This window comes from Carassius gibelio, chromosome B2 (assembly GCF_023724105.1).
Source record: "Carassius gibelio isolate Cgi1373 ecotype wild population from Czech Republic chromosome B2, carGib1.2-hapl.c, whole genome shotgun sequence".
Classification (NCBI taxonomy): domain Eukaryota; kingdom Metazoa; phylum Chordata; class Actinopteri; order Cypriniformes; family Cyprinidae; genus Carassius; species Carassius gibelio.
The window spans coordinates 2,209,399-2,280,560 of NC_068397.1; the positions used below are offsets into that span (position 1 = coordinate 2,209,399).

General features: G+C 37.5%; 3 protein-coding genes across 6 annotated transcripts in view; 1 reads left to right on the forward strand and 2 right to left on the reverse strand.

The window, feature by feature from the left end:
• The window catches only part of mylk4a (myosin light chain kinase family, member 4a), a 15,694-nt gene extending 5,061 nt beyond the window's left edge, over window positions 1-10,633 (reverse strand). Inside the window, exons 1-5 of one of the 3 annotated variants that reach the window (XM_052548106.1) lie at window positions 3,638-4,710; window positions 2,723-2,813; window positions 2,042-2,492; window positions 1,380-1,636; window positions 711-816 (exon numbers count right to left, since the gene is read on the reverse strand). In XM_052548106.1, coding sequence (XP_052404066.1) covers window positions 711-816; window positions 1,380-1,636; window positions 2,042-2,492; window positions 2,723-2,813; window positions 3,638-4,150 — 1,418 coding nt within the window. In that variant the 5' untranslated portion in view covers window positions 4,151-4,710. Of the gene's footprint in view, window positions 1-710; window positions 817-1,379; window positions 1,637-2,041; window positions 2,496-2,722; window positions 2,814-3,637; window positions 4,711-10,480 lie in introns of those variants that run through there. The other 2 variants (XM_052548105.1, XM_052548107.1) reach the window with 2 other exon arrangements.
• Window positions 10,634-20,340: 9,707 nt separating this feature from the next.
• wrnip1 (WRN helicase interacting protein 1) lies at window positions 20,341-36,269 on the forward strand. The gene is made up of 7 exons (XM_052548109.1): window positions 20,341-21,141; window positions 23,056-23,250; window positions 25,437-25,669; window positions 30,673-30,896; window positions 32,114-32,269; window positions 32,429-32,508; window positions 35,001-36,269. The coding sequence occupies exons 1-7, from the start codon at window positions 20,641-20,643 to the stop codon at window positions 35,280-35,282; spliced, it is 1,671 nt and encodes a 556-aa protein (XP_052404069.1). The 5' UTR covers window positions 20,341-20,640; the 3' UTR covers window positions 35,283-36,269.
• A 6,945-nt stretch (window positions 36,270-43,214) lies between these two features.
• si:ch211-241e1.3 (laminin subunit alpha-3) lies at window positions 43,215-57,222 on the reverse strand. Of its 2 annotated transcripts, none has more exons than XM_052548090.1 (31): window positions 57,018-57,222; window positions 56,000-56,110; window positions 55,791-55,909; window positions 54,947-55,027; window positions 54,548-54,642; window positions 53,885-53,938; window positions 53,618-53,769; window positions 53,115-53,225; window positions 52,536-52,647; window positions 51,240-51,407; window positions 50,948-51,141; window positions 50,749-50,862; window positions 50,485-50,639; window positions 50,193-50,334; window positions 49,612-49,711; window positions 49,382-49,498; window positions 48,972-49,142; window positions 48,743-48,885; window positions 48,357-48,560; window positions 48,096-48,244; window positions 47,313-47,475; window positions 46,880-47,007; window positions 46,590-46,746; window positions 46,358-46,468; window positions 46,124-46,266; window positions 45,574-45,691; window positions 45,144-45,281; window positions 44,339-44,469; window positions 43,967-44,098; window positions 43,741-43,852; window positions 43,215-43,657 (listed from the first exon to the last, which is right to left on the reverse strand). In XM_052548090.1, the coding sequence occupies exons 1-30, from the start codon at window positions 57,204-57,206 to the stop codon at window positions 43,759-43,761; spliced, it is 3,996 nt and encodes a 1,331-aa protein (XP_052404050.1). In that variant the 5' UTR covers window positions 57,207-57,222; the 3' UTR covers window positions 43,215-43,657; window positions 43,741-43,758. The 2 variants fall into 2 exon arrangements, with proteins under 2 accessions (XP_052404050.1, XP_052404049.1); XM_052548089.1 differs by having other exon boundaries at window positions 50,749-50,865.
• Window positions 57,223-71,162: the final 13,940 nt, after the last annotated feature.

A 71,162-nucleotide genomic window follows, 5' to 3' on the forward strand; every position in this document is an offset into this window, starting at 1 on the left:
AGTGTTAGCTTAATATCTTTCTAGTGCTAACACTATAATTTTATAGTCCCTAAAACATATTGTTGACTATGCACATACATGTCAACATATCCTACTAACCCAAACCATAACATTCTACTAATACAACTAATGTAGTTGCTTACAGTTACTAATATTTAGAAGAATGTCTAAAGTAGACTGTCAAAATAAAGTGTAACCAAGTGGAAAGTAAACACTAGTTCTGAGAAAAGATCCTGCAGCATTTGTGTGCAGATATAGACACTCTGATATTTTTGATGACATTCACAGATGTCTAAGTGTGGCTTAAGTGTCCAAATACTTTTCTGGAGCCACTGTATATGCAAAACTACATTTTAAGAGACTAAGAGGCGCAGACCAGGAAGGACTTCTGGGACTCTGTTGTAATGCAGCAGGGGTGTCATATTTTTCAGATACCATTGCATTAACAACAAGAAGAACATTCCCTTTGAAGAGATGGATTAACACCTAGTGATTAGTTTCCAGCTGGTGCAGAGGTACAGTTTCACATACCCTGAAATCTCAATGTAAAAATAACTGGCTTGACTCTGAAGTTATGAATCGAGTGAGGGGAGACCGACTGTAAGGTTACGCAAGTAGCCTTTGAGGGGATTAGCAGAATTTACACCGTCTCTAAAACATTCTGTTCTCAGCAATCGGTTCCAAACAGCAAAAAAAATACTTCCACAGACCCTCCAAGAACCTCCTGTCGGTTGATAGTGTAGAAGTTGTTAATCTGGTTGGGTTTGGCAGACACCACGCGGTGGTTGAAGGGTGCTGCTGGAGGGGGGGTGCAATCTGCAGGACAGGAGAAGATGGAGAACAAATATGAAGGTTAAATAGTTGACGTGCCTGCTGACCAGACACATATGTTGTGTTTTATAAACTGCTGGGATGCAGAACGGGCTGCTAAACTAGTTTTCAAGACTTCCTTGGTCAACCAGTACTACTAACCAATTAATTATCTGCTCATTTGCCCATTTTTAGATGACATAGTCAGTTAATGATTGATTAGTTAAAGTCTTGAAGTTTCTCAAATATTAGAAATTTGTTTTGAATAAAAAAATTAATACATACTCATTATGCATGAATGTCAACATTATCAAATGTGCATTATAAATGTGAACTTGTTCATTAAGAATATGTCCAGAGAGTATATTTTCCAAACTATGAAAAATAGTCATAAAGAAGGAGTAGTAGACCAAATATTTCACAAAACACTGATCTGACTATAGGTAACTGCACATACATTTCAACTAATTTTACTGACCCTAACCTAAAAGTCTACTAATACTCTAATGTTAGCTGGCATGTAGTTGTAAAGTTACTTAAAGTTAATAGAATATCTATAGTGGACTTACCAATGAAGAAATTATCACTGTGATCTTCATCTTCATTCTCATAGCTCTCCTTCTTCAGTTTGCTGAAATCCAGGTGGAATTCAACACCATCAGCTTTGAAAACACCACACAGATCTTCAGGTTCCTGTGGCTTCTCCTCACTCTTGTCTTTTCCCTCCTCAACCCTGCTCTTCTTGTGGTCCTCCAAACCCAGATCTTCTTCGGTCACATGTCTTTTGCTGCTGGTTGTCACCTCATCTGTCTGCTCCAACTCAATACTGAAATAAACCAAAAAGAACAGAGGCTGAAGACAGGAAAACCGAAGCTCAAATCTTATTTGCAAGAGCATCAGTGAGGTGGGATGATGGGTTTTGGCTCACAGTTAGTCTTTAATTCACCTCCAAGGTGTTCAATAAAGTTTCAAATCTAGCCTTTGTGTAGGCTAATCAAGTTCTTCCACACTGGACAGTGGACACACAGTAAACCATTTCTATATGTTCATTCGCTTTGTGCACATAATCATGCCAGAATTATGAAAGCACAGAATTCTCTAGAATGCAGTAAAATTGAGGTTTGTCAATGAAATGACTAAACTTGCACAACCCATCAATTACAAGACGGGGTTCACATACTTTTGGTCATTTTGTATATGACATGGAAACCAAATCAGATTCACAACTCACCTTTGCACTGAGTTCTCAGTTGGCGTAGCAGGCTCCATATCAGTAATATCAGGTTCTGAAAGACCACTGGTAATTGTCTGGTCCTCCGTGCCCTCTACCTCCTGATCTTTGAGTATGCCTGTGGTCTCTGATGGCATCTCCTTACTCTCTTCTTCCACTAAACTAGGTGTTTCAGCTTGGACCTCCTCTATCTTGGGCTCTGCATCTTTCATCTCATCTTCTTTCAGATCCAGAGTGACCTCATTTTCTTCTTTCAAACTCTTCTCTTTCTCAGGTTCAAGAGGCTTGGCTTCCTCAAGGATAAGGTCCGGCTGAATTGGAGTAACCAAGCCATCCTCTGATTTCTGCACACCTTTCTCCAGATGCTGGGATGCTTCAGAGCGTTCTGCATTCTCTTGATTTAGTTTCTGAACCTCTTCAAGCAACAGTGCCTGCTTCTTCAAAGAGACTGCTTCTACCACAATATAAACATAGTAAAGCTAAAGATTAGATGCAAATGAAAAGTATATCAATGGATTATACATACATACATATACTGATTAATTGTGCCAGGTGTGATTTAAATGAGTTTTGCATCGAATATATGTTATTAGGTATTCAGCCATCTCATTTTAGTATGCTTTTTGTCTGGATGGTATTAAATGTAAGTGTAATGTTTTCAAGTTTTCTACTGCATTTTACCAGCTGAATCAGGTGGTTTCTTCTTCTTCTGTGCTTTGAGGCCTTTGAGGCTCAGACGAAACTTCCCTTCTTTAACTTTGTGATCTCGTAGCTTAGGAGCAAAAAGAAAATATAGCAAAGACAAAAGATAAAGGAATAGTTTAAAGTGTAAAAAGTTATTTGTTTTTCCTCTGCAACAAAATAAACACACACACACACACACACACATAACTGTAATATTTAAAGCAATTGTTTGCAATTCTCCCAGGGTTGCCAACTGTGATATCACAATTCTTGTAAAATGCACAACCGCATGGCTCATAAACCTATCAACTTAGCACAGGAAGCAAGAAAATGATGTTTATCCAAGATGTTTGAGATCATAAGAGATATTTGGGCCCTCATACAAGAGGATCTTTAGAACTTTTACTCCAGGCAGTTTTCTGTTTTGGACACAATATGAGTGGGATGGGTTGTTAGGGAGCACTGTTAGTCTGGAAATAGTTGTAAAAGTGTTAAAGCATAAAAGTGCTTCTCTGACATATGAAATACAAATAAGTCAAATAATGCATAAATGACATATTTTCCCTTACGTGGCTCTCCCAAAACATAATTACAAACTTCATCTATTTCCTGTTCCCAAGTCACTGTTCTCCTTTCTAATAATTTAAATTATGATGATGCCACAAGGAAGAAACTAAGACCAATTTATTCACCAAAGTCAATCTAACTTCAGTGGCTGGTTTTTGGCCAAGTTAGTGTCAACCTTTTGAAGACCCTCAAATTGGCACCAAATCTTTCATCTCTACTTAAGAAAATGTCAGTGTAATGAATGGAATCGGAACATTGCTTCTTTCATTCAGTCATCTTCACAAATTGCCAGTTTGACCTGGTTGCACATACTATGATGATCTTCCATCGGGAGACTTAACTCACCTTTTTAGTGACAGGCTCATTGTTATCTGAGGCCTGGCACTTGCTGTTCAGTTTGATCTTACACTCCTTGGACCTAAAGGCTGAAGCCACTTTACTTTTCCGAGAAGCTGGCCCTTTGAACATAATATCCATGATTTTGTTCGTTTTCACAGTTTCTCCAATAAAGCTGACCACCTGTTGAATGCTCATCACCAGTCTTTCCATTCCCTCCAGCTTTTGGGTTTGCTGCTCCGAACGTTGATTTACTGCCAACATGATGCTGTTCATTTCTTGGCACATCTCCTTCATCTCATTGGCTGGTCCTGTACGGATAACTGGAGGAAAATGGATCTCCTCTTTTTCCACTTTCAGAGTTTCTATGTCTTTCTCAATTCCATCAATGTCCATAGACATGCCGTTGAGTCGGCTGAGCACTTTTTCCTGGATACTTATGAGCCTGTCCATTTTGTTGCTCAAGGAATCAATCCTGACCTGGAGCAGGTCAATTCCTGTGCTAGAGTTAGCAGAACTCATGGTCTTAACTAAAACCAACTAGACTTGTGGACAAACTAACAGAGATTCACCTGTAGAGGATGTAGTTGGATCAAAAAGATAATCCAACAATAAGCCAAGTGGAAAACTCATACGAAAACAGAAGCCGGACAAAAACAAAACATTTTAAATCCCTCAATAACAAGTTGATCCATCCATCTCTTCATCTCCAATGAACACTCTATGAACCTCGACAAAGTGGAGGTCAGACTAAGAATGGAATGAGCCGGTCTCAGTAAATGTAACTGGTATGGGGGGTTTTACGTCAGCAGGTCCCGGGGAGGGGCTATGTTTGGCTCAGGAATTGCTGTGTGATATCTGAGAAGCTTTGAGTGCTAAAGCCATGTCAGATGCCTCCCTACCAGGTGTCAAAGGGGCCCCGGAGACACCCGGTTTCCAGAGAGTACTGCTCAGCAAATGAATGGAAAGATATTTGAGCACCGATTTCTCTTTCACTATGAGCGGTTTGATCCGACAAAAAATTTCACGTTGATGGAAATTGCCAGGAATTCCAAGTGCTCAAATTCAGAAGGGATAAAGCCAGGGATTGGGGAAACCAAGAGTTTATGGAGAGATCAATTATAAATGATGGGGAAAGTTGATGAAAAATATAGAGGGTGATGACATGGTGTTGGAACAAAAATACAAGATGGGAGGAAAAATGCTTTTGCTTTTTAAGTATTGCGTTCCCCGAAGAAATTAATCTTGCAAAAGTACAGCTTTTCCCTACAAAACATTGCTTTCTCTTGCAAACCATTTTGCGTTTTCTCGCAAAATTACTTCGTTGCCCCTAAATAATGTTGCACTCTCACAAAACATTTACATTCTCTCTGAAAACATTTAAGCTCTCTTGCAAAAGTGTTGAATTCCACAGAGAAACTTTGCATTCTCTCGCATACGTATTCCGTAACCAAGAAATGTTCTGTTCTCTCACCAAGCATTTGTGTTCTCTTGCTATTTTTTTTTTCTCCCAAGAAACATTGCATTCATTTCACAAAACATTTATGGTCTCTCAAGATATTCCACAATTCTCTCACAAAAGTATTGCATTCCTCCAAAAAATACTGCATTCATCCAAGAAATTCTGTGTTCTCTCACAAAACATTTATGTTCTCTCACAAAGCATTTGCGTTGTTTTGTATAACTTTTCCTTACAAACGTTTGCATCCCAATTCGCTCACAAAAGTATTGCATTCCTCAGATAAACTTTGCATTCTCTCGCACAAGTATTGCATTCCCCAATAAACTTTACTTTTGCTTACAAAAGCGTTGAAATAAGAAATAAAAAATAAAAAATTTAATGTGAATAAAATTTCCCTCTAACCACATATTATTTCCATTATTTCCTTTTTTTAAATGTATTTATTTATGTTTTACCCTTACCATGTCCTTTTTAGGGGTTCCAAAGAAAACAACCTAATCTGAGGCTGTTTTTATATATAGATAACATAATGTTTCTTCTGATTTACAAACAGCGCAACAGATGATGGCACGCTACTACAGGAAAACAGGATCTTGTGGAAAACTTTTGACCCTCCCACAACTGAAACTAGAGCCAGTGTCAGTGTTCTGACTGATTCACCCTCTCCAGACATCTAAAACAGCTTACTCATCCACAGATATGACAGTTACGGATCACTTTTAACTTAGAGTATGAAATATGAAGCCCCCATTCACCCTCCCCAGCTCTTCCCTATAATACAGGTCACTCGACCCAGTTCAGATCACCATAAACAAATTATTTTTGCGTTTAGTCATTATGTTGTCCTTAAAAGATATCAAATATCCTCTTAAATTACATATTTCTCAGATTTAATTCACATGCTGCAGACCCAGATGTCTTCTCCCAGAATAGCATTTGAAACAGGGGTGCTACTCCAACACCACAGCCATCGTCTCTTAGTCACATGCATCATTTGACTTACAGATGGTGAAAATGGTATATATACTGTATATAAACACAAATTTAAAGCCTAAAGAATACGGCATACGTATACGCAAATACGCTGAAATAAATAGATTTTTAAACTGTTTTTATTTGAAATTCAGTAAATATTGCGCAAAAAAAAATGCATTGGTCATTAACAAGTCTGTTGGCAAGTCTCAAGAGAAGGAAACTTCTGTTGTTTATTTTAACAATATTCAGGCATCAGACATCTGACACTGATGGTGCTGTGAAAAGTGTGACATTTACATAAGGGTGTGCATCACCTGTCTTGGGACACCAGCAGATGACAGAGTAGAAATGCAGACAGAGGTCATTCTATGTTGTCTTAGACTAAATAGATACTGTGTGACAAGAAAGCACAAATGTGTTCAGGGTCACATTCCATGGACATCTGCTATATAAAAATGTGTACATTAATGCATAATTGTACAGAAACCTGGAAAAAAAACATACTATCACTTAGTTAAAATCTGGAAAAATGTTTGGGTAAAATAATTGTCATACTATAGTGCAGTAATGTTTTACTTTAAATCTTAAAAAAAAAAAAAAAAAAAATCCCCAAATTAAGGCAAATAATAGAAGATTTAATAATTGACAGTCATTTTCAGCCAAATATGCTCAAATATGATCAAATTATATTATATAAACTTTTAGGTTTTCAATAAACTGTATTAATGAATTCTCATTAATTAAAATTACAATTCTAAATGTTACATCATATATCCCTGATTTAGAAATGATTTTATTGATGTCACACAGTGTGTGTCCTCTACATACACCTCTGTTTCAGTGTGAGTTTGACTGACAGCAAAGTATTTGATATGTCAGCCCATCAGCGTATCCAAGAAAAACACATCAGTTCTCTTAGCCAGAGTATAAATTTGGACAGTCGGAGTCAGAGTAACACAAGACACCAGAGGAGGCCCATGCCATTTCAATACAACAAAACCGTGCCACTGTGGAGTAAACAGGAGCAAGCAGAAGAGCTCATTTGAGTTTATATTACTAGCAGTTTACAATGAAACCTGATAGATGGAGGTAATACAGCCACACTGAGTTTTAGGCCAAGTTTTACTGTGCTGTGTTACGGTGAGCAAGTGACGAACACGTGGAAAAGAAGCTTCAGAGCTGCCCAAGCTGACATACACCGCATTCAGACCATTCATGAGCTGATGTCAAAGCTAAATAACATATGTTGTGCTGTAATGAATACTCAACTAGAGATTGAGGCATAATGTGTCATCTCTTGGACAAGGTGGGACAAATGTTTTGAAGTCCCCAATCAGGTCCAAGGACGAATTGTTCTTTTACCAAGATGGAAAGTTGAAAATGAGTAAATAGACACACAAGAGAGTAATCGTCACAGGATAATGGAAGTAAGAAAAAAAAAAAAAAAAAAAAAAAAAAATTCAGTTGAAACTTAGGTTCAAGTTATCTGATTATGTTCCTGATGTCAGCTAGCAAAGTCATTGATAAATGTATTTTAAGCATCACAAGATGCTGAGCTTTTGTGAGAGCTCACAAAAGTATTGCATTCCTCAGATAAACTTTGCGTTCTCTCGCAAAACATTTGCATTCTCTTGCACAAAAAACTTTAATTTTGCTTACAAAAGCTCAGGGTCCATCCAAGATCAGGATGAGTTTGTTTCTTCATCATATTTGTAGAAATGTAGCATTGCATCAGTGTCTCATCAGTGGATGCTCTGCAGTGAATGGGTGCCGTCAGAATGAGAGTCTGATAAAAACATCACAATAATCCACAGCACTCCAGTCCAGCAGTTAACATCTGGAGAAGACAAAAGCTGAAACATATCCATCAAGACGTTTTTAACTCAAATACATAGAGTCCATAATAAAACTTCCTCCAGTGAAAAAGTGTTCTGGTCTGAATCAGGAGAGAAATCTGCACAGATCAAACACTACACAAAACACAAACCAATATGTGGCTGGATTTTGATGTGAAAGACACATTGAAATCCAACAGAAGAGGGACTATTTCACTGGAGGAAGATTTATTGGACTATGGACTCATAATTTAGTTAAAAACTGTTTCATCTTTTGTCTTCTCCAGATGTTAATTATTGTGATGTTTTTATTAGCTGTTAGGACTCTCACTCCGACGGCACCCATTCACTGCAGAGCATCCGTTTGTGATGCAATGACACATTTCTCCAAATCTGATGAAGAAACAAACTCATCTGCATCTTGGATGGCCCGAAAGTAATCACATTTTGAAGACATTTTTCATTTTTTATTGAACTAATCCTTTTTATTGTACTGACTATACACACATTTAAAGTTCTGTTGAATAAAATGTACATAATAAAAGACCATTTATGGTATATGTTCAATAAGAGCATCCAAAGTATTCCCAGACTGGTGTATCTTTTTATGTGACATGTGCTTATTGCATCAGAGCGAGTTAATGTACTGTATGCAAACATGGAGGATGAGCAGCTTTTATCTTGTTTATAAGAAATGATTTATGAATTACAGAGAGTGCCAAAGTGAGCCATAGATGGACACATATAAACACAGAGTGTGAGCGGGACACCCATTCGGCAGGGGACTCTTGATCACCCCCTCCATCCATCCAGAACACGGTGTCCCAGGACATTTGAGGGTGGTTTGCGACCCCTGGCCTGCAGTACCAGTATCATTTTGCCTGTGTTCAAGCCAACTTTCCAGTGACGGAACCGAGACACGACACAAGAGCCGTGTAACGCTGGTGTAATGCTCTGACGCTCATATGGATACAGTTGACATACAACCTTTCTGAATATTTACTGTAATATCTAAAGAAAAAAATAAGACTAAATTGACTTTTCTATGTCATCACATTCTTTTTAAATAGCTTGAGCTAATGTAAACTTTCACAGTCTTTGCACATGTGTCCTTTTCTGATTTGGAGTGGACTCTACAACAGAAAACCTAACATTTGGATGAAAAACCAAAAGATTTGATAAATAGCTAAAATAAGGATCACAAACGGCTTGCATATATATATATATATATATATATATATATATATATATATATATATATATATATATATATATATATATATATATATATATATAATTCTGTGAACGTATATATATTGTGTGATGGATGGTGCATCTGTTTGTGAGGATCAGGCTATTTCAAATCCAGCCTCGTGACAAACTTATGGGCTGCTCATTTCATTCATCTGAGGTGCAGACAGGAAACATACCGACTGTGTGGCGGCACTGAATCACCTGACACTTTAATAATAGATTCAAAGAGTACAAAGTTCAGCCCAACTTTGGTGAATAAATAATACTAATGCATTGGCAAATCAAGCTAAATAGAACCAAAAAAATTACGATCATAAAGAAGACAATTAAATCTTAATATTGCAACAAAGTGACAATGCAAAAACTATTTTAAAAAGCACTGCAAGACAGCTTAATTTCCAACAGTTTGCATTCCCACTTTCTACGGTTCTGGTAATCCAAATACATACATAATACATACAAGTTATATATGTTAAAAAAAAATGAATCACTATGACTTTAATAGTAACTGTTTACTGATTGAGTCTGAACCTTTAGATGAAGGTGCTAATAAATGGACTCGGATCTCGAGGATCATTGGATTGTGCATGACTCTAGTTCACAGTCATGTGAAATGAAAAACTATTCAAACCTCAGCGCAGGGCATTTGTCAACATGTTGTAAAGTCTTAAAGCTGCATGACTCACAGCATCACGTCACTGCTGATCAGCTCTCAATCTATCTGTCAAACAGGTGAATGAGTTTGTGACTACTATGCATCAGGTTTGAAGAAAGTGACATGCAGTGTTACGTCAATTTAGTGTGCTCTGCCAAATGCTTACATTGTTTCCATAAGCATGACTGCACTCAGTGTGCTTAAATATAGCACTGCATCAGTTAGAATGTTAGAAGTATGCTTATTTTGTATGCTAACTTTGGTTAATGAACAAATGTGGTAAAAGAGTTTTACAATTTGCTAATCAAGTGAGCGCATGTTAAATAAAAAGTAATATTTGACTTGCATGCATTAAACATGTCTTCTCTCTCAATCAGCAGTGCATCACACAGAACAGGGATAGTGTGGTGCACAATGTTTCCAATGCAGGGTTATGAACTTCTTGAAAGAAATAAACCATTTTCAAACTTGAGCAATCATTTGGTTGGTAACACTACAGCTGTCAGTATGTATTCAAAAGACTCTAATAATGATTCACTAAAGCAGCTGATGGTACATTTTTGAGCAGCTTCCTTTATGTAACCACAAATTGAAGAGTTTAATGAACAGCAAATCTAGTTGTTGTTCTTACCACTTTCCATCTTTTTATCAGTGGTAATAACAACATTTACCTGTTCACTGGCTGAAGTGGAAGATCTGGATTTTCGCCTGTATGAGAGTAAGCCCCAGATTCTGTTCCAGAGATACGTTGCCATAAGACACACGCTGCCAACTATCCAAATGTATCTGCCCTTGAAGAAACAATCCATTGTCATTCACTACTTCTTATTTCTTCTCTCGGACTGTTATGGGAAACTCGGTGCACAGAAAGCAGTTTTCACAGTGTGAGGGACTCCCTTTAAAAAACGCCCTCTTTTTGTGACCACTGAAGGACCACAGGGATGAACCCATCTGTCTCCAGCAAAACGGGCGTGACAGGTGCAGAGATAAAGCTGTTTGAATGGGCTGCCCTCTTTTCACTCTCACTCATCATCCTTGTGATCTCTAAACAACTGTTATGCAATGAGCTCATACTCGACAAGGCAGCAGGTTCCCTCTGCTTCAGATGCCAACGCCGTTGTTAAAGGGCCGATATGTAAGAATTTTTATGTATTAATCGCTTTCAATTTATAAACAGCTCGTCACAAAACATAAAAAAACAGACCTTCCTCGACTTCCTATTGGTTGCCTATGAACAGAGCTGGGTAGTAACTGATTACATGTAAATGTGGATTGCTTAATCACATTTCTGAAATTAAATACTTGTAATCAGATTAGATTACATTTTAAAATACTCATAATCAGACCACAATTTTTATTTTTATTTTTTTTATTACAAATTATTCCAATGGTCATATCTATATCTTCACACTGAGGACAATGTGTTACAAAAGGTGAAAATGTGTACTGATGCTCAAGAAGGCCACACAATGCATTAATAAACAGGGGACGCTTGGATGTGATTAGTCATGATTAATCATTGCACAGCACTAGTTTTTAGTAAACTCACAAAACCCACAGCATTTTTTATTTATTTATTATTTTAACGAACCTCAGTTTATGAAACCCTTGTGTAATGTATAATGTTTAATGCATTTCATTTTGTTAATAACAACAAATGGAATGTATTTTTATTTTATTTTTTTGATCTATACTGTAATGTGAGTGTGTCATGCAAAGTGAATGGATTAATTCAAACTAAAGTATCACAGATCTATATAATCTATAGTCTACAATCATAATTTATGTGTCGACATGAACTCAAGCAAACATATTTACATCACCATGATCAGATGCTGTCTTTTTGTCACTGTTGTAATTTTGTTGTGCTTATTTTGTTATTGAGAAGAAAGTGTCCACATATTTACATATTCATATAAACGTTGCTTTCGGGAGTGAACAATGTTTGGATGTTCAATAAAAATATATCACTGCAAAGATAATTCTGACTTCTTTTTTATGTTTAAGTGAGAACAAAGACCATTGTCATGAGGTTATTGAGGAACTGAATCACGTACAGGAGAATCATAATGAATTAGAATGTCGTGGAAAAGTCACGAGATTAGAAAAGCAGTCATCAGTGTAATGTTGTGAACACAACAAAGGGGATTTGTTGTACTGTTCTAGTATTGTGGTAAAAATGAATTTTAGCCATTGGTTCTTCTGATCTTCATTCTTTGGCAGTGAAAATAAAACAAACTTGCCTTTACAATTAAAAACACACTCTCCTCACCACTCTCCTCACCAACCAGAGCGTCTGTGTGGGGGGGTGGGGCAGGTAAAAGTTTTGTTTCTCCCAAGACGGTAGGCGGAGATTATTATGCAAAGTGTTCTAGTGACGTACATAGAGATGGGCAAAAGATTTGAAATCTATAACGACTCGTTTCAGCGATTCAGAGTCGACTCCTTACTTTAGAAGCCTATAACTTTATAAATTGTGTAGTTTTTGATTTAATTACTTTGCACATTGTTTACACTGATGGACAGCTACATCATACACTGTAATACAGGTAATTTTTGATTTCCCATCTGTGTGGCTCTTTAACCAACTTTTGGTGCTTTTAGCAGTGTGGGTAGGTCCCAAATCCAGATGGAAATTGAAATCAGTATCTTCAAAAAGCTGGTCAGCAGAAGGAAGCATGAAGTGCTCCGAAATTTCTTGGTAAACGGATGCAGTGAATTTTCTGTTTCTCCGCTGGTTCCGCTCAGCTCTGTATTTCCTGTGTCTCCTGTATTCCCTCCCTGCCTCCCTCTCCCACCTCCTCCTAGACCTGCCAGTCCCTCTGTTCCACTTCCGCTGGTTCCGTCCAGTCCTGATCCTCCTGTGTTTCCCCCATCCTTCCTCTCTCTCCTCCTCCTAGACCAGCCAGTGCCTCGACGTCATCTCTGCTGGTGCCAGTCAGTCCCGCAGCGTTAAGGCCCTGTCTCTGCCTCCAGCCTCCGAGCCCTGGACTCCTCCTCAGTCCTTCAACCCAGTGGCTCTGCCTTGGCTCTTAGCTCCCTCGTCTCCACCGTGGCCTGGCATCCCACCTGCTCCACCGGGCTCCCTCATCTCTCCGGCTCCACCTTGGTCAGTCGTCGCCCATTCGCCGCCTCGGGACTCCATTCCTCTGGTTTCACCTCGTAACTCCATCCCTCCGGCTCTGTCAGGCTCCTCCTTCCCTCTGGTTCCACCTCCATCCTCGGTCGCTCCGGCTCCACAGTGGATTTTCCAGGACTCCGCCTCTGCCTTGGTCGCCTGAGCCTTCTGCTTCACCTAGGCCCTCTGGATCCTCGACGTCACCCTGGCTCTGTGGCTGCGCTGCTCCATCTTGAGCTCCTCACCCACCGGTGCAGTCTCCGCCTGTCGGCCCATTCTCCACCATGGCTCCTCCCTCCATCGACTCCACCATGGATCTCCGTCCTGGCTGATCTCTGGAGGGCCATCTGGCTCCTCCTGCTCCGGGCCCCTACCTCCATCCACTCCGCCCTGGTCCCTACCTCCATGCTCCCTCTTCACCTGCTCCTTGCCTGATCCTCGCCCGCCTCCAGAACCCCCACCCTCCCTCCGCTGGTATTCCTCTTGCGGTGTGAGGACGCACCTTTCCTGTTACGTCAATTAACTTTTTGTTTCCTTATTTGGTCACCTTCCTTTTCTTGTTTTGGTTAATTGATTATTCCCCACCTGTCTCCAGTTCACTCATAACCTTCTGTGTGTTTAAAAACCCGGTCTGTTCAGATTCTCCTGGTCCGTGATTGTATGTGAAGTTATCTGTGAATGTGCAAATTTCTATGTAACATAACCTATTAGTGAAGTGTAGTGTATATTCTGTATCCTCCTTCGTCTTCCAGTAAACTCCTCATTTTGATCACCATCCTCCTCGAGCACATTTGTTTTACGTTAGCACACACCTCATTTGTAACACAGTGTTGACAGGAACGGGCTAATATGGTCATACTTCCTGGTTCTAGTAAGAACTCTTGCTGCTGCATTTTGGACTAGCTGTAGTTTGTTTACTAAGCGTGCAGAACAACAACCCAATAAAGCATTACAATAACTGAACCTTGAGGTCATAAATGCATGGATTACCATTTCTGCATTTGTCATTGAGAGCATAGGCCGTAATTTAGATATATTTTTGAGATGAAAAAATGCTGTTTTACAAATGCTAAGTAGGAAAGATTGCGATCAAATAGCACACCTAGGTTCCTAAATGATGACGGAGAATCGACAGAGCAGCCATCAAGCCTTTTTTCAGAATTTAGCAATAAGAAATTACTCGTCATCCAGTTTTTTTTTTTTTATATCGACTATGCATTCCATTAGTTTTTCAAATTGGTGTGTTTCACCGGGGTGCGAAGAAATATAGAGCTGAGTATCATCAGCATAACAGTTAAAGCTAACACCATGTTTCCTGATGATATCTCCCAAAGGTAACATATAAAGCGTGAAGAGTAGCGGCCTTAGTACTGAGCCTTGAGCTACTCCATACTGCACTTGTGATTGATATGATACCTCTATATTTACTGCTATGAACTGATGGCGGTCATATAAGTATGATTTAAACCATGCTAATGCACTTCCATCAGTCTCAGTACTATGATGCGATCTAAATCCTGACTGGAAATCCTCACATATACCATTTTTCTCTAAGAAGGAATATAATTCTGAGGGTACCACCTTTTCTAGTATCTTCGACAGAAAAGGGAGATTGGCCTATAATTAACTAGTTCTTTGGGGTCAAGTTGTGTTTTTTTGATGAGAGGATTAATAACAGCCAGTTTGAAGGTTTTGGGGACATATCCTAATGACAATGAGGAATTCATAATAGTCAGAAGAGGATTTATGACTTCTGGAAGTACCTCTTTTAGGAGCTTAGATGGTATAGGGTCTAACATACATGTTGTTGGTTTAGATGATTTAACAAGTTTATACAATTCTTCCTCTCCTATAGTAGAGAATGAGTGGAACTGTTCCTCAGGGGGTCTATAGTGCACTGTATGATGTGATACTGTAGCTGACGGCTGAATGGTTAAAATTGTATCTCTAATAATATCGATTTAAGAAGTAAAGTAGTTCATAAAGTCATTACTGCTGGGATGTTGTTAAATGTCGATACTTGTTGAAGCTTTATTTTTCGTTAATTTAGCCACTGTTTTGAATAAATACCTGGGGTTATGTTTTTTTTTTTCTTCTAAAAGAGAAGAAAATTAATTGGATCTAGCAGTTTTTAATGATTTTCTGTAGGATAGGTTACTTTCTTGCCAAGCAATACGAAATACCTCTAGTTTTGTTTTCCTCCAGCTTGCGCTCCATTTCTCGGGCTGCTCTCTTCAGGGTGCGAGTATGCTCATTATACCATGGTGTCAAACTGTTTTCCTTAACCTTTCTTAAGCGTAAAGAAGCAACTGCTTTTAAATTGCTAGAAAAGAGAGAGTCCATAGTTTCTGTTAAATCATCAAGTTGTTCTGAGGTTTTGGGTATGCTAAGGAATTCTGATAAATCAGGAAGATAACTTAAAAAGCAGTCCTTTGTGGTAGAAGTGATGGTTCTTCGATACTTGTAACAAGAAGTAGAATTTACAATTGTGGCTATATGAAGTTTGCACAAAACTAAATAATGATCTGAGATATCATCACTTGGCTGCATACTTTCAACACTATCAATATCAATTCCATGTGACAGTATTAAATCTAGAGTATGATTTCGACAATGCGTAGGACCTGAAACGTGTTCTCTAACCCCAATAGAAATCAGAATGTCTATAAATGCTGATCCCAATGCATCTTTTTCATTATCAACATGGATATTAAAAAATCACCAACTATTAAAACTTTTTCAGAACTAACTCGGATGTAAAATCAGCAAACTCTTTAATAAAGTCTGTATGGTGCCCTGGTGGCCTGTATACAGTAGCCAGAACAAACATAACAGGGGATTTATCATTAACATTTGTTTCTCTGGATAATGTTATATGAACCACCATTACTTCAAACGAGTTATACTTGAAGCCTGGACTAATTTAAAATAATGTAATCATCAGGTTTAACCAGGTTTCCGTCAAACAGAGCACATCTAGATCTAGACAGCCACGTTCATTTTCAGCGTTTATTTGCGCATCTTCTCAGTTAACAACGGCTCTGTGTAGTAACAGCTGTTCTATGTGAAATCACGCACCTGATGGAATTTACCGCTGATTAGAAAACTGGCTTTACTGACAAGATGCGCATTAACGATTGGCCGATTGTAATCGGAGGACCCATGATTATGCTGCCTCACTGTCACCCAGTTGCCCTGCTGCAGGGGCTCTGTTGCCGGAACCGAACAATGCACAGGAATCCCTGAGCTAGACGCATCCAAAGCTGTATCTAGAGCCCTAACATTCTTACTGTCCTCAATTCAAGTTTGGATGTGTCTCTAATTCTGTAATCTTCTCTGTCAGCCTAACTATTTCCCTGCATTTATCACATGTGAATCCATCATCTGCGACAGAGATAGATAAATTTTACATGTGGCAAGAGGCGTAAATAACAATAGCAGGAGAATCCATTACTCACCGTGCTTGATTAAATATTCTTACCACAGTTGTTTGATGAACTTGTGAAAAACTGGAGCGAGAGAGAGGAAAAAAGAAAACAGTGATAGGTTCGAATGAAAACGCTAATGACAAGCTAACGAGTGCTAATGCAATGCAAATGTACTGCACTCACGGATATAAAATAAAAATGAACGATCAAAATTAATCTGATAAATTGATCGATAATATCAGAAATATGGTGTGAATTAAGTTATATTTTATCACTTTAAAGAAACAGAGATTGATAGTAAGATAAAGATTCTAGAGGGGAAAAAAAACAGCTACAGCAAGACCAGCAGGCCAACAGGAAGCATGTAAAACACTTTCCAACAGCGACACCCACAGTCAGGGATTTCAAGTGTGATTGCATCATATAATAATTGCTGTTAATAATGTTCATCGTCTGGTTGACTACTTCTTGTAAAAAAAAAATTCTGAAAAATCCTGTAACACTGACAGTCACCACTTATAAGCTACTAAATATTGTAGAAATGTAATTTTCTGTAAAGTTGCTTTTTTTAATTTTATTTATCGTAAAAAGCACTATACAAATAAACTTTACATTAATTGAATTGAATTTTTCTCGATGCTCAGGTTTTGCCTTCTGAACTTTTCAGAATTTCTGTTAAGACGGTGATCGAGAAGTTCAGGGAGACGAAGGCGTGCTCCACTGCTTTCAGATCCTTTGTTCCACGAAGGAGGTGCCCCTTGAGCGGGGCTGCAGCGCAGGAGGGTGGGTGAGTATGTAACCCTTTCTGTATATACTTATGTGTATTAAATTGCTGGTGGTTATGTGTCTACTAATAAACCCTGTGAGTTTCCTTTGCAGTGCTCAGTTACAGTATTTAATAAACACTCGTCAGCACCAGCAATCTGGCTTCATGTTCCGGTATTAGGCGGAACGTCAGAAACCTCCCACAGGTTTCTGCGGGAGTCTCCTTGATCATCAGGCCTGGCACAGCACTGCAGGGAATTCCATGGATGTCCAGCCAGGTCACCCTGAGGGGTCTCCTGGCCACTTAGTTGTCCTGTCACATCCAGCGGGAAGTGGAGGTGGCAGTTACAGAAGTCTTCTTGTATATGCTGCCTCAGGTGATGCTCCCCTTGCCATATTAGTTCTCCTCTAATATAAGACTGAGTTCTCAGTTTTTTTCCCCAGAGCGCTCCAGCATTATTTCCACAGATCGAGTTGATGACTCTCAAACATTCTGTTTTGAGATGCACCATTCCATCTATGAGCTACTCTATCAGAGTGCCACGAGAGCCCATCCTTAGAACAATATTTGAAAATCCATACTATGGTATGTGTGCACCTGAAGTCTTTGCGCACTTTCTAAAATTCACACTGTGGTAAGTTCGCACGCTAGTATTCTGCGTTCTTTCTAAAATCCTATATGGTGAGGGCTGCGCGTGGTTGCTTCATGCCCTTTCTTTAGTTGGTACAATAAAAGCCCCATTCATCTTGGGCACCACTCCACCTATGTATCCTCGGATACCTATCTAAACAGGGTGTTGCTTCTAGGTATCTGTTGAGAAAGCCCCTTCAGCAAGCTTATGCGAAAGCTAGCAGTAGCCCCTGTGTGACAGGCAAGACTTGGTATAAAATGCTAGGTTCTAAGCCGTATCCCTTTAAAGGAATCTTTCCTGATTCCAAGCTTTCATCTCTACCCCGGGCCGAGGCCCAAACAATTAAGTTTGGTATGTAGCTTAGGCCTTTGGCCGTAAGGGGTACTGTCACAGACAGCCGTCTAAACGTCCCAGGGGCAACTCCCATGGAAATGGTAGCGTGTTCGCGGTGATTCTGGCCTGCACTCCCCTCAGCATGGCACAGTGGGTTTACTGTCAAGCCAAATCAAGTCACCTTTATTTATAAAGCGCTTTAAACAAAATACATTGTGTCAAAGCAACTGAAAAACATTCATTAGGAAAAAAGTGTTTCAATAATGCAAAATGACAGTTAAAGGCAGTTCATCATTGAATTCAGTGATGTCATCATCTCAGTTCAGTTTAAATGGTATCTGTGCAATCATTTGCAATCAAGTCAACGATATCGCTGTAAATGAAGTGAGCCCAACTACTGTTCCCCATAGCGACCCCTAGAGAATGCAGTGTCTCCTTTCCTACTCAGGGAAACATGGTTACATTAGTTTTTTGTTAAATGTGAGCCAAAATCATCACAACTAAAAGAACCAAAGACTTAAATTACTTCAGTCTGTGTGCATTGCATTTATTTTACACACACTTTTCAAAATTTGTGTTGAATTACTGAAATAAATTAACTTTTCCATGACATTCACATTTTTTTTAGATGCACGTGTAAGTTACATGAGTGCAAGCTCAAGCGATAAATTGCTGGCTGCAGTTCACTTAAAGGCCACCCGTGTCGCTAATAACAAGGGAGTCTCAACTCTATACATAAGCTCTGACCAAATAAAACTAAAGTGCATATGATAAGCTTACATGAGATGTAGCTTCAGATTTCAGCTTCTTTAACATAAAAGCATTTTTGTAACTCTGAGTATGTCCTGAATATCATTCTGTGGACACCAAATATATGCAGTGCAGTCCTTTGTTTGGACATACACCTGGTCATGTTATTTTTATGTTATAAAGGTACAAACAGTTTCACTTAATACATACTTCAGGTTGAACTATAATAAGCTGTTAGTGTCTTGGTGTTGGCCAGCCCCTAGTACAAAAACTGACATATATTTCCAATCTAATTTCATTATCTATATTATATTACATATATTATATATCTAAGTATGTTTAATATCTGTGTTGTTATTTGAATTGAAATGCAAACACACTCTTTAAAAACAAAAGAACCAACTAATGATCCAAGAGACTTTTAGTTGATTTCCATGTAGCTGTGTGTGCTTATTTGTGAGTCTGCAGCACAAGCCTTCCACTGGATGGCAGCAGTCTACAATGTTTTATCTCTGTGGAGCCAAGGTTTGAGAGAAAGACCTCAAACTGAAAATGTGTGGTAAAAGCTAAAAGTTTCATAAAATTCAAACCAGTAACCTAAACCTAGCTGTTAATAGTGCCATGCGTTAGTTAGTTTATCTACAGCAACATGGCATGACTTGCATGGAATTCAAAACTTAGATCACATACAAAAAATATGGTGTGTGTGTGTGTGTGTGTGTGTGTGTGTGTGTGTTCTTGTGTGCTTTTATTTCTACCTGTTTGCCCTCAAGCTCGATATGTTTCAGCTCCCAGAAGCAGCGCATGGTCTCGACTCTCTCCAGATAGTGGAAAAAGGCCAGTTTGCCCAGAATGATGCTTTTAGGGCACCGATGCACAGCCTTCAGTCTGGCCCTTTTGACTCGAGGAGATTCGTCGTGAGTCTCTGTGTTTCTCAGCAGCTTCGTGTCAGGCACTGGCCTCTCATGTCTTACTTTCTTTTCACAGCTAGATGTGTAAAACAAAGAGGAAATTAATAAGTGCATTAATACAATTCTGCAACAGAAAGTAACTGTGAAATATGTTTCATTATGTAGCTTAGCAGATGATACACATACAGTAACATCAACCTGGTCTGGTAATAAAACATACAAAATAACATAAGTAGGCCTACACACAAACATACAACATAAATAAATTTGAAAGCAAACATAATTTATTATTTAACTTTTCGCAGGCGCAGTTTTTGTTTTACATGACTTTTGCAATTTGCTATTTAAAAACTCAGTGTTTTTTTCTTTTCTTTCTTTCTTTCTTTTATGCAGCTAAATATTTAACTGCGTCCTATGACAAAGTTTATATTTATATACTTCTCTACTTGACATCTTAACCTTGTCATATGAAGTAGCTGTGAGTTGCAAGCTGTAGATGTATGTATCCTATGTGTTTGATTCATTAAAAATAATCGACTCATTTGAATCATTCCATCCACTTTTAGCTTTAACGATTCATTAAAACGAATCGGTTCAGAAGAACGGTTCAGTTATGAATCGATGTAGACTTCTGTCGAATCTGTTTCTCGCTGTGGTGAACAAATAGTGCAGGAATCACTGTCAGGATTTTAGAAGTTTAACCGAAGGTCTGATTGATTCAGAAAGTTTTGGCTGCGGTTCAAAGTTCATGTGGAAGTTTGCTGTGTCAGTAAAGAAGAATATCGCGAGATTACAATACCCCCGCGTCATAAACTCTCGGAAGAGCGCTCTTTTTCTACATGTGGGTAAATGTCAGTGAGAGCTTAGTGATAAACACAGGAATACAGCGCGACCATGTCGCAGAAAGTGTCAGACAGTGTTACAGTGAAGTGTCCGGTTTGCGCCGGTGACTTTGATCCAGACAGAATTAACGCGCACTTGGACGAGTGTTTACAGAGCGATGTCCATCAGCACACAGCAGCTCAAGAGGAACCAGCAGGACCTCCGTCCAAAAAGGCCCGTACTAACACCCCAGACACCCCTCCAGCTGCTGCAGTGTTCTCCGTGTTTCAGTCCAGAGCCAAAGCGAGCGATCAGAAACAGAGGAGCGAGTCAGAAACCCCTGCTCCAGGTCTGAGAGTGATGATGGAGAAACCCGAGTGTCCCGATGGAGCTGGCGCAAAAGCGCTGAAGCTGAACCATGACAAACCCCTGGCAGAAGTCTTGAGACCCAGCACTCTGGAGGAGTATTTCGGCCAGAACAAGCTGATCGGAGAGCAGACCCTGCTCAGATCCCTGCTGCAGTCTCAGGAGATCCCCTCTCTCATTCTCTGGGGGCCTCCGGGCTGTGGAAAGGTCTCTGGTTTGTAGCTGGTTCACTCTTGTGCACCAGATATACCTTCAAGTCTTCTATTAAGGGGTGTGTGATCAAACTCGTGTAGTTGGGTGAAAGATGAAAAGGGATTACCAAGCATCAAAACAATAAAAAGTTAATCTAAAAGGTGTCTCAAATGACATTAACTGTAACGATAATGTATACTAAAAAAAAACTTTTGTCTGGCATATTTAGAGAGAACTAGAATCAGTAGCCCCTAGGTTTCTCAGCAAGACGTTTTTAATCATTTCTAATATAAAAACCAAAATGAGGTGTCATTGCATTATTTGAATATTTCAATACGCACAGGTCTGAATAATTTATTATTATTATTATTATTATTATTATTTTTACATTAGTATATCTGTTATTATGACGTTGGAGCCATATTTCACAGCATTTAGTTTTAGCAAATGTTATTTGAAACATTCAAGTAGACAATTGAATTAAAAAAGCTTCTCTTTTAAATAAAAACACTTTTGGTAAATCATATTCGATGATTTCGATGACACCAGAGTGTGAATCTTTGGTCTTTGACCCAGTATCTCTTAAAGAAAACGTTATAAACAGAATTTCAGCTTGATAACGTGTTTCAGAAGTATTTAATCGTGTTCCCAGAGACACCAGGTTTAGAATTAACACATTTGTGTAGTATTGTTTATTGTTTACTTGAGCCCACATTTTCACAAGTATTTGACCGATGAAATCGTGAAAACTTAATTTTAATAGCTTTAAAATATACTATGGGAAACATTGTGATGTCTTTACAAACCTGTAAAGATTTATTTATGTTTTTTTTTTTTTTTTTTTTTTTTGTCTTTTAAAAAGCTATTTTTCTTAATTATGTTGTGTCATGCAGGTATAGAACAGAGTAAATAGTGGCAGAGTTTGAATTTGGGGGTGAACTTAATATTTTACAGAAGTCTGTACAGTATCAGTTTCTTTCTTCTGCTGAGCAGAAATGAAGAGATGTCATTTTTTGGTGAAATAAATGTTTAAATCTCAAATATTTAAACTTCTTTAAAAAATAAATTAGGCCTTCCGTCTACACTAAATTAGCATTTCTTTCTCCAAAATGGTACATGCTTTCTGCATCTTGCATGTCATTGCTGTTCTATGCACTCCAGATTGTTTGGCTGGAACAGTATGGTTTATATATTTCCAGACTCTTAAAACACATCACTCAGCTGCTGTAGAATAATAATTACAGTGTAATCTGACTCCAGTGCAATCTTTCCATTCCTTGTTTGAACTCAGTATTTTGACTAATAATGAAGACTCTTTGTAGGTGGTATGAGCCTGTTTCAGTGTTATTATTCAGATTAGATTCATTAATAATTGTGAAGTTACATAGTGTGAAGTCTTTGGTTTTGTTTGAGCTAGTTGGCCCTATTGAATGCTATTGTAAAGTGACTCATTAAACCGTGTGAAAAGCTCAGATTAGCGTCTGACAGGTAATGATAGTCCCTGAGGGTCATTTAGTGAACATGAATGTGCTATTTTTAAAAAGGCTGGACAGGATGATATACTTTAATGTATTTCAGTAATGAGAATGAACTGTCATGAAGATAATGGCACTGTGTGATCATCTTGCCTTGGGTGTTTGTACGGCAGATGTCTTCAGACTAGAAGCGTATGTTGATTGCTGTAGTGGTGGACAGTGCAGATTGTGTTGTGTTAGTAGCCCATCAGATTCAGAACAGACCTTCCTGCGTCACGTGTCTGGTTTCACTTATTTATTTCGGTGTTTTATAGATTGTCAGATGGATTTACAGCACAGCAGAGCAAATGTTGGCTGTCTGTGTCATTCTCCCTATTTCAATTGAGTCTAGAAGTACGGCTTGTCAGGCGTGAGAAAATGTTAAAGACTTTGTTTGTCTGCGTGTTGCTTACAGACCACTTTGGCCCATATAATCGCCAGTTCCGTTAAGAAGAAAGGCACAGGACGTTTTGTGACGCTCTCTGCCACCAGTGCGTCCACGGGCGATGTGCGAGAGGTCATCAAACAGGCCCAGAATGAGCTCCGTCTGTTTAAGAGAAAGACCATTCTGTTCATCGATGAGATTCATCGCTTTAACAAATCCCAGCAGGTCAGTTACATTACATTACAGCCATATCAAATCAGTTTTGTTTTATTTTTATTTTTTTTTACATATTTTAATAATCATAAAGTAGGTCTATTAAATAAATGCAAAATAAAAAATGTATTTACTTACCACTAGAAATTCTGTGTTGCATATATGTTTTATTAATTAATTTATTAATTTATTTATTTAGGTGTTCAAATGAAGTAAAAAAAAACATTGATTTATCTTTTAATCAAAACAAATAAACAAACCCTTTTATATTTTGGCAAACAAAGTTCTGCACAACAACTTTTAAAAATAAAAGGGAAAAATGTTTTGTTATTACTTTTAAAAATATGTTTTAATGATTGTATTATTGTTATTTTAACATTGTACTGTACAATTATAACATATTTCTGTCACAATTTCTTCAACTTAAACCAAACTTTTATTTTGATGGGTTGCCTTAAAGACCTTTTATGTTTCATTGTATATGATATAAAGATGTTGTTCATGTATTTATGTCTGAAAACACAGCATGTGTCACACATGCTTAAATAGTTCAAAGCCCACATCTGTGCCATTCATTCACACTTTAAGAGTCTTTAAGAGAGACACAGAGATACACACATACTTTGGATCTATTCATGCAAACATGGCAAATTCCATGACATTCTGCAGACAATTCTGTATTTATAACTAGATTTGGTGATTCCGTCCATGTGTTCTGCATCATGGAAATCACAGAGCACTTGTACTGTACTGACAAAAATGATGAAAAGTGGAAAAAGATCCTGTAGCATTTCAGATACAGAAACTTTATTTGAAATTTCTGACTTTTTACATTTGACTTGTGTCTCCAAATAGATTTTGGTAGCACTGTATGTGATCAGGTGGGAATTGGAAATGTTGTGAGATGTCTGGTGTAGGGACAGCTGGCACCGGATCACTCTGGAAGCGTGTTTATTTGTGTATGACTGACAGTCAAGAAGAGAAAAACACCAGTGGCTTTAAATACATCCAGAATTATATTCAGAAATGAAGCAGACGATATAGCATCCAAAGGGATTCCCTCCACATGCTTTCCTATTTATCCTGGATTTAAACCACCTGAACCACATTTTGAATAAACCAAGAGACTTATATGTATACTGGACTTCATTGTGCTGATTTATCACTCAGCCATAATGAAAATACACATAGCTTATTATTTGATGCATTAATTAGTTCTTCAGATCAACTATCCTGACTATTATGAGGCCACTTTTGATGGCCATCAATGGATAATCCTGCTTTTTAGCACCGATATCAGTACAGATGTTGAATTTACTGTACCAGCGGAGCTAAAGTTAAAATATAACAATCATTATATATATATATAGGCAGCGAGAGAGAGAGAGAAAGAGGATAGGATTTTATAAAATATATAAAATATGAATTATTAAATAAAAAACTAAATGTTAAAGTTTGCAAAATAAAAATTCATTGATAAGTACTTTTTATATTTAATACTTAAGTACATAAAAAAAAAAAAAAAAAAAAACTTTTACTCCAGTCAAATTGAAAAGTAGTACTCAGTGTTTTTTTTTAATGGAGTTATAATTTATTTGTGTATCTGTACTCAATATTTGATTTGTGTAAAAGTAAAATCAATTCACAATTCAAAGTTTATTATTATTATTATTATTATTATTATATTTCATACATTTCACCGATGATTTTTACTATTTCAGAACCATTTGATTCACAATGTGATTCAGCTTAAATTGCTGGTTAATTCTGCATTCATATAAACCTTACTTTATCATTGAAAGCTTCAAATTCTGTCAATGAGTTTAAAACCAAATTGAAATCTTGACTTTTTAAATCTTGTATGTTAAATTCTCTTGATTTTACTGATGTTATTTTTTTCTGTTTTATATTTTGTTTGTACAGCACTATGGTCAACCGCTGTTGTGTCTATTATTGCTTAATAATCACATTTAATGAAATGAACAAAATAAATACATATATATTTACCTAATGTGTCTGAAGCAGGAAAATTAGCTGAAAATACTAAGAGTTCTGCTTTAATCATTTAACCTGTTTTGCTTTTCCAAGACACTGTCATCTTCTTTTCTGTAGAACGGACCCACCTTTGATATTTCTGCCCTTTTGGAGAGTATGGTGTCTTCTCTTGTCCTCCCATGTCTCCTCTGTTCTTGTCTCAGGACACCTTCTTGCCTCACGTGGAGTGTGGGACGATCACTCTTATTGGTGCCACCACAGAGAACCCTTCCTTCCAGGTCAACAGTGCGCTGCTGAGCCGCTGCAGGGTTCTGGTTCTGGAGCGGCTGTCGGTGGAAGCGATGGGCTCGATCCTGCGCCGGGCTGTAGACTTTCTGGGACTGCAGGTGTTGAACGGGGATGCGGTGGAGCAGGACACTTCAGAGGTCTGCTCAGAGTAAGTGTCAGTCGTTCCCTTGTTATCACGGCGGGTCTGAGACGGCCCATCTTCTGACTTCACTGCCTCATTTTGATGATTTATTAGTGGTTTGGATTGGTAAGTAGGACAAACGGTTGTCTCTCAGCCCGGCCTCGAGTGGACCAGCTGTGAAGTGCTGCAGATCAGGTTTTAGGGCCCTCAGGAGTCATGGAAGCATCCGCTGTAAACACAAACGGTTTTGAGTTTCGCTGAACCGAACGCTCTTGTTGATTTATGAGTTTTCTCAGTCTGAAGAACAGCCGGTGACTTACTGATGAGAATGAGACTGTGAAGAAAAATATCAATCTGTGGTGTTTTCAGCTGATGCTTGAACAAAACGTTGCCAAAAATTATTTGCATCGTGCATCACATTCGATAGATCACAATAAGCTTTGTGTTCTGTTACTTCTGATATGAAACAAAGACTCAGCTTTTAAAATCTTTCATTCAGGAAATGAAAGCCTCAGGAAAACCATTTAATGTAAATATCTCAGTAGTTAATTAGAAAAACAAACACTAGTCTTGGTCTCTGACAAGTCTCGGGTAGCCTAACACAGTAGACATAGCAAGTGTTTTTTTTTTTTTTTTTTTATCTATCTATATATATATATATATCAATAATTAAATAATTAAAAATATCTATATCAGTTAAAAAACTTTGCTACATGTACTGCATTTAGGCTAACCTAGACTTGATTAACAGAGGTGTGATGTGTGTACTGTTTGACTTGTTAAATACACTGAATAAAATTATAAAGGCAACACTTTTGTTTTTGCAAAATATTTCCCCATATTTCATGAGCTGAACTCAAAGATCTAAGACTTTTTCAATGTACACAAAAGGCCTATTCCTTTCAAGTATTGTTCACAAATCTGTCTAAATCTATGTTAGGGAGCACTTCTCTTTTGCCGAGATAATCCATCAACCTCACAGGTGTGGCATATCAAGATGCTGATTAGACAGCATGATTATTGCACAGGTGTGCCTTAGGCAGGCTACAATAAAACGCCACTCTAAATTGTGCAGCCCTAACCACAAGCAGTTCTGTCTTGGCAAGGTTGAGTTGAAGGTGATGGTCCATCATCCAGGAAGAAATGTCTGTTAGACAAGCTGAGATGCGAATAGCTACCGTCGGATCATCAGGATGGAATGAGAGGTAGAGTTGAGTGTCATCAGCATAGCAGTGGTATGAAAAGCCATGTTTCTGAATGACAGAACCTTATGATGCCATGTAGACAGAGAAGAGAAGTGGTCCAAGAACTGAGCCCTGAGGCACCCCAGTAGTTAGATGTTGAGACTTGGACACCTCACCTCTCCAAGATACTTTGAAAGACCTATCTGATAGGTAAGACTCAAACCACTGGAGTGCGGTTCCTGAGATGCCCTTTGCCAGTAATGTTGACAGGAGGATCTGGTGGTTAACCGTGTCAAAAGCAGCGGACAGATCAAGCAGAATAAGTACTGAAGATCTGGATTCCTCTCTTGCCAGTCTTAGAGCTTCAACAACTGAGAGCAATGCAGTCTCAGTTAAATGTCCACTTCTGAAACCAGACTGGTTGTTATCGAGGAGGTTGTTCTGTGTGAGAAAGGCAGAGACTTGCAATGAAAGGAAGAAGGCAAACCAGTCTGTAGTTCACTAAAAGAGATGGGTTATGAGTGAGTTTCTTAAGCTGTGGGGTTATATGAGTCTGTTTAAATACTGAGGGGAAACCACCAGTGTGGAGTGATGTGTTAATGATGTGAGTGAGTGCAAGAACAACTGCAGGAGAAATGGCTTGAAAGAGATGAGATGGAATAGGATCAAGTGGACAAGTAGTAGGACAATTGGAAAGGATGAGTTTAAAGATTTCTGCATCAGAGAGTGGAGAGAAGGATGTGAATGGGTGTATGTTTGGTGGTAAGATATGTTTAACAGATTGTGGTGTGGAGAATTGTTTACTGATGGTTGTAATTTTATTACTGAAGAATGTGGAATAGTCATCAGCTGTTAAGAGTTGATGCAGGAGGGGTAGGAGGAGGACAAAGGAGAGAGAAAAATGTTTTAAATGTTTTAATTTTGTTTTGATAGTATGTTCTTTTAGCAATGAAGACTTTAGCAGAGAAGGAAGAGAGGAGTGATCGATACACTTTTAGGTCTTGCGATATACTCTTTCAGCAGCTGATGAGTGGCACCACTAATGCAAAAATAGACAAGTATAATCGAAAGATGTAATGTATAAATGTACTTATTATTTTATGACAGCTGTAGTATATGCAGTATACCATAGCTATCAGTGTACTGATTGATCATCTTGCTTTTTTTTTATGAAAAATGTAATTGTTTAATCAAAACCATAGAAGGCTTGAGTTTTTCTCTTTTTTTTTTTTTACCGGAATTTTTAACGGTCACCATAAATTTACATAATTTAACATTCAACATACTGTACAACATTCAACATTATTCCATTCAAGTTGGCTGTAACCTTGTATGCCAGGTCAGATTTTTATTTATTGTCCGCTTTCATTTATGGAAGCTGCCATAAATGTGTAAGATGAGAGCCGTGCCCCAGTTAAACATTATCGTGTCCCAATTCAACTTTAGGGCAGAGATTCAAATTCTTTCAAAGTGTTCATTTCACTCCGCCAATATTTTATGATGGAAATGTCATAACTGTCTACAAGAAACCAGTGCAGCAGTTCACAAATGATCTGGTGTGATTTGGGATAGTATGATTGGTCTGTGGTCCAGTGACACTCTACCTGGCCCTGCAATGCTAAATCTGGTTTAAATGAATAAAACAGATTTTAGTGGGGTATGAAGTGAGTCCCTTGTTTCACCCGTTTTTTTTTTTTTTTCTTTCTTTTTTTTTAGATAGAAAAACATTAAAGGGTTCATGAAGTTGATATGTACACATATATGTAAGTGGTTACACTACAATTTAAAAAAAAAAAACATACTGCAAATTTCATTTGATTTGGAATTGACTGATTACATGTAATCTTGATTGCGTCATCAGTGCTCGTAATATATTACATTTTAGAATGTACATAATTAGATTAATGTTGACATATTATTCACACAATTGCAGTGAATCGTTCAAAATGTCTGTTCCCTCAGTAGTAGTTGATTCTGGAAACCTGGACATATTTTTTTGCCAATTTTTTTTTTTTTTTTTTTTTTTTTTTAGGTGTGTATAATGTCATTGCTGTTTTCACGTCTATTAATCTTTGTTCATGTAATGCAGGGATTCCCAAACATTTTTGTCAGCCAAACCCTTTTGACTTATTTATTTGCTTGAAATATCTCTGAGGACGATCATAGTTTATAACACAGTTGCATATTTACAGTTTAGTAACATTTAATGGTCACACTGACATGCAGGTCAACAAATTCAAAAACTTAATTTTAGTGTTTAAGTTTTTAAATAATGTATTTTACATGATTATGATTGAATTAATTATTAGTTTTTTTATCAACTCACAAACCCACTGCCCATTTTGGGAAATCCTGGTTTAATGTAATGTTTAATGCATTTAATATTATGTTGATTATATTATTATATAATATTATATAAGTATGTCATGTTTACTGGTAAGTTTGAAACAAGGATGTATGTAAAATAATAAATTCTAAATACAGGTGCATCTCAGTTAATTATAATGTCATGGAAAAGTTCATTTTTATCAGTAATTCAACTCAAATTGTTAAACTCATGCATTAAATAAATGTCATGCACACTGACCGATGTAGTTTAAGTTTTTGTTTGAACATTTTCAGTGAATTGTTGGCCTTCTGGAAGGTATGTTCATTTACTGCACATGTACTCAATACTTGGTAGGGGCTCCTTTTGCTTTAATTACTGCCTCAGTTCAGCTTGGCATGGAGGTGATCAGTTTGTGGCACTGCTGAGGTGGTCTGGAGCCCAGGTTTCTTTGACAGTGGCTTTCAGCTCATCTGCATTGTCTGGTCTCTTGTTTCTCATTTAACTCTTGACAATAGCCCATAGATTCTCTCTGGGGTTCAGGTCTGGTGAGTTTGCTGGCCAGTCAAGCACACCACATTTAACCAACTTTTGGTGCTTTTGGCAGTGTGGGTAGGTGCCAAATCCAGATGGAAATTGAAATCAGCATCTTCAAAAAGCTGGTCAGCAGAAAGAAGCATACGGTGCTCCTAAATTTATTGGTAAACGGGTGCAGTGACTTTAGTTTTCAAAAAACACAATGGACCAACACCAGCAGATGTCATTGCACCCCAAATCATCACAGACTGTTGAAACCTAACACTGGACTTCAAGCAACTTCCTCCAGACTCTAGGGCCTTGGTTTCCAAATGAAATACAAAACTTGCTCTCACTTTGGATCACTGGGCAACAGTCCAGTTCTTCTTCTCCTTATCCCAGGTAAGACACCTCTGAAGTTGTCTGTGGTTCAGTAAATCTCTTGACACGTCTGTGTGTGGTGCTCTTGATGTCTTGACCCCAGCATCAGTCCATTCCTTGTGAAGTTCTCTCAAATTCTTGAATCCAGTTTGGTTGACAATCCTCATAAAGCTGCGGTTCTCTCAGTTGGTTGTGCATCTTTTTCTTCCACACTTTTTCCTTCCACTCAACTTTCTGTTAACATGCTTGGATACAGCACTCTGTGAACAGCCAGCTTCTTTGGCAATGAATGTTTGTGGCTTCCCCTCCTTGGGAAGGGTGTCAATGATTGTCTTCTGGACAACTGTCAGATCAGCAGTCTTCCCCATGATTGTGTAGCCTAGTGAACCAAACTGAGAGACCCGGTTAAAGGCTCAGGAAACATTTGCAGGTGTTTTGAGTTGTTTCACAATTTGATTTGAATTACTGAAATAAATGAACTTTTCCACAACATTATAATTTATTGAGATTTACCTGTATATACTTTAATTATCTTGTACATTTCTTGATTATTTAGTGTATTTCTTAACATGAGAGTCTGGTTGGTTGAGCAGGCCTGAGCTCTGTGTGCTGTCTGTGTTCAGATCTCAGGTGTGTATCGAGCAGAAGGCGCTGGACACGGTGGCACACCTGTGTGATGGAGACGCTCGAGTCGCTCTCAACGGTCTGCAGCTGGCGGTGCAGGCGTGTGTGGCACAGGTGCGCACCACTTCACCCAAACCCCACACCGGCCCGCAGTCAATAACAGTGCGTGAGCAGCACATCAAAGAAGGTCTTCAGAGATCCCACATCCTTTATGATAAAGCAGGTGTGTCCTGTTTTTACTCAAGTCATCAGTTTGTTTCATAAAGTACAGTTATTGTGTCTCACCTGTAACAAACAAACAGATCCACCGAATTCAAGTCTGGCCACTGAACAAGCTCTATGGCACTTGTCAAAAATTTCTAGTGACGTGACATTCAACCAAGCATGGTGACCCATACTCGGAATTCGTGCTCTGCATTTAAGTGAGTGAGTGACGTGACGTGACACATCCGAAGTGCATTTAACCCATCCGAAGTGCGCACACACAGAGCAGTGGGCAGCCATTTATGCTGCTGCACCCGGGGAGCATTTGGGGGTTCAGTGCCTTGCTCAAGGACACATCAGTCTCGGTATTGACCCGAGATTCGAACCCACAACCCTAGGGTTAGGAGTCAAACTCACTAACCACTAGGCCACGACTTCCCTTAAATTTGAGTACATTTGCAATCTGATTGTGGTATAGCTCTTAGGGTCTTGAATTTGTGCTGGTTGGATGTTTTTAGCTTAATAAAGTATTTTGACATAAGTTTACATGCAGAATTGCAAAATGTTAATTTGAACAAAATAAGGGATTGCATGTTAAAATTGCATGTTATTGTTTAATACAGTCCTTAATAAGCTATTACACATACTGTAACATATATTTATATATTCTCCACATGACAAAATAAGAACTGAATTTATAAAAATGACCCCGTTCAAAAGTTTACATACCCTTGAATCTTAATACTGTGTCATTTCCTGGATGATCCACGACTGTTTTTATAATATGTGATAATAGTTCACGATTTGGTCTTGAGCAGTTCAACTATCTGCTAAAAATGTTAACCCTTTCCAAAAAGTGACTGTATGATTTTGAGATCCATCTTTAAATATTGAGGACAACTGAGGGTCTCAAACACAACTATTACTAAAGATGAAAACGTACTGATTCTCAAGAAGGCCACACAATGCACTAAGAGACGGGGGATGAGTTATTCAATGAAAAAAAAAAAGTGTTATCATTTTTGAGGTAAGCTGCTGCAATTCTTTGCCACTGTGAACACTTGCAAGATGCTGGTGAAAACTATACATCAAGATGCAAGTAAAAACTCCACTGTGTTTTTTGTTAAATGCTTAGAAAATGTATTGTGTAATGCTTTCCATACTACTGTATGTCACATCTACAGTATATCCACAGTTAGTTTGGATTGTAAAATCTGACGTGTGTGCCGCACACAGGCGAGGAGCACTATAACTGTATCTCAGCCCTTCACAAGTCAATGCGAGGCTCCGAGCCCAACGCTGCCCTCTACTGGCTGGCCAGAATGCTGGAGGGTGGTGAAGACCCGCTGTATGTGGCCCGCAGACTCGTCCGCTTCGCCAGCGAGGATATCGGTAAGCAGACGCTCCTTTTCAACTCAACTTATCTGTTACAGGGAAACTGTTCAACATTTCCCAAAACCGCTGTTTTACTACAATAGAAACTTCATGATTAGTGTATAATCCCAAAGTGAGCGTCTTGACAGACTAGATGTGTTGTGGACTCTCCTGAAGGTCTGGCAGACCCAGCGGCGCTCACTCAAGCCGTATCAGCGTTTCAGGCCTGTCACTTCATCGGCATGCCCGAGTGTGAGGTACCACACACACACACACACACACACACACGCAACAAAGATACTGCCAGGGCTGAGAATCTACACACTTCTCATCATTTAGGCCCATTATTATTTTAATTTATATAAAAATTTCTTAGCCTGTAGAAATGCTTTATGAATACTGATATGGTATGAAGAAAACAAGATAAAAAAAAAAATAAAAAAAGTGTATAAATATTTATTGAGTAATCCAGGGGGGAAATTACTTAAAAGATGGGAGCTTAATTATTTTATTTTGATACATTGTTTTGATAAAAGGAAACAAAAAACATTTCTAGTTTCAGCTTCAGACATTCAGAATACTAAGAGACCTATGGTATTGTTCAAAATAATAGCAGTACAATGTGACTAACCAGAATAATCCAGGTTTTTAGTATATTTTTATTGCTACGTGGCAAACAAGTTACCAGTAGGTTCAGTAGATTGTCAGAAAACAAACAAGACCCAGCATTCATGATATGCACGCTCTTAAGGCTGTGCAATTGGGCAATTAGTTGAAAGGGGTGTGTTCAAAAAAATAGCAGTGTCTACCTTTGACTGTACAAACTCAAAACTATTTTGTTCAAACGTTTTTGTTTCTGGGATTTAGCAATCCTGTGAATCACTAAACTAATCGTTGTATGACCACAGTTTTTTAAAACTGCTTCACATTGGTTGGAGTCAACCAACTTGTGGCACCTCTCAGCTGTTATTCCACTCCATGATTCTTTAACAACATTCCACAATTCATTCACATTTCTTGGTTTTGCTTCAGAAACAGCATTTTTGATATCACCCCACAAGTTCTCAATTGGATTAAGGTCTGGAGATTGGGCTGGCCACTCCATAACATTAATTTTGTTGGTTTGGAACCAAGACTTTGCCCGTTTACTAGTGTGTTTTTGGGTCATTGTCTTGTTGAAACAACCATTTCAAGGGCATGTCCTCTTCAGCATAGGGCAACATGACCTCTTCAAGTATTTTAACATATGCAAACTGATCCATGATCCCTGGTATGCGATAAATAGGCCCAACACCATAGTAGGAGAAACATGCCCATATCATGATGCTTGCACCTCCATGCTTCACTGTCTTCACTGTGTACTGTGGCTTGAATTCAGAGTTTGGGGGTCGTCTCACAAACTGCCTGTGGCCCTTGGACCCAAAAACAACAATTTTACTCTCATCAGTCCACAAAATGTTCCTCCATTTCTCTTTAGGCCAGTTGATGTGTTCTTTGGCAAATTGTAACCTCTTCTTCACATGCCTTTTTTAACAGAAGGACTTTGCGTGGGATTCTTGTAAATAGATTAGTTTCACGAATACGTCTTCTGTCACAGTACTCACAGGTAACTCCAGACTGTCTTTGATCATCCTGGAGGTGATCATTGGCTGAGCCTTTGCCATTCTGGTTATTCTTCAATCCATTTTGATGGTTGTCTTCCGTTTTCTTCCACATCTCTCTTGTTTAGTCTCCATTTTAAGGCATTGGAGATCATTTTAACTGAACAGCCTATATTTTTTTTGCACCTCTTTACAGGTTTTCCCCTCTCCAATCCAATTTTAAATCAAAGTACGCTGTTCTTCTGAACAATGTCTTGAACGACCCATTTTCCTCAGGCTTTCAAATGCACGTTCATCCTTTTTTTCACAAAATTGATGACCTCAGTGATCGAATGCCACACTGCTATTTTTTTTAACACACCCCTTTCAACTAATTGCCCAATTGCACAGCCTTAAGAGCGTGCGTATCATGAATGCTGGGTCTTGTTGGTTTTCTGAGAATCTACTGAACCTACTGGTAACTTGTTTGCCACGTAGCAATAAAAAATATACTAAAAACCTGGATTATTCTGGTTAGTCACATTGTACTGCTATTATTTTGAACAATACTGTACATTTGGTTTTTGACCACTGCAAATGTGTACTCATCGAGCCATATTGAGTCCCTGATATCTCTGGAAATGAATCATGCAGGGCCTTAAACATAAAAATACCAAATGAAACATTGGTAACACTTTAGTGCCAATTTACGACCAATTCTCACTATTAACTAGTTGCTTATTAACATGCCTTTTATTAAAATATTGGCTGTTTATAAGTGCTTATAAAGCACATATTCTGCATGACCATATTCTACACCCCTAATCATACCCAATACTTCATCACTACCTTACTATTAATAACCAGCAAATTAAGAGACCTGTTGTGCCTGTCTCTGTTGTGCCTAAACTCATTTTGACCCTCCTCTACAAAATAGTGGATTACACAGAAAATATTAATCCATGGCATTTAATAGTTTTGCCCTTAATCACTATTCATGTTACTCTTCTTCAAAATAAAAATATTAACAAAACCAAGGTTGCCTTTGTAATCCGCTTCCAGCTCTCCAAATTCATTAAGGTTTAGATACTTGTTTTAGGTGTTACCCTACTCTTCCTCGCTAGCGTTTATCTTCATTCTCTCCTACATCTCTTCTCAAATTATTTGAGGTCATTCTGGCGCAGTGTGTGGTTTATATGGCCCGAGCGCCCAAGTCTGTGGAGGTGTACAAGGCCTATAACAACGTCAAGTCCTCTCTGAGGAGCCATCAGGGTCCGTTACCGTCCGTTCCCCTCCACCTGCGCAACGCTCCCACCAAACTGATGAAGAATCTGGGCTACGCCAAAGGATACAAATACAACCCAAACTACAGCGGACCAGTGGAGCAATCATATCTTCCTGAGGAACTGCACGGTGTTAACTTCTTCACCTGGACGCCCCCCAAACTATGACTGATTGTCTTTCTAAGATTGGAGTTCTGCTGTTGTCTTTATCGCTGTTGCTGTATCTTATACTTATTACAGATCGATTTCATGCCTTTGGTCCATATTGTGAATGAATAAATATGCATTTGCTTATATTATATGTTTAATGTACAACATGAAGATTGCAGCAACTGATTTCCATTTTTATCTCAGGTAAGTAAGAAATGAATACATAGAAACAATGAGATTGTACTTTTAAGTGCAAAAAAATCCCTGATTTGAATACGAGTGATTTGGCTTTATTTACAAATACACTTTTACACTGGCATTTATATTAGTTTAGCTTCGTCTTCCTTTGGGTTTCCTCTAATATTCAAACTTGAGTTGCATCCCTGACAATTCATGTTTCAGCTCCATTACATGTTTGCATTGTTGTTTTACACTCTTATCTACAAGCAAGCAATAATTTTGCTTAACAGCACTGCTTTACTAGAATCATTTTTTTTTTTTTCTGCACTGAAGATGTTGCACTTACAAATCATTAGGTCAATGTAATTTTCACCAGTAATTAAAAGGATCGTTCATCCAAATATGTAAATATGTTGTAATCATCATGTCATTCAAAAGCAGTATGATGTGTGTTTTCATGAAAATAGAAGCAGTCAACATTACAGTTCAGTTTTCATTCCATTCGTTTTTCTCAAGGTTGCATAGAGTCGCTGATTCTTTGAGGGAAACAAACGTCAACTACAGTAACACTACTGCTGTAAATTCCCAATGTACAGTTACTGTTAATTGCACGAAATATCATTTAAAAATGCCCAAAATGCAATGCATATTACACTGGAGAAGCAATAAAATAATTGTATTGGTCATTTTGCAGTAAGGAACTTTAGAACTTTTTTTGAAATTACTTAATTTTTTACTGATATAAATTAAGTTGGTGCATGGTAAAAACACAGTACTTGGTAGGACAGCACGATATATTTAAATAAAACCGATAAAAACATTGTGCAGGCTGTGATGTGATTAACCTTCATTCGTCCCTCAGATTTTTTATTTATTTATTTATTTTTAAATAATGTGTTGATTGTACCAGTCCAAGATTTCTTTACTTTTCTCACACTTGCACCTCGAAAACAAACAAACAAAAAAAAATTAAAATTAGAGTGGATTCATGGAGTTTAAATTGTTGCAATAAAAAAGTAACACAAGTGTCCCTCATGGGTCATTTTGACACATATGGGAATTAATGGAATTTACTGAATTTTTATTTCTTTTTTAAATATACAAAATCTGAGACAATCCAGTAAAGATTTATACTCAAACAAAGGGCTCAGACTACAGAATATTCCCAATGTATAAAAAACTCACATACACACACACACACACACACGGCAAACACACTCTCATAGAACACATTATAATATGTTTCAAATTTCTGCTGTGATATGACTTATTTGACTTATTAAAATGTCTCATTTTATTTTGTTTTTTTAACAGTTATTTTTGAGTGATGTGCCAGAGACCAATGGGTTTATATATTTATATATATATATTTTTTTTATATATATATTTTCATGGCTTATATTTAGGCCAGACAATTAGGACACCCACCCCCCCCCCCCCCCGGAACCACCTGAAAGAAACAGAATGTGGGATAAGATTGGCTGAGTGGATGGAAAAAGGGAGAGAAGTGTGGGTTCGAGAGAAATAGAAAAACAGTACAGTTTGAGGTGGCCCGATAAATGGAAATTTCAGGAAGTCAGGTGATCGATTGGGGCGTGGCCCTGCTCCCAAACGTCAGCTAACTAATTAACTCCCTTTCACTAGCTAGGGCCATGACATAAACAAGCTATAAAACAGTTAGTTGAACAAAGTGTTGGGAAATAGTATAAAGAGGACGAAGGGGTATAGGGAAGAGGTTGATCAGGGCATCTAGAATTGATGGCTCAGAGAGTGGGGGTACCATCTCGAGCGTATATTTAGGCCAGACAATTATTACCCCAAAGTTGGGAAGAGCTTAGTTAATCGCAAGATTGGTTTGTAGATGGCCTGATCATACGGAGAGGATGCAGAGGCTAAATAGTTCAGGTGTTCAATGGTTAACGCAGGTTTTTGTTTTCGTAAGCCTTTATTAGTATGAATGTGTGAGAATGAGAGTAAGCTGTGCAACTGGAGCCAGTGATTGTTCATAGAAGTTGATTCTTGACAACTATGTTTAGAAACACACATGTGGAACTTAGGAAGGAACGACCGTCATACGAAAAGTTGCTGCTTTTGACAGAATGTCTGATGCGAAGGATTTCCCTTGAGGAATTATCTGGATGGCATTGTTAAGGTGGCCTAGAAGTCCTTGTAGCTGACGCTTTGTACATCTATCTAGCTCAGAGGAAGTGTGAGGCTCTGAGGTTTCTACTGTAATAATGGAAAGCACAGTTCAGTGAAAACCCAGATTAGTGTGAAAATCCTAATATGGTGGTGCAGATGAAGGTGCAACGACTGGAAGTCATTGACGAGATGAAGGACGTAAAGGAGTCTGTGGTTTTTGGTAAAAATCTATCGTAGCTTCAGAAAGAGAGTCTTAAAATCCTAGAGCTGCTTCTGCAATAGAATATGGCTTACAGTCAAGTAATGGCACCTTCCCAGAAGACTCGCCAGACTCTTGATGGATAGGCAAGACTTGAAGGCATTAGTGGTGTTGGCTTTGGCGAGCTAAGCTCCGTGGCCTGCTAACTGAATGAGTTTGCTGGGATGATCGACAGTAGTGTATGGCATGGAGCATTCTGGGGCTGTGATGATACTGTTAATGGTTGGAATTTGAGTGTCATGGGGAGAAGATATGTTGATGAAAAGTTATACATATATGGCTGATAAGTATGACAGAATAAGATTTGTTGAAGGGACCTTTTGTGAATTAAAAAAAATAATTGTTAGATGGTTAGATGACAGGGAAATGATGACAGGAAGGGAGGAAGAATGGATGTTGGGGTGAAAGGATGTTTGTAAGTGGGGAGTGTTGCATTATGGCAGGATGAGAGGGTATTGATGGAGTGAGGGAGGGGAGAACGGATAGATTATTTTGGAAATGGAATTGGAGGTGAAGGAGTCCACACTGGCCCATGTGAGGTAGTGTCTCTAGGCAGAGAGTGTCTTGCTAGGAGTTGCCAGATGTGCTTAAAACTTGGAGTCTGTTGATACTGAATAAAGTTTGAATAATCTTGCTTGTTGTGAAGTGTATCTATCTTCATGTAATATATATATATAGATATATGAGGAGACAGTAGATCGTCTTTAACTCGCTTTATTTCAGCATGAAGCAACCGCATACACATAATTCTCTCTCTTGTGTTATCTTCCTGAATCCGTCACGCATACGTAAGCTCTGACGTATGCCCAATCACAGAGCATAACTGGTTCACGTGACATCTCCCCCCTTTTAGTCTAAGGATTCATACAGTATTAAACAAAACAACTGTTTCTCAGAAACATACCTTGAAATTACTTTTCCGTATAAAACACAATATTTTCCATATTCTCTTTTTTTCAAAAATGTATTAAATAAACATAAGAACTCTTATTCTATTTATCAATATTATTTTTAAACTTGCTGTTTAAGTAGACATTAACAAAATACATCTGAACAAGCAAATATAAACAAACATTCTTCTCAGACCTTCCCTTTTGTCCTTCAACATAAGTGGTCTGTACTCATTTGTGAACATCTCTAGTTAACTCATTTCTTCTGACTAGTAAGTTAACTTGACGGCAGGTTTCACAACACGTCCAGAGCGTGTTCTCAAAACTCTGTTATGACGATGTTATGCTACCAGTCTCTGAATTATTTTGAGTTGGACAGGTAGCTGATGTTATGCTGCCCGGCGGGTTGGACACTTTTGGTGATTGTGTTGGAGAGTCGTTCCTTTCTTGGTGGACAATCTGCAGGTGCCTCCAGTTTCGTCTGATGGTGTCTCCTTGTGGCGTTTTCACCACAAACGAATGGGGAGTGGAGGCCGCTATGTAGCCTCATTTATTATTGTCGTGTCAGCACCAGAATCAATCTTGAAGCTGACTGGAGTGTGGCATAACACTAGTGTTGTGCGCCATGGTGGCTCTGTATCTGTGATGACTTCATCCACTGTAGCCTCATTCTTGGTCATAGTCTCATTTATTGATCCTAAGAATAAGCTGTCAACTTCTTCAGTCACTTCTTGTATCATTCTGGTTTTGCATTTGTTTGCGAAGTGACCAATTTTGTGGCATTTGTTACATTTTCTGTCTTTAGCTGGACATTTGTCTCTTGCATGTCTGCGCCCACATCTACCACAGTTTTTCTTTTGATTTTCTTCTCGTCCTCCTGCTGCCTCATATTGTGTTTTTTTTCCACTTATTTTTATAAACTTTTGATTTCCCTTCATCAACGTGCCCTGATGCACCAGCTTCGCTGTTCTGTTGCTACACTAACTCAGAACGCCTGGCCATGTCAACTGCTTTTTTCAGAGTAAGGTCACTTGTCATTTGCAGCTTCAATGAAAGATCTTTGTCTTTAATCCCTATAACAAGTCTATCTCTTATTTCCTCATCCTTTTCATGATAATCACAGTGGTCTGCGAGTTCATACCAGTGCCTTATATACTGTTCAATGAACTCACCCGCCTCTTGTGTCCGCGAATGAAAACGTGCTCTCTCAAAAATCACATTTCTTTTTGGCACGAAGTGCACGTCGAACCGCTTCAGCACTTGGTCAAAATCCTCCTCCTCTCCCTCGTCGTCATCCGGCGAGACGAATGAATTGTACACTTGCTCTGCCTCCGGGCCCATAGAATAAATCAGTGCGCTGACCTGAACATCGGATGGCTCTTTGTTAAGCTTCGTTGCTATTCGGTACAGGGAGAAGCGTTGTTTCCAATCGGGCCAATCCTTCGGTTTAGCAAAGTTAAGCTGCTCCGGCGCCGAAAACTTTGCCATCCTGTCCGGTTTTCTCCTGTCAAACTACTTCCTTCAGTCAGCGTGTTGTGTCGGTTCACTTCTGACACCATGTGAAGTGTATCTATCTTCATGTAATATATATAGATATATGAGTAGACAGTAGATCGTCTTTAACCCCTTTGCGTGCAAACATCGCTGACGGCCCCAGTTTATTATTGTTTCACTTTCACAGCACATTAAACATCACTGTCTTACTTCATCTGGACAAACTGTGCATCAATGGAAAGTTTAAAGACTCAAGCTTCGATATTTGACCAATATTTTGATAAAACATTGTTGCAGTGACAGATATTTAGTGATTTATGTCAGGAGTGCAAAATAATAAATCCGTATTATGCCACATTTTGAATAGAAATTCACAACTCACTCATATAAAGTCACGTCAAGAGCGGTTTATTTGTGTTCACATAGACTCACTGAACAGCGTCAATAAGGATTTACAGACCAAAGATGCATATCTGCGGAGATATATGGATATATTTACTGATGTTTACTTCATATTTCTTCAGACAGAATCGTCATTTCTATTCATTTTCCACGGATTTACGCGATCAGATGATAAACAGCCTCTCCCAGCGATCTCTGTGTGCGTGCAGTAGTCACAACTCGTGCGGTGTGTGACTCAGACTCTGATTGGGTCTTTCAAACATCAATCTTAGAGTTTCATATCTGGACACCGCCCCATCGTGTCACATGCTTCCTGCACACTTCCTGGTAGTTATCTGGCCAAAACAACACTGAAACACCTCTGTACACACAAAATATCCGAATAATAAAGCCGCGATTACGATAGTAAAGCTTGGTATGAGAATTTCTTGAGATCTGGGGCGTTTTTATAAAAAAAATCGAAAATGTACATCGGAAATGCTAACTTGTGCAGCGATGAAAAAGGCTACAAATAACATATTTTTACAACAGTAAACGACCAAATTCCACCCCTGATCGCTAAAGGAAGTTATTATAAACACTCGATCGGGGTTTAAAGTGAGTTTTGAGTAAAAGTGTACTAATAATTTCATAAATTGTCAGATGTAGCTTGATGCTAACGTTAGCACCAATGCTACTAATAGCAGGTGCTTTTCTTCTTCATAATGCATTTTTGTCTCAATAATTCACGTAAGGTCGTAAGAAAATGTTTTGTTGTATTTTTATAGTAAGACTTTTGATAAATAAGGGCTAAATGCAAAGAGAGACTGAAGTGAGATCGCTGCTTTGTTGCTTTGTAAAGCCTGAAAAACCACAATCAAGGCTAATAAAGGTGGAATAAAAACAAAAGAATAATGATAAAAGAATAATGCGGATAATGTGTCATACTTGGCGGAGGTGTGAAAGAACCGTTTGGTGAGAACAATACAATCATGATTCGGGCAGTTTTCAACAGTGAAACATACACAAAGAGCACAGGAAAGTTTACATGTGAGATCTTACAGAGATGACAAGGGCCATAAATCAATCTGATTAGCCTTCTCTAAAAACACACATGACATGGCCTTAGAAAATATTTCATAAAATTCACAGTTTTACAGATTCGATTATGAAATTTTTTATGAAGTCTTGGAAGACTTGTGGCCTTAGCTACACTGTGTTTTCAAACTCATTTCCTACATCAACATTTTTTTAAATACATTTAAAACATATGTTTTTAATATTTTTATTTTTGTTTTTATGTTTGAGCTTATATATCTCTATTATCATAACAGTCTGAGTGATTCTGATTCCTGAACAGTAAACTTTAAAGTGTCAGCTTTGTGAACAAAGGTTGATTATTTATCTAGTCAGAAAGAATCATGAGCAGAAACCTTTTTATTTTGGGTATGTAATTTCGGTCTCCATGCCAAAAAAGGGGGGTTACTAGTAAGGGGTTAACTCGCTTTATTTCAGCATGAAGCAACCGCATACACGTGAATCTCTCTCTTGTGCTATCTTCCTGAATCAGTCACGCATACGTAAGCTCTGACGTATGCCCAATCACAGAGCATAACTGGTTCACGTGACACTTGTTATCTGAACGATTGAATTGGATACCTTTAGATTTAAGTGCACGTTGAAGGTGAGCCGTGGTTTAGTTTCTGGTGTTGACCTCGGCTCTGGAAGGCCTCAACGGGAGCGCTGGAGAAGGCTATCGGGAGTTGCGTGCTGGGAAAGCAGATCGCAAGGATTCTGTTCCGTGTCTACTATGGATATGATGATCTCTGTTCGTAGATCTTGCTGACAGAGAGAACAGAGCATGGAAACTGCTCTGAGCATTGTGTTGAGATGAGTTCGTGTTAGAATGCTCAGAATGTTGAGAGGTATCCCCGAAGTAGTGGGATTGAGATCAAGCAGATGGTCATCTGGACCAGGTGAGTTTATCGGTTTCTCTAGATCAGTTGTCTTCAAGAGAAAGAGACAACCAGTACGGTATGAGGTGACCCAATATATGGACGTTTTGGGAAATCAGGTGATCGTTTGGGGCGTGGCCCTCTGCTCCCGAATGTCAGCTCACAAATTAACCCTCTTTGAATCCATAAACAACCAAACTGAAGGCTCAAGATTATCTAATTTCTCATATTTTGCTCAGTTAAAAGTCTCCATAGGATTCTATAGGCCCCTCTAGAGGCTGTTACTATAAAATGCAATTTTATGCCATTGTTTCCCACCAGATGGCATCACAGACACTCAGTGACTCAAAACCCAAGCCATCTGTTCATTTTTCATAAGAGATTTTGATAAAAAAATTTTTTTTTTTTTTTTTTTTTGGTGAAATAATGAAAAAAAAAATGCTTATTTGCTTATATTTTCTTAAAGAAATATTCAGACTAAAAGGTAAAAATAATAAAAATCACCTATATATACATATATATATATATATATATATATATATATATATATATGTATATATATTATCATTTATACAAGTTTATTAAGTCTTGTCGATTGTTACATTCAAGCAATTTTTCACCATTCAATTGCAAGAGCACACAACAGAGGTAACTTTAACCCTGAATTCAGTTTTATTTCACATCTGCTTAAACTTAAATAGACAAATACACAAACAATTGTCCAAAAAAAGCATTGTCTTTGTCGAGTTTTCTTGTTTACACTTTTATGTCTCTATCGAATGTTAACAGTTACGAAATAAACCTGATGTGTAGAAGTGCAGGCAAACATTCTGAAGCCAATTTAGATGAGCTTAAAAACACAGCAACCCTTTAAAGTACTGCAAAACTGTTATTTGTTAAATGCAATTTTTATATCTCTATTGGAAGCATGGAATGAAAACTACCATAGATATGCCATGAAAATATCTTTAATTATGCAAATCAAACAATGAAATGCAGCAGCTGGTTAAAGTGAGTTGGTTACGCTGTAATATAACAGCATTTCTTCCAAAGATCTCTATGTGGAACGTCTGCATCAGATACTCCTCGCCTCTGGAAGCAAAGAACACAAAACAGACACTAAGTTCGCTGTCAAATCCAAACACTGTGTTGTTTACTGGTGATGATAAACCCACCTGCTAATAGCTGCACTGCTAGATACTGCGTGTGGCACTGCATGTGTTCAACAACACGTCTCCTGTGGAAGAGTAAGCGCCCAGATCTTCCACTCTGTAAAGAGAATCAGGTCTGCAAACACACAAACACACACATGAGCTGACACACTGGTGTAAACCAAGAGACCATGTACACATAGGTTTATGAGGAGTTTAAGCAAGCGGAGGCATAAACGTGAATAATGACCTCCTCAGATACAGGTTGGAGATGCAGCCCTTGAAGGTGTCTTTGCCCAGGATCACGCTGGAAGAATACGGTCCAGATGAAGACCCTGTCACCATCTTGCCAAGATCATCTTCATTGATGCGCAATTCAATGCTAAAACCAAAAAGAGAACATCAGTATGAAAAAATTTTAATGAAAAATGCTTAATTACATGTGTTTTTGAAGTCCCTCAGTTCATTCATTTAAACGAATGAGTCCCTATTGGCTGCGACTTGTTTTCATTGCTATTTTTCAACAAAAGGCAGTAAAGAATAATTTGAGTAAATGTTATAAGATGCTAATTATATTTTTTATAATCATATTAATAACTGCAATCAGGCAAATGAATCTTACTTTTGGCCCTGATTGAAAACAGTGAGATAATGCCATTTCCCATCCTGGTACTGCTTAGTAGATTTCCAGACGCTCTTCTGGAATCTGAGGAGCACATATCCGCTCTCCATGGAGATCTCCATGTCTTTACTCTGCCAAATACACAGAGATATATACAACAATAAAGCCACCAGTGGAATGTATTGGATTATGTAACTTAAAACTGTATATTAAATAGAAATCTCAATGAAATATACAGTATATTGTATATTTCTTACTGAATGTTATTCACATGTTCACATTTCCTATAGACGACAGGTATTTCTTCAGCTGTGACAAATTTGAATGCATTTTCTTGGACTGAAATATATGGAGAGAATATATATATATTTTTTTAATGCTTTAAAAAAGATTTCTATTTTTTAAATATATTTTCAGAAATACATTTTCTATTCCATATTTCCATTTTTTATTTTTTTTATTTTAGCAAATGTATATTTAATGTATTTTTGTGTATGTACTTGTTTGTTGGTTTGCTCTTCTGAACATTTTAATTTCCTCACAAACCACCAGAGCTCTTCACAATGAGAGTTAAGGTCCTTGCACACTGAGTCTCAAATATTCGCATCCGTTTTTCGTATTCGTCATCTTTCCGATCAAAATGCTTGCTATGGATGCGAAAACGCAGAAAATCTAACTTTGTCTGATTAAAAAAAAAATCGGACAAAAGTTTTGGAGGCAACTTTCGGACTCAGTGTGCAAAGGCATTTAGACTTCTACATGCTTTTGACCATGTAGTGTGTGTGACTGTGGAAGAGATACACACGTTTTTGCTGTTCTGCAGCAGGATGCCGTCTGGTTCTGTGCTCCTGAAGCCCAGAGAAAGACTGACGCTGTCTAAGCTGAAGTCTTCATAGAGTTTCTCCAGTGCACCGCCGAGGCCGAACTCCGCTTTCCTCAACATCTGGAAAATAGCATGATGGTTAGGTGCCTTTCTCTTGTTGTGAATTTTGAAGAAACCAAGCTGGCATATTACATGCACATTTAGTCATTTAGCAGACGCTTTTATCCAAAGCACAATAGAAGCAATCAAAATCTGACTGCATAACATGTTTACATATAATTAACTCAAAAATGAATAGAGAAGCTAGGGTTTAAGAGTCAAATAAAGATGGAAGAGATGTGTTTTTAGCCAGTTCTTGAAGATGGCTAAGGACTAAGCGTGTCATTAAATGTAAATCTGGATGATTGATTACCTGCAGCTCTTTAGTGCAGCCTTTTCCGACTCCCACTTTCTCCAGGACGTTTGGGGTGAGGGTGGCCGCTGTGCCGATCTTCACACAGCCTTTCAGAGCCGGGGTACTGATGTTGTATCTAGAGTAACACGACATCAGGAAACTTTAGAAAAGAGCTCCAGACGATAGAAACGATACGATAGATGATGCAGCGCTAAATCGGACTATATCTGATTCAGTGTCGCATTGTGAGTAGCTGTGTTATTGACTCTGTTCCTGATTGTTTGATCAGGGTTCATTTTTAATCCAAATGACCCAAGCTGATTGCAGAGTACATCACATTATATTATTGTAATATGCGAAACTGTTTACCGTTTACCGTTTACCGCTATCATTGAAATTACAAAATTGAAATTGAAATTTGTGAGTAATCTACCCAGCTCTGTCTATTACTTCTAAATGATGATGTTTTATGGTTTATAATTCTTGCTAACATTATAAGCAGACTTTAGAGAATGCTAAAAATGTGCAGTTCATGATCACTGCAAAGGGAAGACATTAAGACACGGACCTCTCACGCAAAGAGTCGGGAATCCCGCCGATGTAGAAGTGCTTGAACATTTGTGGAATGACGTCCGTCCTTTTGACCTCCACCTTCCCTACTCGGACTGTAAACTCTCTTCCTGCAGAAATGAAAACTTTCACATCTGTTCCCTGAAATGCAAAAGACAGAGTGCGATTTATTTGTCACCGCTGTGACTTTGGACAACATCTTAAAGAAAAAGTCAACTTGGCTCTTCCTTACCGGAGGAAGGCTTGCTTTATCTTGACTCATGACGGGCTCCAAAATATTAGTTTTGTCTTGGCCACGCATAACGACGTAGCCGTTCTCAAGAGAGATGCTGTAGAAAAAGTCCTGATGTAGGGCATGAAGAAAACAAGAATGAAAATCTAAAAGAAAATAACGAACTAAAATAACAATTACTTTTATGGGAAATTTGTATGAAAGACACATCAGGAAAGGTTCAGACTCTTACATCCTCCTCGTCTCCTAAATACAGCAGAAGAGCATCCTTAGCTCTCGTTTCCACTTGCTGTAAGATCGACAGATAACTGGGGAATTTTCCAAGCTCGACTTTGGCGTAACCGGTGCCTTCATAGTATTCTGAGTCTGAGATCAACAGTGGGATTTGTCTGAGCCAAAAGAAACAGATTTTACTGAATGTGATGTTCAAAGAAACATCTACACACAAACCAACAGTGAATGTGAGTATATTATTACTCATAAGTACATCAGCATATCTGCAGTCACGTGTTAAGAGCTTACCTCTTGCAAGGGGTTTCTAAGTTAATATCAACCGCGTTCTTAAAGTTGTACAGACTGATGAATTTGTCATTGAAGGTGGAAAACTCAATGCAGCCGTTGTATTTGCCGTAGTTGAGAGAGTCTGGTGGCTACAAAAGACAGAAATGCTCTTTTTAAAAAAACGAATATGTATTTAAAAATGCACCAAGAATTAAAGAGCTCATCACCAGTTTTGGGTGTAACGCTTTGGACAATTAACACGAGTCGCGTAATCAGATTTCTTTTTCAAGCAACTAGTAAAGTATTGTATTACTTTTGAATTTACAACAAGTTGTTATTAAAAAAAATAAGCAAACTCAGCTCAAACAGAAGAAACACAATATCGTATGCATTACTTTGAAAAGTAACTTTCCCAAACAGAATCCTACAGAATAATAAAAGCATGCATATTTACAGTGAAGTCATCTGGATATCCTCCGACATAGAAGACCACTTGATCTGGGCTGAGGTCCAGCAGGTTTTGTGTCAGTTCACCCAAGTATTCCTTCAGCTGTGAAGGCTTCGGATTAATTGACGTGAATTGATTTGTTTGATTGACTTGTGCATCTTGATAAATTCTAGATGACATATGGAAAAAAATAAAAATAGGTATGGTATATAAGATATAGTTCAAGTACTAATTATATAATATAATGCAACTATACTAATTTAGATGCACCAGTGGATCCAGCAAACAAAAGCCCCAAAACGGGTAAAACATGCTTTATTCCTTTAAATAGGAGCAAACTTTAACATGTTTAACAGCAGCTACTTGTGACAAAACATTATGCACACACGCAGCTGTTTGCATATAAATTAATGCACAGATGATGCATTCAGCATATTACCAAGATCATAAACCTTGCAGATGCTTTCGGAGATACTAACAGATACATTTACTGTACATTCAGAACATAAAATACATTGCATTTGTTTTTTGTTTTTCAAATGATTTGTAGTACATGTGTGGCAAAGTGGATGCAATAATACAGCAGCAACTCCACCTTTACTGCATCTAAATAATCACACTTACTATGCAATACTGAAAAAAAAAAATATATTAAAATAAATCCTTTTAGTGACAGCGATAGCACACAGTTTTCAGGAAGTAATGGAGAACGACCGGAATTCAAACCAAACCTAAAATAAACAATCTTAAAACAGCAGTGGTTTTTGTGATCGATGCATGCTACTATACCTGTAAAGGTCAATTTTGTCGAAGAAAGACACTTCAGATGAGGACTCGGTGATGCTGGACGCCTCGATATCATACTCCTTTCCACTGAGCTTATAGATGACGTGCAGGATGTTACTGCGAAGAGCCATGCCGATGTAGTCTCCGAATGCCTGCGAGAACATTTAACGAATGCATGCATGATGCTCAAGCTAAATAAAACCCTGATGTAGCCTGGAAAGATCCGAATGAACTGTAGTTGATGCACAGTAAAAGCACACTCACGTCCTTGTTTCCGAGGTACATCACAAACAGATTGTCATCAGCTGTCTGCCGCCGCCGGCGGCTGCCCCCATCGAGCCGATTGGGGGGTTTCTCGGGTCTCTGGAGCGACAGGCTGAGAGCGGTGTACGCCCGCAGGTCGTCCAAATCCTGTGGAGGACGCAGCTCTACGTACCCTTTCCCCGTGAATTTCATCGGCACAACAACCTGCACCAAATTGAAACATTAAGAGGAGAACCTGACCATTTTTTCAATCCACGTGTCCTGTCACAGTAATTTCTACTCTAGTTGATTTTTCTCAATTCTAATGCGATGTCGCTTTACACTTCAGCAGTTATGCTTTATTTTCAACCTACTGTTGATTGAATCTATAAAATGAATAGCCTTACTCTGTTAGCAGCTTCTCGCGCTTGCTCGATCAGCTCCTTTATCTTTTTAATATTATCAGTCACGTTGTTCCCGGTGCTTAACTCAGAATTTATCTCATCTATTTTATCCAGCAGGGACGGGATGGAGCCGCTCAGGTTTCTGACTGTCAGACGAGAAAATAGTGCATGGGTTAAAGATGTACAGTAGATGATAAAGAAACGGATTAAAAACTACGGGTGCAGCGCTTACTGGTCATTTCGACATTATTGAGAGCCCTGTCCATGTTAGGGAGAGTAGGAGTAATGGAGATATTGGTAACTTCTGCTCTGATGTTGTTTAGCTGGTCCATTGTGTCATTCGTGGAGCGAATGGCCGCCGCTGCCGTTTTCTTAGCCGCGTCGATAATCTTACCAATATCATCTGTGATGGGACAGAATGAAAACATATATTGTTCAACAAGAGAAAGAAACTCAAGCAGGTTTGGAACAACTTGAGAATGAGTAACTGATGAGAGTTTTCATGTTTGGGTGAACTGTCTCTTTAAGACTAAGCAAGGGCTTGTAAATCAAACGTGCCAGCACTTGTCATTTCAGAAAGCAAAGCTCTCTATGAACGGGTCTGTGTGAGGAATAAGCTTGTTTTGTGGTCTGTTCTCTCACCTCTCTGAATCCCCTTCAAACCCTCCTGAACCGCGAGCAGATCCTTTCCCAGTGCCTCCTTCTTCTTTTCTGCAGCTTGCAAGCGTTTCTTCTGATTTTTGAGGTCTTTCGTTGCTCCTGATGAAGACAGAATACAGTGTTTAAATGACACATGATTGATTATGTAAAAGCAGATTCAACATATAGCTTGATCTTCACAGAGTTAGGTTTTTAACTGAATTCACACATACCTTCAAGATCTTTAGTAGCAGTTTTGGCATCTTCAAGGAGGTTATTGCTATCGTTTTTCAGATCTATTGCTCTGTTGAATAAGTCCCCTTCAATGACGTCCTGGAATAAAATTATTATAATAAAAATCCAAACACATATTTTTGGCATTGTGCATTGGCCCAAAAAAGTCCTTGAAAACTTTTGAAAACAGTTCCTCAGATGATGACCACATTATTTTATTTTATTAATTAAATATAAATTATTATTTTTTCAATTACATGATTGAACTGTTTTAGTTAATTTATTATTTAATAATTTATATTTTTAGTGTATTTTATTGTAGTTCTGATCCATTTCATATCTGCTAACAACTTTTTAAGCATAGACCAAATAAAGTTTTCAAAGTAAATTGTCTTAAATCTTGATAGTTTAACACTCTATAACACTAATCTTTGTTTTATTATTTGAAGCTTATTTTTGTGGATGCTTGGCTTGAAAAGCATGCTTGTGCTATATTTTTTTGGCATCAAATGCAATGATATCCAGTCATTTTAAGCACACAGACACTTAACATCCTAACTTTGACATGAATGTCTCCTACATTGAGTGCTTTGTCAGCCGCCTCTTTGGCCCTCTTCGCCATCTCCTCTGCAGCGTTGACGGCGTCGGTGATGTTTTTGTACGCCTCTATCCCAGAGAGAGCGGTCTGCACACCAGAGCGCCCACTCACATTCTGTACAGCCCTGTCCGGGACAAAAACAGCACTTACATGATATATATCAGCAATATATCAGCAGATTCTCAGCCCTCTGGGGGAAGAAATATGTATGAACCAATGCAACTGGAATTATATTGAGATGACAATCGAAGTGAAAGCGACACAAGTGTCTTACTCTTGCAGCTCTTTGGCCAGTCTGTGCATGTTTTCTGCATGTTCTTCTGCCTGTTTCACGATCTTCTCTTTGGCTGCTGCTTGTGAGAGGATTTGGACTCTGTCCTCGAGTTCAGTCTTTGATCTGTTGAGCTGCGCCGCGAGCTTCTCGTATTCCTGTGGGATCATGAGAGGCTTTGTCACCAGCGAAATCACTAAAACTGGAGCTGATCATACCAAAAATACCATATCAAAATGTACCGTCTAAGTGTTTCTGAATGCTCACCGTTCTGCTGTCATTGAACATATTCAGAGCGTCTTCAGTGTCCTTCAGATGTTTGACTGCAAGAGCGATCTGATCCTGTACGCGGTCTCTCTCACGCTCCAGATCCTTCACTCGCTTCTGAAAGATCAAACCCGAATGTATTCTCTGTTGACAGCGTGTGTTTTTGAGTTTCCAGGATTGTGAGGTTCTTGATTCTCACCAGAATGTCTCGGAGGCCTTCTGCGTTGATGTCGTTCTGACCGCTGGCGTTCTTCAGCGTATCCCCCGCCTGTTTGAGCAAATCCTCCAGCGCTTTGAGTTTGTCCTCGTAGCTGCTCAGCAGACTGTCCACACGCTTCGACGCCGCCTCGTTCTCATCGCACCGCTTTGTGATGTTTCTAACATCCTCCAGAACTGCAATGAGAGCCAAACATTAATACGACAGCTGGCAGTCACTGTCAATACAGATCAGCAGCTGAGACGTGCGCAGGATGAATCCACAGTAAATGTACATTTGTTAGCTTCAGCTTGCTCTGTCTTAGCTGCGTCCTTCTGCGGCGTGAAGCTTCTCTTCTGCATCTCCTTCACCATGCTCTGAGCCTGCTCCAGGAGTTTGGCTAAATCAGCGTGAGGCAGAGTGGATCCACTGCTCTCGGAGTCCATCAGCTGCTTCAGGAGCTCTGAGGAACCAATCATGTACACACACGTGACCCTGGAGCACACAACCAGTCATAAGGGTCCATGTTTCCAAACTGAGATTTATACATCATCTGAACGCTGAATAAATCATCTCTGCATTGATGTGTGGTTTGTTTGGAGGACATTATGTGTCTGAGATACAACTATTAGAAAATCTGGAATCTGAGGGAGCAAAACAATCTAAATATTGAGAAAATCATCTTTAAATCTGTCCAAGTGAAGTTCTGAGCAATGCATATTACTAATCAAACATTAAGTTTTGATATATTTACTAAATATCTTCATGGAACATGATCTTTACTTCATATCCTAATGATTCAAAAATTTGATTTACAATCGAATACAATGCACAATACACATATCATAAATACAATACTGATTTCTTTAGCATTAATAAACACTTTCTTTTTTATTTATATAAATTCTAATATGTATTATTATTATTTATTTTTTTAATCTAAAAAGACGATATTTGCCTATTATAAATGTAGTGTGGGTGTTTAACCAGCATAATGTGTTAACAACTGGTACACTATTTTTGCACTATGGGTCCATTTGGACCCGAAAAAAACTATATTTTATAAAACATTAATGACGTAATACTATAAAAACAAATAATAATTGTTTTAAAAAAATAGTAAATGCAGTAATAACATGGTAATAACATAGTAACATTCAAATATTTTAAATATTTTCACATTTTTCAAATTCATGAATTCATGAGAATATCAATGAGAAGTTGCTTATTAATGAGTGAATGTTATGGGTTTTGAATGTTTGAATGATTACCATGTTATTACTACATTTATGTATTTTAATGTACTAAAAAAAAATTAGTTAACCCCACTGGAACAAATATAAGTTAATTCAATTCCTTTGATTTTATAACTCATGATTGCTACATATTTTTTTAAACAAAACAACAAATAAAAAAATAAATAAAAAATAAAATAAAAACAAGTGTTTAATTTGTTATACTACAATGGCTCATCAATAGGCATCAAAAGATTCAGTTCAAAAAACATCTACAAAACATCTGCTTTCATATACCACACAGAATTACAGGAAATTAATATTATTAAAGAAAATCTGTTTGTGTTCCTTCTTACCCTGTATTTTTCTGAGGAGGTTCTGTGTCTCGGTGTCCAGATCTTTTGCTCTTTGGTGGCTGTTTTCAGCGTTAGAAAGAGCCTTCTGTGCATCCTCAGATTGCTTTCTGACCTGGACATAAAACAGTGCATGAGTTATTTGAGTTATTTGATCCACAGCAGCAAATATCCCATACAAAAAAGTGAATATATATGTATATTTGTCCAAAATGTATTTTAAATATATGTTAAATATGTTGTAAACTTTGAACTATATTTTTATTTAATATATTTAATTTCAACATATACAAAAAAAGAAAAATAAAGAATAATAATATAATAATATTCTATATAATTAATAATAATTTAAACTGCAAAAAATAAATAAAAAATGCTTTAAAAAAATGAACATATTCCCCCAAGGGAAAAGTAAAAATCTATGTAAATCTATGTTTACACATTTAAACAAATACAGTTTGCGGCCCTTTTTTGTATATTGTGAAATTACTTGTAAGAATATAGATCTTTTCTCTCTGGCTCATAAACAGTATTCTATATGAAACCTGCATATTGTGCATCAGAAAACACATCTTCTAGTACCTGTTCTTTCAGCTTGTCCATATCGTTGGTCACACTGATAACATCTTGCTCCAGCTGGTTAATTTTAGGCACCTGGCTGTCGACGGTGAAGCTGAACGTGTTCACCAGATCCTGAAAGAAAGCCATCACGGATATAAAGAGCAGAAGGAGATGTGTTCATGTGTGTTCTTCCAAACATTGGATGACAAAACAGACACTTGGCCATCAGACTCAGAGGAGATTCTGGGTCCATCAGGAAAACATGATATATTTAAATGATAAACGCTATGATATTTCAAACTACATTCTTATTTCATGCAACAGCAAGAAGAAGAGAGTGTGTGTGTGTGTGTGTGTGTGTGTGTGTGTGTGTGTGTGTGTGTGTGTGTGTGTGTGTGTGTGTGTCAGACCCTTAAAATGTGCATGATCACACTTGTTTTATGTGCAGTAATAACTGTTGACTTGATATAACAATGTCATGTGACTACAGGAATAAGACAGAAGGAAAGGAGATGGGGGGATACCCTTGTGGCAGTAATGGCTTCTTCAAGCTTCCTCAGATGCTCTTTAGATGAAGGTCTGAGAGAGTCGACATCCAGCTGATCTTTAATTCTTCTGAGCTCAGCATCAAACTTTTCCAGATCGTTCAGCAGTTTCTGTGCACAGTTATCACACTCTGAAAAAAATCACACACACACACACACACACACACCGTTACAAAATAATAAGATAATAAAATAATGAAGACAATCAGAGCCAGTGGTTTGTGAGATGCTAGTAACATCCTCTACCTTCACAACGCTCCTCTGTGTTTGTGTCCTGGAGCTCCAGAGAGTTCCTGCACACTACATCGAGAATGGAAATATTCTCTGATTATTATGAAACTGATTAGTTCAACCCTATTATAATTTCAATATCCATAAAAATCTACTCATTAATACATTACAAATCTACCGCAGATGAACACAGCTTTACATTAGCAAAAAAAGAGAGATAGAGAAAGAGAGAGAAATAGTTTATGGGTGAATTTCACATAGAAGATGTTCAGGTCTTATTTGCTATTTAATATAAGAAATAAAATGCTACTTAAAGAATCAAAATATTTATTTATGTCTATTTTTCTAATGTATCTGCATTAGGACATAGCAGAATTTTTATTTTTTTGTATTGTCATTTGGTTTAAATGCTAATTAAAAGTAACTATTATTGTAATAACAAAATAACAATAACTGTTAGGAATTATGAAAACTTAAAAAGTAAGAACTTAAAAGTAAAACATCCATATGCATTATGATGTTTTTTAATATTTTTGCAGTGGTATTGAGAAATAGTTTGTGTTGGGAGTTAGAATTGAATGTTATTGTGCTACGTTTTTGCTAGCATTTTGAGTCGAAATGTGATAATCACCCATGAAGAGCTAAATGCATATAATACACACACACACACACACACACCTCCAGTGTTAGAGTCACACAGGTTTCCAGGACAGCTGCACAGACGACAGCGTCCACCGGAGACCAGAGGATCGCCGTAATATCCCGGAGCACATCTGAGGAGACATGAGCACAGACAGATTCATCTCTGCAGCGCACAGATCCGCACAGGTTGTGTATTTCCTCTAGGAGCTGATCGATCGCAAGCTTCAATGATCTGATATCATGCACTTCATTTTTTGAGCAAAAGAACATATTTTGTGGATCATTTTGGCTTGGTCACATCCAGCTTGAGTAGAAAACCACGCAGATTGACCAATACCTGATCAGCATGAACCAGCCTGGACAAGCACAGAAATGCATGCTGGTTTGAGCTTGTCTTTTCAGCTCTGATGTGATCTGTACATACTGCAGACTCACCGCTCACATCTTTCGCCGGTGTAACCGTCTTTACACAGACACAGAAGTCTGCCATCGCTTTGAGTGCAGCCCAGAGCAAAACTGAGGAAAGAGACGCCACCATTACTTCACAACATACATCTTTAAATAAACAGTGGGCACAATATATCACCGTACTTCCTCAGCTGATCGATTACACTAAGAATTGCAAACATGTTTTCTGAAATGTTATGTCTGAATATGCAAATAAAGCATTAACCCATTAAAACAAAACAATATGAATTATTAAAGTTTTTTTTTTTTTTTTTTTTTTTTTTACAAAGGGGATTTTCGGATTTCTCCTTGTATCACTCCATAAATCTCTCTCACACACACATACACACAAACACACATTTTTTAAAGGTGAATGCTATATGAACAACCCCCTCAGTAAAACCCTTCGGAAAGTCACTTCTGCTCACAAAAGCTGCATTTATTTGATCAAAAATGCAGTGAAAATAAATGAATGTGTTTACATTTTAAATTGTCTGTTTTCTGTGTGAATCTCTGATCAAATTTAATTTATTTCTGTGATGCTCCACTGTATTTTCAGCATCATTCCTCCAGTCTTCAGTGTCACATGATCTTCAGAAATCAGAATAATATGATGATTTACTGCTCAATATTTGTGATGATGAATATTTTTTGTGGCTGTAACTGAAATCTACAGATGCATATAGACAAAGTGCAATAAAATAAGCACAAAAAAAAGTGTATTTTGGATGTTTTCTGTCCACTAGTCTGTTACAACATGATATTGAAACGTCAGTGTTTTTGGCGGCAATGTTTCTGTCAGGGCTGTGTCCATCACAGATGGGACTCTTACTTGTTGGCGAGGTTGCTGAAGGGACATGGGCAGGCGCTGCATCTCCTCTGAGCAGCGTGTGAGTAATATCCGTCTCTGCAGCGCTCACAGTGATCTCCTGCTGTATTATCACTGCACTTCTGTTACACAGAGCACTCGTGTTACTGAACTACACACAAACACAGGAGACTAATCCATGGAGCAACACTGAAGACCGAGCACATTCTTACCAGACACCGGCCGGTGTTCTCCTCACACTCATCAGAGAAACCGTTACAGGAGCAGCGAACACAACGAGCAAACGCACCGCTTCTGTCCAGATAGAAACCAGCAGCACATCTCTGAGGAGAGAGATACTGAGTTAACAAATCAAACCACCACCACAAATCATGACATGATGAAGATGAAGTATTTGGACATGTCCAATACAGTGTAATTTGAGTTGCCTCTGAAATATTTTAAGTTATATAATAAGTTATATGTATAACATATTGTGAGATGTGGCAATGTACATAACAATTATAGTTAGATGAAAGAACTCTGTTCAAAAGTAAAAGCACCCAGGCAAAGATTAACTTACAAAAGTGGAAAAAAAATAATTTACTCATTAAATTAAATCACAGTTCCCAATGCCAGACTATCAGATATTGGGTAATAATCTCAATAGCAAAAATAAATGTCATATGAGCATATCTGACTGAAAAACAAAGCATATAGTTTAAGTCACGACTTTGATCCTCAAGTGTTTTAAATAAAATACCTCTAGCCTATTTTAAATATTGTTTTTTTTTTGTTTGTTTTTTGTTTTCTTCGTTTTTTTTTTTTTTTTTTTGTTTTTTTTTAAATAAGGACGGGTGTCTATATTGACGTCTCAAAACAAAACAAAACACATTATTTTACAACGTCTAAAATATGGGAAAGGTTATTTTTCGAATTTGTAAAAAAAAAAAAAAATATATATATATATATATATATATATATATATATATATATATTTGAGGTAACACTGTTTTACTTGCCATTTCTTTGTAATTGTTTATGAGATTTACTAGCAATTTCTGAGTGAAAACTGGTACTACACTATTTTTCCAGTGTCCTTATACTTCATACCTCTGTATACAGTATAGAAATGAAACAAATCGGTTTATAGCAGTTATGAAAGCTGAATGAAATTATAGACAAAACGCATTTGATTTAGGCTAATAAGCTGTTTTCATTCACACAGATAGATCAGATCTGTCTCTGCACCTGTGGGTCGTCCACCGATGGAAACATGACGCGCTGAGCGTCGTCCACCGCGGGATACTGAACTCTCTGCGTCCACTCGGCGTGCTCTCTTCTGTTCTCGGGTCTGGGTCCTCCATAAACCAGTCCCAGCAGGGCCCCGAGCGCGAGGGCCCTCAGCGTCCCGCTGCTGCACGCGACTGATGCTGACATTCCGTGAAATAGCGTGCCTCGCGCTCGGGTGCGCTTTTAAAGACGGAGAGAAACGCCCCAGACGCGCGCTGACGCGTCAATCCTCAGATGCACCAGGATCTGAGTCAGACGTGTGTACTGTACTCAACACCGGAGAAATACCAAAAACACACGCTTCCAAGACGGAGAGAAAATACCCAAGCCATTTTTATCAGTATTGTTTTGACCAATTCTCACCATTAACTATTAGCAAGTCTGTGTATTAGTACTTATAAACACATTCAACTATTTGAAAATCTGGAGTCTGAAAAAATAAATAATAATAAAGACGTATAAAATCTCCTTTAAAGTTGTTCAAATGAAGTGCAATGCATATTACTCATCAAAAAAAAAAAATTGTTTTAATATATTTATAGTAGGACATTTACAAAATATCTTCATGGGACATGATCTTTACTTAATATCCTAATGATTTTGACAAAAAAGAAAAATCGATCATTTTGACCCCTTCAGGGATATTAATGCATCATTCTTCATGACCATATTCTAGATCCATATACTAAATTAAGAGTTTATTGAGGGAAAAATCATAAAATAATAGTGAGAATTGTTCCCCAAACTTAAATATGCAGAATAAGGCATAAAAATGTGCTTAATAAACAGCCAATGTTGTTAGTTGTTAATAGTTTTTGCATGTTAATTCTGAGAACTGGTCCCTAAACTAAAGTGATTTAATATTAATATTTCTTCTCACCTCCCCATGCAAGAAGCTCTCACAAATGCTATTGTTGTTATGTCTTTCATTCGTCAGCTGTTTTAACTTATCATTGTTCGTAACGATGACAAACAGTGAGTGTTTGAGATGCCGCACACTGATCAGAATGATTCACGTGTGTTTTCTCCGCTTCCACACCCAGTCTAGAGAAGTCTCCACACGTCCCGTGCGTAAGAAAGCATGTCCTCCGGTTACAGACTTCAGCTCTTCACTTCTCTTTATGGACATGTCACAAACACTAAATGTGTTTGGGTGTGGTGAAGGATATGCATTCGGACAGGACTCTGGAAATGCAGTACACGCTCGGAAAAAAGGGTCAGCTGTCAGTGGGGCAGTACTTATTCAGAAGGTACAAATATGTACCATTTAGGTACTATATATCTAATACCTTTAAGGTACTCATATGTGCCCTTTAGGGGTTAAAAAGGTACAGATGTTTAGCTTTTGAGAGGGTTCCGCCCCGGTTTGTACCTTTTTTTTTTTTTTTTTATGATAGAGCTAGTTGCTTAACAATCTAACAAAACAAGTTCTTATTTTGCTGTGGTTAAAGCCTATTAAAATGGGAATGTTCCACTCGTTCTGAATTAATTTAGTTATATGTATTCAACAACTTGAAGGGCTCTTATTTATTGAATAAAAAATATGATTCATGTAGACAATGAATTTAATACAATGTAGCTCTTTATTGCACATACATGCTGTTCTGAACTCTCACAAGATTTGCATTTGCTGCTGTTGAAGCTAGGTTTAATACACAGTGTAATTTAATAGTGTTTTACTTATAAATAATCACATTCTTTAAAAAATACAATGGAACAACATGTTGATCCACATTGTGTAAATGCTTAATTATTATTTTTTTTAATTGTACATCCCATACAGCAAAAATATATAGAGAGGCTATGTATATACAAATACAAATAATAATAATGAATAATTCCTATAGACCATTGTAATATTGGATATGTATTTTCTTGCTGCTGAACGACATTTGGAAACATATTTTGTACTGTATTTACTTTGTATATGAAGATTAAAATAAAATATCATACATGATAAAACCAATATTATATGTGTGTTAAAGAACTAATAGGCTACTCATTTCTGTTGCATTTCCAGAATCCTGTCATAAAGGAGTATTATTTCTTTAACAAATGGAACATCATGTAAACACAATAAGTAGCCTACAGTAATCCAATATTTCCTTTATTGTAAATGCATCACAGAATGTATTTAGAAGTGGCCAGGCCGTATTGTGTATGTAACCGCTGACTGTTACATCCGCTGTGTGTGTGATTCAGATAAGTGTTGTGCTCAGTATCTCAGAATTGCTGTATGATATTAGTGTACATGGGTGTGATTGGGCATGTCAGTACAGCAGACTGTAATTACCAAACCTAACCTGTAATTTCATACAAAAAATACAGAGTGTTTTGATCTCCATTCAACATTCCTGCCAAATACACAAAAATATTCAGCCATTCCTTAGCTTTCAAATTATTTTAGGTAATAACTGGTTTATATTATTATATATTATATTATATAATATTATTATATATTAGTATTATATATATATATTATTATTAATGATTAACTAATTATTATTATTAGTAGTAGTATTATTATATAAGATCAAGGGAACCCACAGGTGCTTAAAAAGTCTTAATTGTCATGTATTTCTAAACTCATGGTTCTAGGGGGGTTAATGTAAAAGCTCTTGTATGTTCAATTATTCTGGGAGCAAGAACCCCCTTAAAGAACCCTACCGCCAAAGATAAACTGTGTTCAATAAAGTCAAGTAAACTTGCCAAAGTGGTTCCTGTCTGAAATATATATATGTATGCATTGTGCGTGTATACAGTATATATACACACACACAGTACAGACCAAAAGTTTGGACACACCTTCTCATTCAAAGAGTTTTTATTTTCATGACTACGAAAATTGTAGATTCACACTGAAGGCATCAAAACTATTAATTAACCCATGTGGAATTATATATGGAATTATATACATAACAAAAAAAGTGTGAAACAACTGAAATGTCATTCCAGGTTCTTCAAAGTAGCCCCCTTTGATTACTGCTTTGCACACTCTTTGCATTCTCTTGATGAGCTTCAAGAGGTAGTCACCTGAAATGGTCTTCCAACAGTCTTGAAGGAGTTCCCCGAGAGATGCGTAGCACTTGTTGGCCCTTTTGCCTTCTGTCTGCGGTCCAGCTCACCCCTAAACCATCTCGATTGGGTTCAGGTCCAGTGACTGTGGAGGCCAGGTCATCTGGCGCAGCCCACCATCTCTCTCCTTCTTGGTCAAACAGCCCTTACACAGCCTGGAGGTGTGTTTGGGGTCATTGTCCTGTTGGAAAATAAATGGTCCAACTAAACGCAAACCGGATGGAATAGCATGCCGCTGCAAGATGCTGTGGTAGCCATGCTGGTTCAGTATGCCTTCAATTTTGAATAAATCCCCAACAGTGTCACCAGCAAGCACCCCCACACCATCACACCTCCTCCTCCATGCTTCACGGTGGGAACCAGGCGTGTAATCAAAGCAATAGGTGGCTACTTTGAAGAACCTAGAATATGACATATTTTCAGTTGTTTCACACTTTTTTGTTATGTATATAATTCCACATGTGTTAATTCATAGTTTTGATGCCTTCAGTCATGAAAAATAAAGAAAACTTTGAATGAAAAGGTGTGTCCAAACTTTTGGTCTGTACTGTATATATATATATATATATGTGTGTGTGTGTGTGTGTGTGTGTGTGTGTGTGTGTGTGTGTGTGTGTGTGTGTGTGTGTATACATTTCAATGAAACTACATTGAAAGAAAGGAAAGAAAGAAAGTGCAGTTCTTCTTATGCATTTAAAACATACTCAGTTGATTCTCATAAAATAATCTAATGTTAAATCTAATGTAACAGAAGAAAAATATATATTAGGTTATTAGGTTACTTATTAAATAAGTACAATCTACAATCTATTTTTTGATAACGTGTAAAAAAAAAAAAGCTCTGTCCAGTTTCACCAAAATTCACTTATGCACTAGCGTATTGTTTTACTGTTTTCTGAGTAAACTGTAGAACATGCAAATTGTCATTAGCTGGAGTGCACATGAACTTCAGTAGACCCAACAACCACCAGATGTCACCATATCATCACTTGGACAATAACACCTCTCATCTGTTGCACCACACCCAAACTACATCTCCCATGAGTCACTGCATCACTATCACCTTGCCACACCTGCACCTCATTCATCAACTAATCTCCTTGCCACACCTGCACCTCCTTTACACACTCATATAAGCAGCACTCACACGGTCATTTTGAGAAGTCTTCTTTAGCCTGTCTGACATTTCTGAGAGTTTTTTCCCCTGTGTTTGTTATTCCTGTGTTTGACCTTTGGACTGTGTATTTGACTCTGATTTCTCTGCTGCCTGCCCCGATCTCCACTTGTTTCTGTTATCGATTCTGATTATCCTACATACCTGACACCGTTACTGATCATTGCCTGTCTGACCATTCTCATAATTAAAGTTCTACATATGGATCCGAACATCTCTGGCTCATCATTACACAAATCATAGGCTAGTCAACATGTTGTTTGCTCCTATAAATGAAACCAAAATCAATTAATATTAAACAGAAGTCAGTTTTCCCTGCAACCAACAGATGTCCTCATTGCTCCAGTTTATTCAGTCAGTTTCCATGGTAAACATTACTGATCATAACTTGGTTAAATCTGTTAGTTAAGTAAGAATCTGTTTTAAATACAGTTTGTTCTGAGAATGTCTAGGTCTGATACCAGACTGTGCTTTGATTTATGTTTGTCCCATCTGCCTTTTTGGATCAGAGCTTTTGGACCATTTGTCCTTATCAATCTATTTATTTATTATTTGACAGATGAAACTGAGGCTACTGTATACAAGCACTGAAGTACAGTGTGTTCAAAGGATTGTACTATAGTTTAGTAACACACTAACTGTTCAGCTTTTTTGTAATTAATTATATATTTTTGCATGAGTATTAGTCATTTTTTGATTTACACTTTACAGCTTGAATGTGTCTTTTAATAGCACAGCACATGCGTGTTAAATTGCACGTTTCATCTGAAACTGGATCAGTGGGTCATCGGTGTGTACTGTACCTGTCGCTCTCATACAGTCGTCTGTTTACCATCAGTGAGGAAACCTCTGAAAGACCACACTAAAGCAAGCCTAGGAGCATTAAAAAGGAAAGAAAATGTATCTGTAAAGTTAAGGTGTGACTATTTTTCTGTTAACTGGTTTACTGATATAACTCCTGTGGATGAAGATTTTCTCCTTTAAAAAAAAGTGCTAATAGATGTTTTTATGAACTGAGGGATGACTCAAAATACTTGTGTGTGGTAAATGACAGCATGCTAGAGATGCTGTAAAAGAGAGCGCAGCTCAGAAAACAATGGGGCTAAAGCCTGTCGATTATCTTCAAAAATAGCAACAAAACCCACTGCAACACTGTCCTCAATACTTTGTCAAAGTGAAATGAATATGTGATCCTCCATTAACATAGCAATATTAATATTTGGTGTGTTATGTGATGAAAATTTACAATAAAATCAATAGGTTTTCCTCAACTGTTAAAAACTGGAACGTGGTACTTGCTATAAGATGTTATTGGGGTCAAAGGCCATTCGTTAAAAATATAAAAGGAGGAAGATGCAGGATAATTTTACTGTAACAGTTATTTAATCCAAAATAATTATTCAAAAAATGACAGATATGAGAAGGAAATTGTGAATTCGGGGGTGATTTGTGGAGCAAATGTGTCTTTTGATTGTGGATTAATCTTATTTTCAGATTCTTGTGAGCACTAGAATATAGTATAATATAACAACTCCTACAATAGTGTATTTAATAAAACATCACGCTAATAATAATAATAATAATAATAATAATAATAAATATACAACTCTAGAAAAGAGGCTTAATGTTCTGACAAAAATAAAAATAAATGAGTAAATAAAACCCAAAGTAATGCATAATTCAAAATGTGGGTAAAACACCTTTTACAAAATCAATACAGAAAATTATTTCATATTAACATGATACATTGGTCTGACTTTTCCTATAGTGAATAAATTAATGAAAGTGGGCAGAATTACAGAATATTAGTATTTTCCAAACTATCGTTGCTTAAATTCTAAAGCTGATAACATTTGTGAGCCTGTGCTTTCTGTGATTTTTTTTTTTTTTAAATATGATATCTCATATTTAATATTATTATTCATGATGTTTTATTATTCATCATAACAATTTTAATATGCAATACTTCCTATTTGAATATTATTGTTTCCTCCATGACTGTATATTGCCCTGCGATAAGCAAAGGAAAATAAAAGCGAACAGAATGTGAACAAACTGTAAGCGGTGATGCACATGGAGAGAAAGCCTATGATGCACATCAAAGAAGATGCCTTATGAACTAACAGATGAAGCTAACTGTGGTTCTATGGCAACAGAATAATTATAATTTAAATGATTGTAAGTTAACCTGAAATGTTTGCAACTGATGAACACCAGTATATGAATTAGGCTTTAAGTCAGTGTTGTGACAAATAGTGTCTTAAAGCTTTGGCCATTAAAATATGTTGCTGACCGTATTTTTCTTGTTCAGTTTTATTCATGTAAAACATATATATATATATATATATATATATATATATATATATATATATATATATATATATATATATATATATATATATATATATATAATGGCAAAGTGTGTGTGAACTGACTACTTTTGGGTTACTTTTGATCAAACTAAAATAGATTTGAATGGGATCATTGTTATTAGAGAGAGATAAATAAAATATATTCTGTTCTTTGTTAGCAACATCATGGAATTCAACAGACATTATGTCACCTACAAACTAGGAAAAATAATAATAATAATAATAAAATAAAAGAGTTTCATGAGTTGATGAAAATCTAGTAATTAATAAAAGCATAAAAATGTAAAAAAAAAAATAAGATAAATAAATGAAATCACATCTGAAATACTTTATTTGTTAATCAATATCAGAAACTGTAAACATGCAAATTTGTCAAATGGTTGAAATATGACTTTTAAATTTCAGTAAATTCAATTAAACTCTTCAATTAAATATTTTAGGTCAAAGGAGATTGACTGACAAAAAAACCCTTCATGAACAAGAGTTTAATAAATGTGAAAACAGCGGTGACATATACAGTCAAAGTATTCTAGGGTTTAAATATTTGTTTCAGTTATTTACCAGCAACAACTTTATTAATTATTCATCTGAATCGTCTCATACATGAAAGGTGCTCGTGTTTCTGAAGGAGTTTGTATGACACTGATATGTTCTATAAATACTGTGAACATTCGAAGCTAAACAATATGGCACAGCATAGATTTATAGAAAGAAAAAAATAATAAAAGAGAAAAAAAAGAGTTAGGGAGAATCGATAAATAATGAATCATTTACTGCCACTGTCTCAATAATTTGCAATCATGCAATCCATAAAGTGAACTGTAATCAGATGATGTGCATGTTATAAAATGTAATCTAATTACATACTACATTGTTGGAATATGATGAAGTAATCCAGATTACATATAATCACTACCCAGCACTGAATATGAATGTAGTCAGAATTATCAAGTGCTAAAATGAGAGGAAGGCATTTAGACAAACTCAAGCTGAGACTTTCCAGGACGGCTGTCACAGTTTGAGTACGAAAGACACTGTGCAAATGATAATACTGCCAAACGCCTGAAATTAACCTACATTTAGCCTGTTTCAATCATGTGATCACTGTGAAGTTACTGTGACACTTGTTCCAGGGTAAGATGAGCAAAAATTAATGTAGATTTTCCATATTCATTTATGCATACTGTGAATCAAATTATGCATTTATTAGATGCAGGTGTGAGAGCAACATTTCAACTTTAAGGGACTGTACCTTTTATAAAAATAAAATGAAAAGGAGCTTCTCATTTCATCCTGGCCATGATTTCGTTTTTGAGTTACTCGCTGATGATCGAATGAGGGAGACAAATATATTCATTGTTGAGGTTACAGACGCCTTAACTGTGCTACAAATCTGTTTCAGCTCATCATCTGACAAACTCAATGATAAGCCACTTTCACAATCACATTATAAGATGTAAAATACATTTCCATGGTAACCAGTTTTTCCTATGTCCTGATTTCCCATAGTGTGTGTGTGTGTGTGTGTGTGTGTGTGTGTGGGAGGGGGAGCATTGGGGCAGAGAGAAAGAGAGAAAGAAAGAGCGCGAGAGAGAGAGAGAAATGGGGGCGGGTGAGTGTGAGAGATGAGGCAATATGTGATGGTTAAAGACCACATTCACTGTTATAGAGCACAGTACCAGTGTAACAGGTAGTACACACCATTCATCTGCGCATCGAGAAAAATGGTCTGCTTTTTGCCTAAATTTCACATTTTATAGCCTAAGATTTAGAAGTGTCATTTGAAAAGAATTTCATGATCAAGAGAAACATGGCAGAACACTTCCAAGAAAAGGATACAAGGCTTCGGAAAAGACATGCAGGCTTCTGAGAAACAGGACTGTATTTTTTAAAACATTTTTATTTATTTTTTTAAATCACAAAAAGTTTCTTTTGCAGCGCAACAGGCAGGACTGAGCAAACCTCGTGAGATATTCTCCGAGCTGGTTTGCCGTTGGAAGCATGGAGTAAAGCTGGGATCGTCTATGAAAGCTGGGATTGATTATTCCAGATCTTGAGACATGGCTCAGTCTGAAGAGATGCCTAAGGAGGTGAGCGCCGAGGAGAAGGCAGAGATCGCGTCCGCCGGGGAGATCAAACGGGCTCGGACCATGGCTCTCTACAACCCCATCCCAGCCAAACACAACTGTCTCACCGTCAACAGGTCTCTCTTTATCTTCGCTGAGAATAATATGATCAGAAAATATGCAAAGAGGATTATAGAGTGGCCATATCCTTTCATAAGCCTTCTGTGAATAATACAGTTCAGAATTGCATGCCATTATCACAGATTTATTGATTTGTTTGATGGTTGTGTTGTCGTACCTGTTGTGTCTTTTGATTGAAGTGACCTGCTGTTAGTTGTTTTGTGGAAACATTTCGGATGCATTTAGTAAAAGCCAGAAAGAAACATTTACAAAAAGCATCTATTGGCATCTAGTTCTGTATTAAAAGACACACTTGCTTTTTCTAGGCTTATCTAGACTTTCTAGACACTTAGATAAATGGTTAGCATTTGTACCGTTAAAATAAGTAAGACTTTGTAGTAGAGACTCATTCTGGGATACAACAGTTTAATAAATTATAGTTCATAGTCCAAACAGTTTGTGATAGCTTTACATAGTTAAATATTGTATGAAATACTAAAATGAGTTGGGAACATATACAAACATACAATTAGTACATTAAAACTGTATTAAAATATTGATATGCTTGCCACTAGACAAGTTAAGTGAACAGATCAAGGTTAATCTAATCTTTCCGAAATGAAATGAACAAGATGAGATTAATTGAAAGCATGTGGAGATATTCATCTTCTCAGGTTATTATTCTGAAAACAGAGTAATTATCATATTTGCTAAGCATTTAAAATAGAGACAGTTATATACAAATGCAAAAATGTCTTGTTCTTCCAAAACCAAATAATCTGAACTATCTGTACATCTGACCTTGACGTGAAAATGTGAGAAATGTGAATTTATTTGTGTGCTGGATGAATTCATGTCCAATAACAAGACTAGATTAATCCATAAAACCTACAGACTAATTGAGGCTATACCAATGACAAGACACACCTGAATATATTTATATACCAAAGAACAGAACTTTAAAATGACAAATCAACAAAACATTTCTTCCCCAAACCCTCAGAAAAAAGGTACATGTTTGTATCTCATTTAGCCCTAAAGAGTGCATTAGTACATTAGGCATAAATATAAGTACCTATCAGTTGTGTATTAGTACTTTAATGGTAGATGTAAGTATCGTTTTGAAAGTGTAGGGATGGATTTTTTTATGGCCAAAACATAGCATAACAAACTAAACTTAAAAAAAAAAATACACAGTCTCAATGATGGCTTAAGGCTGGTGGATGATGACAGCAGTGATGCTAAAGTGGACCAGGACCACAGCCATCTGACATCTGGACCGGGACATTGTGCTGGTGCTGGATAGTGCTCCACGCTGACTGTAGAAAGTGACTCTGTGATTGCAAACACAAGCAGATGGACTGCGGTATCAATTATAATGACATGATTTGACATGCAGAACCGCAGTGCCTGCGACAAGCCATTGTTCAAAACTAGCTGACAAGAGTGCATGGGCAGGAGAGATCCATTGGTTGATTAAGAAGCAGTGGTGGAGATGAGAATGGGTGGATGTGGTGACATGAACACAGTCTATAGCGGACTGCAGGGTTGCTCTCACTTTGACCTGGGACAAGAGTCGTCGCATGTTACCCAGGGACATAACCAAACTACTTCTGAACCACAAAATGTGCTCTGATTGGTTAGCCGGCCCAGTGTGTCGTGATTGGCGAACTGCTTAAAACGTGTTGCAGAAAAGTCACGGCCTTATCATAACGGCGACATTGCGACAACACGCTACTAAAGCAGATGCTCTTTATCATCTTCTCTAGTGCAGCTCACCCAGGCCCCGCCCACTTTTACTGTATACTGTGGGTGGGGATTATTTAAATTAGATACTTTGTGATGTCACAAAATCTGGAAGAAGGATGCTGTAGTCCAAACATGCCGTTTGTTGGATTTCTTGAATATCTCCTTTCAGATTGGACTTTGAGCTTTGGGTAACCTTCTTAATGCCCAAACAGCAACATTACACATTAATGCGGAAAAAGCATAATAGGAGCTCTTTAAGATGTGTTGTAGTCAATCCAATCATGAGTGGACAATGCTAAATACAGTACAGGTGGAAATGGGATCTGAAATGTTTTGAGCGTGTCCACTTATGACCATGTTTCTTAGATGGTTGAGAATGCATTCAACCGGATTGCTTTCTTAGTGGAAATGTTGAATGTGTTAGAGCAGCCATGAAAGACCACATCCTCTCTGCCTAATGAGTGTAAACATTAGGGTATGTTGTTGAAGCACACTAGCCAGGTGAGTTTTAAACTTTGCAACTGAAATTGTAAGGTTGGTTTCATGGCCAAAAATGTAAAAAGTGCAATGCTCTCTCACCAGTCCTGATTCTAACACAAAGCCACGGCGTTCCACGTAGTTTTGAGGCCATCAGAAAATAAACGAAAGCTATTGCTGTCTCTTGTCATTTTTTCTTGTCTTCTTTAGTGTACATATGTAAACTGCACAATTGCTTGTTTTGCAATATTATTTTGAAAGATCAGGAAAAGTCCATTCATAGACCCTACCTTCAAAGAATCAGAAAAGTGCTTTAAAAGAGAGCGATTAAAATGGGAATGTGTCTGTCTGGTCTGGTTATAATCCAAATGAACGAAATGCATCTTAAAAGACATGGCTTACGACAAGGAACCCATAACATAATCTTCTGGTTTGAGGCAGGGAGTTTGAGTAGATGTGAACAGCTTGGGTGCTGATAGTACACCAGTTTGGTTTGAGATGGAGATGACCTCATCTGTAGCAGATATGGGTGCTGATTCAGGGTCTGTGGTGGGCATGAGCGTCGACTCGTGGCTGTGAACGTGACAGCAGATGGAAGTGAGAAATCTGACGTTCTTGAGCCAAACTGAGGGAAAATTGTGATCGTGCCTGTAATTAGACTGGCTCATTTAGTCAAATGTTTTTGAGAGCAGTCTCCTTAAAATCTATCAAATGAGAAATCTCACAAAAACCAGACCCATTGGAAAAGCATGCCTGTGGTGCCCCAAAACAAACAGTGCTGAGATTAGAGAACATATTTTAACATCAAATTCAATTAAACTCGGTACTATAACAAATAAAATCCATTTATGCTATGCAAGGTGTTTCCATCATGTGACCTTATGTTGCATTGCATAAAAAAATACAATTTACAGCACATTAAAGACTTAAATAAAATGTATTAAAACCTTTATTTCCCTGAAGAAGTGCACCAAATTGCATTTTTAGAGTGTACACTAAACCTAAACGACAGTACTAACAAAAGCAATTCTGAGATTAAAATGCATTTGCTGAATCTACCATGCCATATTATCTTGCTTCTGCAAGTCTTTGAACTCTTTTATCTGGATTTGGGGATTCATGGGACTCTTTACATCATAAGTGCAATGCTGTACCAGGTGCACTACCAAGCAAGTTTACAACATTAGAAAAAGCATACAAATAGAGAAGGTTATGTGATACAGATATGAAAATGTGTTCATTTATAAATCACACACTATGGTGGAAGTATCATTCAAAAACATGCCTTTATTTATGGATAATCTGACCCTGTAATTATAATTAGTGTGAGCAGGAATTAAAGTTGTTGGTGAAGTACTGCCAGTAGTCTTAATTTCAGAAGGAAACTGCACCGAATTTGATGTATAGGTATTTTTTTTGGAGCGGTAGAGAAGTAAATATCCATTATGGTACATATGTCTCTCTGTCCTTGACTAAGAAGAGAAAAAGGTTTGCTGGATAGCTGGTGGTTATGAATTGTTCTGTAGAGTGACATGAAGTTGGAGTTGAAGTGCAGTTTAGTAATCATAAGAGCCAACACAACTGTTAAAGCTATCTGCATTCATTTTTACGGCTCTACATTCTTATTGAATGCAACAATTATCCCATTGATCTATTTTTTAGGACTTTTGGAGAAACATCTGAGAAAAAGTTGTTATTTAAATAAAAAGAACAAGTTCTGAATGAAAATAAAGATTGCTCTGGGCTATAGTGAGCATTTCATTATGATTGTAACAAAGCCTCTGAGATTGTGTTTGGGGAAAATAAATCGCAAATGTCTTTCCATAGCAAACTATTTTGGACAATTTATTACACGACTACATATTGCATTTATATTTTGAACACAGACTGAAAAATGTCTGTTATGCAACGGTAGGACAGAACCAAAGACACTGTACTGGTATTACACTCAAATTCATGCTGTTATATAGTGTATGCGGCGTATTACAGCCTATGCAGCATGTTAGATAGCTGTACATTTTTTTATTTATACCCGTTTTAGGTTCAAAGTGGATAAATAGGCTACAACTCACAAATAACAGTCAGTTACCCCAATAAGAAACAGACTTATGGATATGAGGAAATTATAACATTTGATTACAGTTTTTCTGCTGCTAATCTAATAGTAATTGTCACTAAATTAGTTAATATTTCTTGTACATGTATAAACCCATCCTCTCTGTGTAGTCTATGTCTTCGGTTACTTGTTCTTTTAAACACTTGTTGAGTTGTTGGCCATCATGTCACTCAACAAACTGATTACATTTCATGTTTCCTGTCATTCCTTCAACTTTAATGAATTAAATCAGCAGATTTCAGGTCATTATGAGGAATGCACTTGCCGTTCATACTTCATCCTGAAAGCACATGACAAGCAGCACTTGAGATAATGTTTGGATGTTTCTCAGGTGAGCCAAACTCACAGTCAACCCTCCCCAGAGGAGGTTAAGTGTAGAAAGAAGGTTGCCATGGCAATCCTGGCTGCTAGAGAGATGCCAAAAATAAAAAAGCTGAAAATTCTAGGTTAGTGCATTCCTGACTGAACTGACATTACTATGCTTGTTACTTTATAATGTGTGTGTGTGTGTGTGTGTGTGTGTGTTTTTTTTTTTTTTTTTTTTGTGGCTGTATTATAGCTTCCAAGTATCAAGTATTTTACCTTGCAACCATATTCTTGCCTGACATGAATGTTAAAATTAGCCATCTGGTTACATATATATATATATATATATATATATATATATATATATATATATATATATATATATATATATATATATATATATATATATATATATATATATATGGTAACACTTTAGTATAGGGTCCAACACATGAGTCTACCATAAATTGCTTCTATAAATGTGTAGTTTATCTTTATTATCACTTGAAACGAAAACAATTAATGGACAAGTGCTTTTAATTACTAATAACTTATATTTTAATTAATTATTTTATACAGTGCACATGTTGTGTATATACATGTTTTACATAGTACTTAAATTTAAAAATACCTTTCTGTAATTACATT

Coding starts and splice junctions, on each gene's coding strand:
- wrnip1 (XM_052548109.1), top strand. CDS start 20,641: ATGTCGCAGAAAGTGTCAGACAGTGTTACAGTGAAGTGTCCGGTTTGC. Junction 30,897..32,113: donor CATCCTTTATGATAAAGCAG/GTGTGTCCTGTT, acceptor TGCCGCACACAG/GCGAGGAGCACTATAACTGT. Junction 32,509..35,000: donor TCGGCATGCCCGAGTGTGAG/GTACCACACACA, acceptor AAATTATTTGAG/GTCATTCTGGCGCAGTGTGT.
- si:ch211-241e1.3 (XM_052548089.1), bottom strand. CDS start 57,206: ATGTCAGCATCAGTCGCGTGCAGCAGCGGGACGCTGAGGGCCCTCGCG. Junction 51,142..51,239: donor GCAAGCTGAAGCTAACAAAT/GTACATTTACTG, acceptor CTCTCATTGCAG/TTCTGGAGGATGTTAGAAAC. Junction 47,008..47,312: donor GATATCCAGATGACTTCACT/GTAAATATGCAT, acceptor TGTCTTTTGTAG/CCACCAGACTCTCTCAACTA.